The following is a 72089-nucleotide window of genomic DNA, read 5'->3' as shown; positions in this document are numbered from 1 at the left end:
TAATGCCCCCAGTGATATTTCTGATGTTGGTGAATAGCAACATCGGATGCTCTTACTGGGTATTGTATGAAAGCCCTGCATACATCTTGAAGCAGTACTTCATTTTGACTTGTGGCTTAAATGAAAGTAATAACGTGCATTTATATAGCAACTTTAATGTAGAAAAAATGTTCCAAGGCGCTTTGCAGAGACGCGAGGAAAAAACAGCATGCTAACAAAGGAGGAGAGATTAGAAGGATGATCAGGAGCTTAATGGGAATGAAGTTGAGAGAGCAGAAGGTAACAATAAAAAATAAAAGTACATTTTCCCTCTAAGGCCCAAGGAATGGCTAGTGTGTACTGGATGAGTCATTTGAAGAAAGAACACAACCCACCAAATATGGAATTTGTTCATACATCACTGCCCACACATTGCTGAAAACCAACTCAACAGTATGCAAGATGAGGAGGAGGTCAGAATCGGTTAAGTTCTGAAGGGTAGAAGCTCAAAATGTCAACTATTGTCTCCATAGATGCTAATTAATCTGTTTCCAATTTTTTCTGTTTGTTTCAAGAAACAGAACTGTGCCAGTTGAAGCTAAGGATTTTGAAATTAATTTAATTTTAAACAGTAGCAAACTACATAAAACTTAGAGAACAGAGAAAAATTAGAGCAAGACAATTATATGGGATATCACAACGATCAACGACAGAAGGCTGACATGAGAAGCAGAGATCATTGTTCCTTGCTGAACAGCTACTCCAATATATGTTCAGGATCTTTATACAGCATAGGACTGGAGTACCGGGTGGATTGGTCAGTATAAACAGGACAAAGGGGCATTACCCACCATGTGAGGAAGGAAAGTGATTTTCTCATAATTGCAATATACAGAAAAAAAACTTAGCAAATCAGAGAATTGTGCTGAGTAAAATTGTTTTAATATTGGGTTTAATGGACTGCTAGAGATGCCAGCTCTCAACACACGCTCATACAGCCAGAAGCAACCCCAAAGTAAGGCTGCCACATTCTCTAAGCCCAGTGGCCATGAAAACGAGTTTTCCTATTTACCTTAGCAAATCCAGCAAGTTTACTTTGGGCTCACCACCTGCTACACAAGCCCCATGCTTTAGAACCTGGCAGTGCTGGCAACACATTAAACCCAATCTAGAAGTAGCTTTAGTGAGCAGATATAAAATGCCACCAAAAAAATTTAACAAATTTTGTGTTTTTCAGGCATCCAAGTTTTATTTTGTGGATTACAATACACTGATAATTAATTCCTACAGTACTTGCTCTACTTACTTTAATTTTTGGAGAACTGTCAAATGAGCTGACCACACGGGTGGTATTATAGAAGACTTCTTTTTGTACAATGCCTAAAGATACACATGACCTGATGTAAAAGTTATATCTTCCACTAAAGGCTAGATCTTAAGTACATAGCTACTCCAAAATACCAATACCAGATATACAATACCAGGATATCACTGGAGATAAAGTGTACCTGTTTAATTATGTTTTTTGCAGCAGTAATCATCTCTTCATTATAGATGTCCAGAAAGTCTAGCTTTCTTTGTCTTAGTAGCCCAAAAACCAAAGATACCAATCGTTCCTTTAAAAATACAGAATAAATATATTTACCAAGCAATATAATCAGCCCATAGTCAGCAGACTGTTCTGGAAAGTTCTAAATCTTTACACTGTGCTTTAGATAGGACATGATTTTCTGTAAATTTAAAGAAACAGAAGCAGTTACTAGAAAATAAAATGATTACTTTCTCCCAACCCACAGTAAAATGTTCACAACGTTTAGAATTTCACTGCATGAAAAGCCAACATTACTTATAGTTTGATGAAATGGAGAAAACCAAGTTCAAGCTCAATTACAAAGAAAAGTTCTCTCTATTTGAAACTCTTCCATTCTGGTCATCGATCCTATAACTACAACTTTCTAAAAACCACATTGTATTCTCATCGCTGAAGAGCGTGACCTGAAACAGACTATACACGTCTGAAAAATTGAGACTAAATGCTTCTTACAGCTGAACTGGGTTGGCTCAGTTGTGTATCAGCTAGTTGAACAGCTTACTAACACGCACTGTCTAGACTCATGAATAAAGAATAACCACTCATGTAAGGTACTGGTGGGCTGCCAGTGTCTTTGGAACTAGACCCCAGTATAGGACAGTGCATTGAGAAGAGGAAGAAATGCAGTCAGGAATAAGATGTTTTATGATCTTACCTACATGTACTGCACCCTTCCTTATGGGATAAAAGCAATGAAAATGTAAATGTTGCTCAGGTTTGTACTATAAACAAGGTCAATTGTAATCGGGTTATTTTGTTTAGTTGTTTGGAGGGCACTGACATTTTGTTCACACTATCACATTTAAAAGGAGTGAAATTCAGTTGCAATTCTGTGCACTCGAGGTGAGGGATTGTCAGTGCTGACGAACAAACACTCACTTATGCTCCCTTCCCCTACGTCAGCTTCAAGTACTCCCATGTCAGATATAGTGGGTTACACACCAAATAAAACTGCATGCACTCTATTCCAAACAATGTGTCTTAAACCTAACCTCAGAAAAGCTCCCCTGTTGCAGCAGTGTTTTTCTGTATAGTGTGGACTGAATATTAATATTTTATTTTGGGTAATTTTTTTGGAATCTGCAAATTATTGACTCCCAAAATTGTACAACGCACCCCATGATGAACACGGGTCTGCAGCCAAGATCATTAACCTTTTAAACTGTCCTCCCTTCACATCAACATTTTCTACAAAATTACTCCCTTGCCACTGCAACCACTTCTTGAAGACAATGGTCACAACAAAACGCAATGACATTAACTATTTTCTAACATTTGACCATGTGCTTGTCAATCCAGCTCCAAATCACTGACTGCCTCATGATCAAATTGTGCAGCCACTCTATTAACCACACAGCAGTCTTGCTAGATACTAAACCCCAAAAGACTAAAGCATTTATGTTGTCAAATCTCTGAAATATGACTGAATACTTGAAATATGACTAAATACTGCATCCAGCTCTGTTTGCCAAGAAATAAGATAGATATTCAAGTGCTTAAAACAGTGCAGAGAAATTCACATGGCTGATCTCTAGCGTGGGTGGTCTGAATTATGAGGATGACAAAAAATTGGGCTTTTGAGCCTGGAAAGGAAACGTCTAAAAAGAGGCGAGCTTACGGAGGTATATAAGATTGTAACGGGCATAGAAAAAGTTAACCCAGAATATTACTTTAAACTAGAACCAGAGGAAATGGTTTAAACTAATAAAAGTTAATTTTAGGACTGATATCAGGAAATTCTTCTTTATACAAACAGCAACCAATGTGCAGAATAAATTTACAGGTAGCGGAGGCAAAAATCATGGAATCATTTGAGAAACAACTGGATGCTACAAGTTTGGGGGAGGGGAAACATTAGAATCTCTCTAGATGGATGAATTAAGATAGGCCAACTGGCCTCTCATTTGCAATTATCTTCTGATCTTGTAAAATAAACTCATTATCCATGAAGCAGTAAAGATGATTTGCTGGGTTACAGAACCATAAACTGTTAGCGGATCAAGGCTACACAACCAGCTATGCACCCAACTTTATATCAGCAATTTTAAACCTGTCACGTCACTACGCAGATGCTGAATTTACACATTTGTGTACTGAAACTAAAACAAAAGATCTATGCAGTTAGTTGTAAGATTGAGGAAAGTTTAAAGCCATAATACTTCAATAAAACTAAAATAATTACTCTCACATACCTCCTCCAGCACCTGATTATCTTCCAACGGTCTATTTAAGTCACTATGAGCATATGTAGAAAAATCTGCTATCATCATTTTATCTATCAGTCTCTCCAGCTCACACAGTTGTGAACCAAGGTGCCTGAAAAATGGAAAGAAAGCATCATCAATAACCAAAGTGCTGAAAAATTTCTGAAACAAATGTACCTTAAGCACAAATAAATGAGCCAGAGGATTATAAATATATATTTTTTTAAGAAACCACCTCGTCTACACAGTACAACTCACTTATTAGTACAATAACGTAATAAATGTGATCTGTAACTTTAATATTCTTTTTGAGATATACTGTATTATGTTTTGGAAAGGGTAATATACCATTCAGGTAAGTCCATTTAATTACAAATCATTACTGGTATATCAACCCTGGCATAACAATGCTTTCTATTAAAAGGCAAACCCTTAAGTGTACACAAATGGGTTATTATGTAGTGATTAAGTATTACAGTTGTAAACAATTTTACAACACCAAGTTATAGTCCAGCAATTTTATTTTAAATTCACAAGCTTTCGGAGATTTTCTCCTTCCTCAGGAAAACATTTACCTGAGGAAGGAGAAAATCTCCGAAAGCTTGTGAATTTAAAATAAAATTGCTGGACTATAACTTGGTGTTGTAAAATTGTTTACAATTGTCAACCCCAGTCCATCACCGGCATCTCCACATCATAAGTATTACAGTGCATTCACCAACAAATGTGTAGATTTAATACTCCCTAGGTTTATGTGAGGCAGTTTTCACTACTCTTCAGAGGAACTGATTGGTCATTGTGAAAGAGTCAGAAATCAGGAAATCGCACACTAAACAGTGAATTTACTAACTTAGTTAAAATTCCAGTTTTCTGCTTTATTTTGCATGATCGGCAAAATAATTATGAATGAAGCAGCCTCATCAACGACCACAAACTGGGACACACTCCTTTCACTTCCATCCCTGAATTCTGAATGTGGAATTGAAGCAAGGAGTGTGTCCAATATTAGTATTTAGTGGTAAACTCTTCGTAGTATAAAAATAGACATTTGAAGATTTGTAGTCATTGGGTCATGCAGCAGATCATAACTGATAGTTTAAAATGTTGTGTTTTCAGAGCTGTAACTACATTTGACCTATGTTCATATGACCATTCGCAACCTTGGTGACCTATTTGACCATGAGATGAGCTTCCGACCACATATCCGCTCCAACACCAAGACTGCCTCCTTCCACCTCCGTAACGTCGCCCATCTCTGCCCCTGCCTCAGCTCATCTGCTGCTGAAACCCTCATCCATGCCTTTGTTAACTCTAGGCTTGACTATTCCAATGCTCTCCTGGCCGGCCTCCCATTTTCCACCCTCCATAAACTTGAACTCATCCAAAACTCTGCTGCCCGTATCCTAACTCGCACCAAGTCCCGTTCACCCATCACCCCTGTGCTCGCTGACCTACATTGGCTCCCGGTCCAGGAACGCCTCAATTTTAAAATTCTCATCCTTGTTTTCAAATCCCTCCATGTTCTTGCCCCTCCCTATCGCTGTAACCTCCTCCAACCCTACAACTCAGATCTCTGCGCTCCTCCAATTCTGGCCTCTTGAGCATCCCTGATTTTAAATCGCTCCACCATTGGCAGCCATGCCTTCAGCTGCCTAGGCCCTAAGCTCTGCAATTCTCTCCCTAAACTTCTCCCTTATCCTTCAAGACGCTCCTGAAAACCTACATTTTGGTCACCTGTCCTAATATCTTATGTAGCTCGGTGTCAAATTTTGTTTCATAATCTCTCCTGTAAAGCACCTTGGGACCTTTTACTACATTTAATAGGTGCTATATAAATGCAAGTTGTTGTTGACATGCTGACATACAGGTTTTTCATTGTAAACCATGGAAATAAGGATGTTTACAGGAAATGTGTGCCTTACACAAGATTTTTAATACAGATGTGCTAGTGATATAACTTTCCAGTAACAAAGCAGCAAAAACCTGTCACAGCTCCTGCATCCGCGTGACAGCAAATGCTCAAAGATATTCATTGTAATTGGTGTACACCCTTCACAACACAGGACCCTTCTTCATCTTCAGAAATCTAACGGAGGAGACTTGGGATCTCCATATTTATAGTGTAGCTTATGGTACCACCTCCACTTACATATACACAAAGTATATGAAGAGTTGACTTTGGGAGAAGCATTACGGGCACAACATTTTGATCCATTGGAAATTCACAAGTTTATAAGTTTTACCCACGATTTATGACACACCTAAACATAACCACCGTAAAACATTCCGACCCAACTATCTAACAAGGGTAAATAAATTGGTGCTATGCAATGAAATTCTACACTTGGATGATAACCACAAATGTATTTATGTTCTGCTGTAGTAACAATGTAGTCAGTTAATAGTATGGACAAGAATGCTTTAGGCATAACTAATGAAACACTTCATGTGTTTTTTTTAAAAAGTTGAAATCGACCAAGCTCATGAGTCATTACATGTGTGTATACACATAGAATGATTACTTGACAGGAGAGCTTAAGAACAAGTTCCTCCAGAATTTACCACTAACATTATTCAGAGAATACAATTAAACTAGGCCTGAAGTGATTTCAACTCCCCTAGAGTCAACTGAAAATTATTTGCATCAATTGATTCACTGAATTTTAATCACGTATAAGTGAGCCATTGCAGCAGTCTTGTCTCAATTACTTACAAGACCATTATTATGTGGCCACACCTCTGTCCTGCATTTTAAAATGGATACATTAACAGGCTATTACAATCATTAGCTGCATTTTTATGATCATCAGCTTATGTGAACTCTTGGCCTCAGTTGCTCTCTTCCCCACCCCAGTTTTAAATCAAGTTCTATAAAGGGGCTTCTCCAGCCTGACAAATTTTTGAGGAAGGGTCTCACCTGGACTGTTAATCTACCTTTCTCTTTCAAATGCTACTGGCCCAATTTGCATTTCCAACATTTTCTGTTTTTATATCAGAGTTCAGATTTTTACTTATTAGTTTTTAATAAGTATTTTTTGATTAATAGAGCCAAGCATATTATGAGACGTGAGTGTCAACAGTATTTTACTCCAAGGTAAGTGGAGAGAAAATACATGTAATATAGTTAATGACACTATGAAAAGTGAGTGTTTTAAAGTCACATACCTGAAACTATGAATCCCTTGAAGCTCCTGTTGTAGTACCTCCTGTGTTGTTGCAATTAGGTCCAGTGCCCCAACAAATTCAGAAGTGGACAGCAATAACTGTACTGTAGGCTGTGTTTGGTGAACGGTGGCCATTAATTTTAGTTTTTTATACATTGTTACACAGTTATTTCTAGTCACAGCGAGTCTTAATATTTGCAAAGATCCTTCACACATTACTTTGTCAATCTGGGCGATTTTATCACGAAGCATTTTTACAGCTTGCGATGTTTTTGTGAGGTAGTCCTGCAATTCATGTTGAGAGGTCATAGCATGGAAAAAGGCATCAGAACGGAGAGAAATCTGGTGCGCTATATTCACTTCCACAACGTCCAAATAATGGCTTAACTGCAAAATAAAATGCATTATGCATTAGAACCATAACATTTTACAACATGGCCATTTGGTCCATCGCAACTACACTCTTTGAAACGGCTATGTATCTAATACCCCACCCTAGCCTTTCCATACCCTTTCAAATTTTTCTTTTTCAAATATCTATCCACTTTCCTTTTAAAACCTATTTTGGATTCCCCCAGTTTCTGGTAGGATATTCCATGCCGTAATATCCCTCTGCAATTTTTTAAAAAATCTCAACTTTTCCTTTCTTCTGTTACCGATGCTGCTTAATGACTCTAGTTAATGACTCACTGACCAATGGAAATAGTTTTTCCCCAATTCACTTAATGAAAATCCTCGTTATTTTGGACACCTCTGTCAGATCTCCTAACTGCTCTGCTCCAAAGAGTCCCAGTTTCTCTAGTCTCTCTTCATAACTAAAACCCCACATGCCGAGCATTAGTAAATCTCAACTGTACCCTTCCCATGGCCTTGGCATCCTTTCTAAAGTAGAGCACCCAAAACTGGACACCATATACTAACTGCAGCCTAATGATACAGCTTCCACCTTCACTCCTTCAAGTCCTCACAGACGTGAGGATAGCTGGCACACAACTGGATGAGCCATCTATCACCAGGTCTGGCTGGATCTCATCAAGCTCTCCTCTGCCAAAACCACCCACTATTCTAGGATTGTCCTGGAGACAAAAGATAATCTGACTTCTTTTCTCTACTACCAATCACCTCCTTAAACTCCTCTCTCCTGCCCTATGAACTCTAACAAGAGAGTGGAGCTTATGGACTTCTTTCCCACCAAGATGGAGACCATCCATTCAGCCGTTGCTCCTTCCTCCCCTTCTCCATCAACCTAACCCTGAACCTCATCTCTCTAGTTTCTCCCCTCATGCCCTCTACAAGCTCAACTTCATCCACAACTTGCACCTCCTGCTGTCTCAATACCATTCCGTGCCAGTTTCCCTTCCTGGTCCCCATTCCAGCTGAAACGACAAATGGTTCCCTCTCCTCGTCACCTTTGACAAAAAGAACCACCTCAAATCTAAACCAACTGCTTCTGTTGAGAGTCTGATCAGGAGCAGCGATTACACATCTACTAAGGAGACCTGCGAGCAGTTTTCTATTCCCAAATATCCTGGAAATAAATGACGCCCCTTTGGAGAGACCAGTGAAGGATCTGAATTGCAAGTTTACAATCTTTAAATGCCTGTGCAAATGGATAATCAAAGCATACAACATAAATCTCCCATATACTGGACATCTTCCACTTCACGTTGAAAGGCTTTGGTAAAATAACAAGTTACTGGGACAATGAGAGTAGGCCCTCTTCTAACTTTGAGCCAAGAACTGTCCTTCAAAGAGATGGATCAGTACATACTAAGGAAACCTAGTGCCAAATAAACCCAGTGAACAAGAGCCAAAGAGTGATGGTAATTGTAGCATCAGAGTTGCCCAAATTATAAATTTAGCAGTCATTTCCTTGCAAATAGACTATGTTGATCTTGAGAGAAGTTGCAAGTCTACGTTTTGCATCTGCTCTCAACAGATGATAATAACGTGTCATACAGGCAACACAAATGACTGCAAAGTAATTTCTGAATACCCAATGAATCCATTCTTTTAGTTTCTATGTCTGGATAGCATTTGGATCAATTTGCTGTGTGAGATAGCACAATGGCCCAAAAAAAGATCAAACCACTTCTTGGGGGCTTTGTACAATTTGCCAACCTAATGTGAGTAAGCAGATGGCAGCACCACGTAACCTCAATTTCTTGGCTTGATCATCTAAACCCTTGATGATTGGCAAAGCAAAACACTCAATAGCTCTCTATGCTCAATATATTACATTCTTAGATTAAAATATGAAACTGAATTTCATTAGTTCAATTTTTGTGAGAAAGTTAGGAGAAGATAATTTAAACTACCTCTAAATATAAAAGCAGCATGTTAATTCTACTATAATAAAAACAGAAAAAATGCTAGAAACATTCATCTGTGGAGAGAGGAACAGAGTTAATTCTACTAATTCGGTGAGCAGAAGTGTTACTAGAAGTCACTGCCGAACTCCATTGACGCAGGTGTCCATAACTGAAGTAAAATAGGGCACAAGGATAGCACAAACTTCTCAAAAGATCATGAACTGTTGATTTGGATACCTTTTCTTGCAATAACCTAGAAGATGCCCCATCACGGGCTCCTTTTACACCAGCTCCATGTTGACCACTGAAATGTGACCAGGGCAAGACAGTAGAAAACATTAGAGGATCTTCCAGAGCAAAGTCTGATTTCAGAAATATCTGTAAGGTGAGAGGTAAAAGAAATAAAGAACTAAGTTTCAATATCTTTTCGTCCAATAGTTTTGTTTCTATTTAAACAAAAAATAACAGGTAGCTGTGAGGGAGCTATAGGCCACAACTGAATTAACTGTTTGGTGACATGAAATAGCAAACGAACTTCCATCTTTGAATTTAAAAAAGCATCACTCCTTTTCCTCTCCAAACATTATAAAATTGCTTTTGCGTATAACACTCACTGTGCTGTCTATTTGGTGAGTAGTTGCTCTTTCAAAGTACTTGCGCCAATTTACATTTGATTTAAAGATCACAAGTATGACGGGTGCGTGGTGTAATTATTAAAGCCATTTAGAGGAATAAAATGTGTATATGGTAAGTTTAGATCATACCAGTTTCTACATATTAGTTAAGTAAAGGATATTTATTAAGGAAAAGAAAGAGGCCCTGGATAGTATGTTACCTTAGGTACTTGATCCAAATCTGTTCTCGATTTGTCTGCAATAACATGAATGCACTTCCATTAAAATCAAAATATATTATTCAAGTGAATAATCACAAAAATCAAAATATGGATTGAATTGGGAGATAATATTCAAATAACGCAACAGTATTTATTCCACACATTTATTACATAAAAGTTATTTATGCCATCCACGAGTGAGATATCCATTCACTGATAATACAAATGCACACAAGAGATCTCCCAAAACAATGAGATTCACTCTTACAATACACCTATACCTTGAAGTTTTGCATACATTTATAAACTGCGAGTTTTGTTCATATTGTTAGGTCAGGGGGTGTCGCATGAACTTTTCTCCCCAAATTATCTGTGTGGGGGGGGGGGCGTGCTGCCAGAGAGGTGGGGGGGGGGGCAGAGAGAGGTGCCTAGGTGGGTGGGGGGAGATGGCCAGAAAAGAGCAGGGGGTGGGGGTAGAAAAGAGACAGAGGCGCAGAAAGGGAAGGACACACAAAAACATCCAGGAACCCGTCAGAAAACATGAAATTCAATGTTTACAAAGATCCCTTAGAAAGTCACAAAGCAGAGCTGCAAGGGGTCTGCTCTGACCCTCCCTTCATTGTTAACAGCAATTAGGAGCAACTAGTGAGCTGGACCTCATTCAGCCTGCAGTTGTGCTAAATCTCAGCTTCACCTGCCATGGTGATGCCAGTTCAAAAGGAGCACCACGATGCAAAACTACAGAACTCCCACCCAGTTCCATTAATCCTCAGGACCACTCTCTGGTGTTACCAAAGCACAATTCCATTCCACCTCCTCAGTACGGCTAAAAATCAAATATCAACCTCCAATTGGTACATCTTGCATACAATCTTGTTATGTATTATCACTTTCATGAAGACATCACTGGGGGGTGGGAATGGGTACCAGCTTTAAAATAGCGAGTTAAATATTAAATACATGTAGATAAAAGGAAAATTTATATATTTTTTTTCACAGAATAATGCACAAAGTTATGAAACTAAATCCCCAAAAGCACCAGTAAAAATCCCAGAATATCATTTAATAAAAATGGAATTTGGCTTCTTTAGTCACTAAATCAGTGGCCTTGACCTTATTATCCCCTGCATGCCATAAAAAACCTCATTAGAAAACAGTGAATCCTGCTGCTGAAACAGCTTCTGCAGTATCAGGCAAGTTTAACATGGGGGGTATTACAGTCCCCACCGCTTATAGCGGGCGTGCTCCTGTGAATGCGATTTGCCCATTATACGTGATGGCCGATGTGACGTGACTATATAATGAGAATGTTGATGTCACTCATCAACATCTGCAGCTCCCTGAACCACTACCTGAATGAACCTCCTTACTGCCGGACCCTAGACCTGACCAAGGACTCCGAGCTACACAGCACCCACCTCACCCTGGCCACGGTCATCAGGATCCTGGAGTAGCATGGAACAGGACCCATCATTCAGAAACAAGCCATTACCAGGTAGAGCATCTCAGCACGATCGAGAGAGGAGGGAAAAATGCACAAATCTTAACTCCTTCACTGAACAACCACTTAAACAACCCAAACACCTAATTAGGACATTACATTTTGACTGCTGGGATTATTGTGCATGATGTGCAATTTTTGTTAAATATAAATATATTTTAAAACAAGATGCATCAATTTTTCATACGTACTTCACTCCTACAATATCACCGTAACCAGGTGCAAACTAGTGAGCAAGCACTGCTGTTTCTGCCAGAAATAAACGGAGCACTTAAAACGCTATAACCAGCAACTTTGAAATTGATGTGAATGCAAATGGTTAACGGTCATCGTTTTTTGCCTATTTTAAACGTCGACATTTTAAGTGGTGGGGACTGCACTTCAAAGAGATCACGATCACAGCGGTTTAAAAAGTGGCAAAAGCAAACTTAGAAGCAAATCAAGGTCTAAGGGGAACAGTGGAGGAAAGCTGAAATGTAAGGGCAGCACCTGTGATATTTAGATGTTGGGGGACAAACAGAGTTCAAAGAGAACAAAAAATGTGATGAAATATCATAAAAGGAGTACTAAGTGAAGTTAAACTATAAGGAGGCAAACAGGAAATGCAAAGGGCACCTGTGAGGAGTTAAATAAAAGGAGGCAAACCAGAGCACTAAGTTTTAAAGGGGAACAGAAGAGAGGATCACAAGTCAGATGGAGGCCATGAGATGTGTTTGGTATAGGATGTTTATAAAGGAGAAACCAGGTTCAACAGAAGAAAAGCTATAATTGGGAGGGGTAGAAATGAAGGCATTGTCTCAGACAGCAGCTGAAACAGATTAAATAGTAACAGGGACTCCACGAGTATCGTGCAGAAAAACTGAAAACAGCAGACCAGTTGAAAGGACTTGATTTGCACTATTTCAAATAATCATGCCTGTTTCCAGTTTCCTTGTGCAGTACAGGCAGCCGTCCAAGAATTAAACAAAAGACCAGGAATGAAAAAGCACTTTCCCAGATTATGTCTTTCTTTAATTTGCTGCATTCAAACTAAGCACGGCAAATGCTGTCTGACTTCTCAAATAATTTAGACATTGTTTGCATAATATGTATTCAGGATACTTCACAAATTTCTAAAAATCATGAGGTTATAACATTTTTCATTGTACAACAAAATAAAACTGCAGATTTCCTGAAAAGAATCTTCAATGCATGGTCCAATATAGCTTGCAACACCATTATATCTAATTTTTCTACAGCTTAACTCCTACTTGCAGAAACATTAAGTTCACAGCATGAAAACCAAATGTACTCATTTTTTCAAATATTTGATGATGAAATCTGAATTGTAATTTTCTTACCATGGCTATGTACAATAGATGCAAGGGTTCGGTCAAGTCCATCCTTAAGCGGGCATGTTTCCTTGCACTTCTCATGAATCCTTTGTCGCTAAGAATGAGAATCACATTAAATGAGATTAAACAATTCAAAGAAACAAAGCTCAAAACTTAAATTATTAAAAAGGATAAATACTGTAGTCATTAGAATATTAAGCAGTTTATTTGGTTTGAGGCTTGAATTGCTAGGAAGAATCACGGAGTTTAATTCTGAGAAGCAAGCTGTCCTCATCAACTTTGTACAACCTTTTTCAAAAATACTACATTTTAATGACAATTATAAAAGGATGATGCAGGAGGAAGTGTGATCACAGATAATTAATTATTAAAAATATAGTAATGTCTAAATTGAGAAAAATTCTCCCACAAGTGGTACAAAAAGCTGAAATAAGATTTGTCTTCCAGCAGTCCTTACAGAAGTCATGTCTTGTAGGTAGGGTGCAAAGTGTTCCTTGGTGATTGGTGGGAGGTAGAAGGAAGGCATAACTTCGGTGTCCATAAAATCCAGTCCCCATGTTTTTGTGAAGAAATCAGATTCCCTTTTGGACAGTCTGGGGTCATTTAATGCTGCTGGAAGGTTCACTTTGGAATGATAAACAGTCCATCTATGCTGATCTGCCACCACTGATGGGCCATCACATAAACTGCTAGAATCTCCTGTGAAGACAGAATGCATTACTCACATTATAACAAATAAGAACTTAGATAATACTACACAAAGCCAATTTCAGAAACTAAAGTTATTACAGCATTTTAACACGAAAACTACATCTGTGTTTTAAAGAAATTTTTCTCCCCATTCTATACCATTCCTCAGCCAAGATGATGGGCAGGCAGCCTGGTTTTATGACCTGTGCCAATGTCAGTGGATCTGGATGTTAGAAGATACAAAAGTAGAAGGGAGTATCACAACACTTCGAGCCATGGAGCAAACAAATGAACACAAGTTACTTTATCAGAAATTATTGAATTTCAATAGTCACTGGGATTATTGCAATAATTGGAAACTAATGAACATTAATTTAAAAACTATGATGAGAATTGTGTTGTCACTCCACTACTAAAACAGTACTATAGATTACACTGAAAATAGCCATTTAGTGTACCAGTAGCAAATTTTAATTTAAGGCACTATCATAATGGAGTGCCTTTAGATCAAAAATTATTTAAAATTTAATAGAGGTAGGCACTCTGTTAGCACAGAGATGTTCTGATCATATTTCTCACTCAGACAGTTTCTAGATGTTAGCAGCAAGGCAGCAGTGCATCTGATTTCAAGTACAATGCAGTGAACAGCAGGGGAACTCATGGCCACCAGAATTGGTTATAAACCAGCCGCTATGGTCAGTGCGGTTTACATTAGCACGTGCGAGTTCAATAATATTGAATGAGGCCAAGTATTGAACAATTTAAAGAGCAATTTCTAACCTCTGCAAACAGAGCAATAGATTCAACAAACAAGGCTTCTAATAAAAAATAAGTTCATCTATCTAATTTCTCAAGGTTTCTGTGCTGCAGAATGTCAAGGAAATTAAAAGCTCAACATATTAACAAATAAGGCACAGAACATACAGTCCCTCAGAATAAATCCACATAAACTATCTAGAAAAACCACACGAAATAATCGTGGCTGGTGCAGTATTTTTACAAGTACCTACAAATCATAGCAGAATAATAGAGCATAGAATCATAGAATTTTACAGCCTATAAGAGAACCTAGGTGGCTGATCTTGCCTGCACCAGCTCTCTGAAAAAGAGATGTTCTCTTATTCCCATTCCCCCACCTCATACCATTTTTAATGCATCTTTTTAAAATCTTTATGAAACTTACAGGTTTATGCCTAGAATTCCCCACATCATCGAGTACCCAAAATTTTCCATGTTCTTCTGAGCAAGTGTTGAGGGCAAATGTCAGACACTGGAGAAGGGAGAAGAACTAAAATTGGTTACCTGTTGGTTCCTTGGGACAGACATCTGGTAATGATCTAACAGCTTTGAACGGTTTTGTAGAAGGTTCCATTTCTTTTTTGAACTTTCCATCACTACTGCTTGGACGAGGCACTGGTGGGGAACTATGGCTTGATGCCATTGCATAAGGGCATCACAAGAAGGTGCCTAGCTGTACAGACAGAAAAAAAACTCAATCAAAAATCACAAACTTGTGGAAGACAGAAAAAGTAGTTTTTAAATCACCAATTTATCTTGCAGTTAGAGCTTTCCCTTGATGGTAAATAAGCTTCAACAGATGCTTAAAAACAGCTGGGTTGTAATAACTAACTGGGATGACTGAACAATTTACTTCAACACTCAAACCTTGCATGTGACCTAATACAGCATTTCAAATTTTGATCTTTCATTTTCACCAAATGACATGAAATGGAATTTTTTTCCCCAGTATTCTGTTCAAACCAAGGATATAAGTGATGTACAAGTGAAACTGCCCTTGCATGCCTAATAGGCAGCTGACAGCATCAGCATGGTTTTAGACCATTTCAATTTTATCCCAAGTATGGAAAGTCTAATACCTCATGCAAGGATATAAAATTATTTGAGTTACTGGTCAGGGTCCATCAGAAAATCAATGGTCCAAATATAGTAACTGCATACAGATAGCTAGATGCTGCCCACACACTTAGACCTAAAACTTTTAATTCCAGTGGTAGATTTTGTGTACATCATGCATCCATAGGGTGGCAAAACTGGTCACACTGGAAAAATGTAAGTCACGCTTTCAAATTACTAGTGGGTCTCCTGTAGTATTGATCATCACAAGTCACATATGAATGGGAAGATTTAAGTGAGCTATGTTAATAAGTGATGACCTTAGTAAGTAAGTCCATGAATGATTGTAATTATGAAAAGTTTAAATGAAGGGAAGTACTACGATTAGCAAAAAAAAATTCTGTTTTATTTAATGCAATTAATGTTTGGATTGGGGGCAAAAGATAAAACCGATCAATGAAGACTGAGTTAGCAAAGTATGTTAATTTTCTTCAATGAATTACAAAGAATGTACAGCACAGAAATAGGCCATTCAGCCCTACAGACCCATGCCAAGTAAATGTTTTTTTACACCTTCTCCATTGCCTCTATATCCTTTTTATAGCGTGGAGACCAGAATTGTTTGCAATACTCCAAGTGTGGTCTAACCAAGGTTCTGTGCAAGTTTAGAATAACTTCTCTGCTTTTCAATTCTATCCCTCGAGAAATGAACCCCAGTGCCTGGTTTGCTTTTTTTTAAAAAAAATGGTCTTATTAACCTGCGTCGCTGCTTTTAGTGACTTGTGTATCTGTACCCCTAAATCCCTCTGCTCCTATACCCCGTTTAGACTCTTATTTTTCAAGGAGTATGTGACCTCATTATTCATACCAAAATGTACCACCTCACACATATATATTGAAATTCATTTGCCAATTACACGCCCATTCTGCAAGTTTATTAATGTCTTCCTGTATTTTGTCACAGCCCCCCTCAGTATCGACTATACCCCCAATTTGGTGTCGTACTTCCGATTCCAGAGTCCAAATCGTTTATGTATATGCTGAACAACAGTGGCCCCAGCACCGATCCTTATGGAACACCACTTCCCACCTTTCGTCAGTTTCAGGAACTACATTTAACCCCTACTCTTCATTTCCTGTTTTGTAGCCAGCTTTCTATCCATTCTGCTACTTGGCCCCCGATTCCACATCCTCTGAGCTTAGTCACGAGTCACAAGAACATAAGAAACAGAAGCAGGAGTAGGCCAATCGGCCCCTCGAGCCTGCTCCGCCATTCAATAAGATCATGGCTGATCTGATCCTAACCTCAAATCTAAATTCATGTCCAATTTCCTGCCCGCTCCCCGTAACCCCTAATTCCCTTTACTTCAAGGAAACTGTCGATTTCTGTTTTAAATTTATTTAATGATGTAGCTTCCACAGCTTCCTGGGGCAGCAAATTCCACAGACCTACTACCCTCTGAGTGAAGAAGTTTCTCCTCATCTCAGTTTTGAAAGAGCAGCCCCTTATTCTAAGATTATGCCCCCTAGTTCTAGTTTCACCCATCCTTGGGAACATCCTTACCGCATCCACCCGATCAAGCCCCTTCACAATCTTATATGTTTCAATAAGATCGCCTCTCATTCTTCTGAACTCCAATGAGTAGAGTCCCAATCTACTCAACCTCTCCTCATATGTCCACCCCCTCACCCCCAGGATTAACCGAGTGAACCTTCTTTGTACTGCCTCGAGAGCAAGTATGTCTTTTCTTAAGTATGGACACCAAAACTGTATGCAGTATTCCAGGTGCGGTCTCACCAATACCTTATATAACTGCAGCAATACCTCCCTGTTTTTATATTCTATCCCCCGAGCAATAAAAGCCAACATTCCGTTGGCCTTCTTGATCACCTGCTGCACCCGCATACTAACTTTTTGATCTTCTTGCACTAGGACCCCCAGATCCCTTTGTACTGCAGTACTTTCCAGTTTCACGCCATTAAGATAATAACTTGCTCTCTGATTTTTCCTGCCAAAGTGCATAACCTCACATTTTCCAATATTGTATTGCATCTGCCAAATCTCTGCCCACTCACCCAGCCTGTCTATATCCCCTTGTAGGTTTTTTATGTCCTCCTCACTCTCCACTTTCCCTCCCATCTTTGTATCATCTGCAAACTTTGATATGTTACACTCGGTCCCCTCCTCCAAATCGTTAATATAGATTGTAAAGAGTTGGGGACCCAGCACCGACCCCTGCGGAACACCACTGGCTACTGGTTGCCAGTCCGAGAATGAACCATTTATCCCAACTCTCTGCTTCCTGTTAGATAACCAATCCTCCACCCATGCCAGAATATTACCCCCAATCTAGTGATTCTTTATCTTGAGCAATAATCTTTTATGTGGCACCTTGTCGAATGCCTTCTGGAAGTCTAAATACACTACGTCCACTGGTTCCCCTTTATCCACCCTGCACGTTATGTCCTCAAAGAACTCAAGCAAATTTGTCAGACATGACTTCCCCTTCGTAAAGCCATGCTGACTTTGTCCTATTAAATTATGTTTATCCAAATGTTCCACTACTGTCTCCTTGATAATAGACTCCAAAATTTTACCCACCACAGATGTTAGGCTAACTGGTCTATAATTTCCAGCCTTCTGCCTACTACCCTTTTTAAATAAGGGTGTTACATTAGCAGTTTTCCAATCTGCCGGGACCTTTGCCGAGTCCAGAGAATTTTGGAAAATTATTACCAAAGCATCCACAATCCCTACTGCCACTTCCCTCAAGACCCTCGGATGTAAGCATCAGGTCCAGGGGATTTATCCGCCTTGAGTCCCATTATTTTACTGAGTACCAATTCCTTAGTGATTTTAATCGTATTTAGCTCTTGCCGCCCCCCCCCCCCCCCCACCCCGAGCCCCCTGTTTGTCCAGTGTTGGGATATTCTTAGTGTCCTCTACCGTAAAGACTGAAACAAAATATTTGTTCAGCATTTTTGCCATTTCCATGTTTCCCACCAATAATTTCCCTGTCTCATCCTCTAAAGGACCTACGTTTGCCTTAGCCACCCCTTTTCTTTTTATATAACTATGGAAACTCTTGCTATCTGTTTTTATATTTTTTGCTAATTTATTTTCATAATCTATCCACTATGTAGTACCTTATCAAAGGCCTTTTGGAAATTCAAATATTCCACATTTACAGCATTGCCCTGGTCTACACTTGTTACTGCTTCAAAGACTTCAATAAGGTTGGTCAAGCATGACCTTCCCTTTTGACGTCAGTGCTGATTATTCTTTATTATGTTTTCAGTTTCTAGATGTTTCTCTATTATATCTTTGAGTATGGATTCCATTATCTTTCCCACCACTGACATTACACTAACAGGTGTGTAATTTTCTGGACTTGTTCTATCTCCTTCTTAAATATAGGAATCACATTAGCTGTCTGCCATTCCGATCGATCGATGGACAGACGGAAGCATGGATACATACATACACATGTAATAGTGCCTGAAGAATGGAATAGGTTCCATTGGAATTAAAATGTGGTCGAAATCAAGCATTCCACATATGTGATGACAGTAGAAGGGGAACAGGAGAAGAGGGAAGAAAAAGAAGATAGTGCTTTGGAGAAATAAAGCATGTTCCCTTGTTCTCCTTATTTTAGCTAATTCAAATAATCTGTCCACATGTACACAGTCTAGCCCCTTGATTTAGATAAATTAGGGAGATCAAAAGGGGTATGTGTATAAGTTACATAAGCACAGAACTAGGTTAGAAGTCCGGAGTTTTTTCTTTTCATGCAGTTGACGCAGATTTGCTGCAAATGTTCAAAAGGGAACATGGGAACAGGAGGAGGCCACCCAGCCCCTCGAGCCTGTTCCGCCATTCAATTAGATCATGGCTAACCTGTATCTTAACTCCATCCACCTGCCTTGGTTCCTTAAACCTCAATACCCTTGACTAACAAAATCTATTAATCTCAGATTAATTTCAATAATTTGAAACTTCCAATTAACCTAGCGTCAACAGCTTTTTGGGGGAAGAGTGTTCCAGATTCCCACTACCCTTTGTGTGAAGTGCTTTCCGACATCACCCCTGAACGGCCTAGCTCTAATTTTAGGGTTATGCCCCCTTTTCCTGGAATCTCCCACCAGAGGAAATAGTTTCTCTCTATCTACCCTATCAAATCCTTCAACCATCTTAAACACTTCAATTAGATCACCCCATAATCTTCTATATAAGGGAATACAAGAATACAAACCTAGTCTGTGCAGCCTGTCCTCATGATTTGCCACTTTTAGTCCCAATATCATTTTGAATTCCAAATTATGGCTTGATTCATGGCCACTATGAGAAATACTCCAACATGCAGCCCAACCATGACTAACAAAAGAAATTAAGGATAGTATTAGATCCAAAGAGGAGTCATACAAAAGTTGCCAGAAAAAGTAGCAAGCCTGAGGATTGGGAGCAGTTGAGAATTCAGCAAAAAAGGACCAAGAGATTGATTAAGAGGGGAAAAATAGAGTATGAGAGTAAACTTGCAAGGAACATAAAAGTGGACTGTAAAAGCTTCTACAAGTATGTAAAAAGAAAAAGATTAGTGAAGACAAATGTAGGTCCCTTACAGTCAGAAACGGGAACATTTATAATGGGAAACAGGGAAATGGCAGAGCAATTAAACAAATACTTTGGTTCTGTCTTCATGGAAGAGGACACAAATAACTTCCCAGAAATGCCAGGGAATCAAGGGACTAGTGAAAAGGAGGAATTAAAGCAAATTAGTTTTAGTAAAAAAAGTGCTGGAGAAATTAATGGGACTAAAAGCTGATAAATCACCAAGACCTGATCATCTGCATCCCAGAGTACTAAAAGAGGTAGCCATGGAAATAGTGGATGCATTAGTTGTCATCTTCCAAAATTCTATAGATTATGGAACAGTTCCTGCAGATTGGAGGGTGGCAAATGTAACTCTACTATTTAAAAAAGGGAGAAAACGGGGAACGATAGACCGGTTAGCCTTATATCAGTAGTAGGGAAAATGCTAGAGTCCAATATAAAGGGTGTGATAACAGGACATTTAGAAAATATTACCGGGGTTAGACAAAGTCAACATGGATTTATGAAAGGGAAATCATGTTTGACAAACCTCCTGGAGTTTTTTGAGGATGTAACTGGTCGAACAGATAAGGGAGAACCAGTGGATGTGGTTTATTTGGATTTTCAGAAGGCCTTTGATAAAGTCCCACATAAGAGGTTAGTGTGCAAAATTAAAGCTCATGGGATTGGTGGTAATATACTGGATTGAAAATTGGTTAACAGACAGGAAACAGAGAGTAGGAATAAACGGGTCTTTTTCCGGGTGGCAGGCAGTGACTAGTGGGGTATCGCAGGGATCAGTGCTTGGGCCCCAGCTATTCACAATATATATCAATGATTTGGATGAGGGAACCAAAATTTAATATTTCCAAGTTTGCTGATGACACAAAATTAGGTGGGATTGTGAGTTGTGAGGAGGATGCAAAGAGGCTTCAAGGCGATTTAGTCAAGTTGAGTGAGTGGGCAAATACATGGCTGATGCAGTATAATGTGGATAAATGTGAAGTTATCCACTTTGGAAGGAAAAACAGAAAGACAGAGTATTATTTAAATGATGATAGATTGGGGAATGTTGACGTACAAAGGGACCTGGATGTCCTTGTACACCAGTCACTGAAAGCAAACATGCAGGTGCAGCAAGCAGTTAGGAAGGCAAATGGTAGGTTGGCCTTCACTGCAAGAGGATTTGAGTACAGGAGCAAGGATGTCTTACTGCAGTTATACAGGGCCATGGTGAGACCACACCTGGAGTATCGTGTGCAGTTTTGGTCTCCTTACCCAAAAAAGCATATACTTGCCATAGAGGGAGTGCAGCGAAGGTTCACCAGACTGATCCCTGGGATGGCAGGACTGTCATATGAGGAGAGATTGGGTCGACTCGGCCTGTATTCACTCGATTTTAGAAGAATGAGAGGGGATTGCATTGAAACATAAAATTCTGACAGGGCCAGACAGACTGGATGCAGGGAGGAAGTTTCCCCTGGCTGTGGGGTCCAGACCAAGGGGTCACAGTCTCAGTCTTAAATGACCTACCCCATATCCTGAGATGAGGAGAAATGTCTTCACTCACAGGGTAGTGAACCTGTGGAATTCTCTACCACAGAAGGCTGTGGAGGCCAAGTCACTGAATATATTTAAGAAGGAGCTAGATTGATTTCTAGAAAAAAGGCATCAAGAGGTATGGGGAGAGAGCAGGAATATGGTATTGAGATAGAGGATCAGCCATGATCATATTGAATGGCGGAGCAGGCTCGAAGGCCTGCTCCTATTTTTTATGTCCCGCCAGGGTTGTGAAAAGGCAAAGAGCCTGTAATTCCTCACAGTGAGCTCCTGATTTCAACGGAAGTGTCGTAGAAATTATAGCACACAAGGCAGCCATTTGGTCCACGAGCATGTGGGTTCTAGCTATTCAACTGCAGGGGTCTACTCTAATGCTATGTGCCCGTATCCTTGTCGAATATGTATCCAATTCTATTTTAAGTGATGTTAGATTTTCTGCTCAAGTGTTCCATGTCCTAACGGCCCTCCATGTTTAAAAAAACATTCTAATTTCACTTTCACTCTTTTCCCTCTTATCAATTTGCCAACCAGCAGAAACAACTATTTACCCTCTCAAAATCTTTCATAATTTTGTAAATTTCTATTAAGTCCTCTTTGATCTTCTCTATTCTAGTGAGAAAAGGCCCCTGTTTTTCCCCATAACTAAAGCCTTTAATACCCAGTATTATTCTAGTGAAGCTTCGCTGTGCCCATTCCACAGATCGAATATCATTCCTAGAATTGGGTGCACAGTACTGCATGCCATACTCAAACTGTGGCCAACTAATACCTTGCAAAAGTTCAACACTACTTCCTTGTTCTTATAGTCAATGTCCCTGAATATAACATCTAGAATTCCATTTGTATTCATATGACTTTATGGACTTGCACTCTCGCCTTTAAAAATATATGTAATGTATATGCAATCAAAGAGCAGCAGAAAGAAAGTGTACTTTAGACACTACAGAAAGTGAAAACTAGAAGGCGTAAGGCGATTAACCCAGCATCAAAGCTGAAGGTCAGGCCAGGGTGTGTGGCCCAACTAAGAGTTCTATATACAAATGCACGGAGTACAAGGAATAAATTAAATGAACTACAGGTTCAAATTCAAATTGGAGGGTATGACATGATAGCTATTACTGAGACATGGCTGCAGGATGGTCAGGATTGGGAACTAAATATACCGGGTTAGAAGGTTACAGGAGAGATAGGGAAAATGGAAGAGGGGGAGGAGGAGCCTTAATGATTAGAGATTAAATCAATTCAATGATAAAGGAGGATATAACGAGAGGTAAGCAGCCAACAGAGACCTTATGGGTTGAATTGAGAAACAGGAAAGGATCGAAGACTATAGTGGGAGTTGTGTATAGGACCCCTGACAGCAGCTCTGAAGTGCTAGATTGTATAAATGCAGAGATTAGACAAGCGCGTAACAAAGGCATAGTGGTCTTAATGGGGGACTTTAACCATCACATAGATTGGGAAAAGCAGACTAGCAACTGTCAAAAAGGTAGTGAATTTCTTGAGTGTGTCCAGGATAGTTTTCTACAGTATTATGTCCTAGAGGCAACAAGGGGGCAAGCCATACCAGATTTAGTAATGAGTAATGAACCAGATTTAGTTAACGGCTTAACTGTACGCGAACATCTATCCAATAGCGATCATAACATGATCGAGTTCAATGTAGTGTTTGAAAGGGAAAAAAGTGAATCAGCTGCTAAGATTCTAGACTTGGGTAAGGCTGACTTCAATGTGATGAGACAGAGACTGTCCACAGTAAACTGGGCAAATCTGTTAATGGGTAAAACGACTGATGATCAGTGGGAAACGTTTAAAGAAACATTTAACGTGATACAGAATCAGTTTATACCCCTGAGGGGCAAGAACTCTACTTGCCAAAAAAAAAGCAGCCATGGACAACTAAAAAGATACGGGACAGTATAAGACATAAGGAAAGGGCATGCAAAAAGGCAAAAAATGGCACAGATCCTGACGAATGGGAAAGATACAAAGATCAACAAAGAGTCACAAAACAGATAGTAAGAGCTACAAAAAGAGAAAAGAAACTTGCAAGGGATATCAAAACCAATACAAAGAACTTTTATAGTTACATTAGGAAAAAGAGGGTGGTCAGGAGCAGTGTTGGCCCCTTAAAAACTGAAAGTGGGGATATTGTCATTGACAATGGGGAAATGGCGGACATGTTGAACAATTACTTTGCGTCAGTATTTACAGTCGAAAAAGAGGATAGCATGCCGGAAATCCAAAGAAAACTAATATTGAATCGGGGACAGGGACTCGATAAAATTAACAAAAGTAAAGCAACAGTAATGAAGAAAATAATAGCACTAAAGAGTGACAAATCCCCAGGACCAGATGGTTTCCATTCCCAGGGTTTTAAAGGAAGTAGGTGAGCACATTGTAGATGCCCTAACTATAATCTTCCAAAGTTCTCTAGATTCAGGAACTGTCCCTCTGGATTGGAAAATTGCACATGTCACTCCGCTTTTTAAGAAAGGAGAGAGAGGGAAACCAGGGAATTATAGACCAGTTAGCCTAACATCTGTTGTGGGGAAAATGCTGGAGTCTATAATTAAGGATAGGGTGACTGAACACCTCGAGAATTTGCAGTTAATCAGAGACAGCCAGCATGGATTTGTGAAAGGTAGGTCGTGCCTGACAAACCTGATTTAATTTTTTTATAGAGGTGACTAAAGTAGTGGTCAGGGGAATGTCAATGGAGGTTATTTATATGGACTTCCAGAAGGCATGATAAGGTCCCACATAAGAGACTGTTAGCTAAGATAGAAGCCCATGGAATCGAGTGAAAAGTACGGACTTGGATAGGAAGTTGGCTGAGCGAAAGGCGACAGAGTAGGGATAATGGGTAGGTACTCACATTGGCAGGATGTGACTAGTAGAGTCCCGCAAGGACCTGTCTTGGGGCCTCAATTATTCACAATATTTATTAACGACTTAGATGAAGGCATAGAAAGTTTCATATCTAAGTTTGCCAATATCACAAAGATTGGTGGCATTGTAAGCAGTGTAGATGAAAATATAAAATTACAAAGCGATATTGATAGATTAGGTGAATGGGCAAAACTGTGGCAAATGGAATTCAATGTGGACACATGTGAGGTCATCCACTTTGGATCAAAAAAGGATAGAACAGGGTACTTTCTAAATGGTAAAAAGTTAAAAACAGTGGATGTCCAAAGGGACTTAGGGGTTCAGGTACATAGATCATTGAAGTGTCATGAACAGGTGCAGAAAATAATCAAGAAGGCTAATGGAATGCTGGCCGTTATAACTAGAGGACTAGAGTACAAGGGGGCAGAAGTTATGCTGCAGCTATACAAAACCCTGGTTAGACCACACCTGGAGTACTCTGAGCAGTTCTGGGCACCGCACCTTCGGAAGGACATACTGGCCTTGGAGGGAATGCAGCGCAGGTTTACTAGAATGATATCCGGACTTCAAGGGTTAAGTTACGAGGAGAGATTACACAAATTGGGGCTGTATTCTCTGGAGTTTCGAAGGTTAAGGGGTGATCTGATTGAAGTTTATAAGATATTAAAGGGAACGGATAGGGTGGATAGAGAGAAACTATTTCCGCTGGTTGGGGATTCCAGGAGTAGGGGGCACAGTCTAAAAATTAGAGCCAGACCTTTCAGGAGCAAGATTAGAAAACATTTCTACACACAAAGGGTTGTAGAAGTTTGGAACTCTCTTCCGCAAACGGCAATTGATACTAGCTCAATTGCTAAATTTAAATCTGAAATAGATAGCTTTTTGGCAACCAAAGGTATTAAGGGATATTGGCCAAAGGCAGGTATATGGAGTTAGATCACAGATCAGCCATGATCTTATCAAATGGCGGAGCGGGCACGAGGGGCTGTATGGCCTACTCCTGTTCCTATGTTCCTCCATTCGTATAGATTTTCTTTCACTGTTTTTATCAAAATGTATTAATTCTTATTTTTCTGCATCTGTTACAAACCTATTCATCCTGTTAACCTGTCTCTCCTCATGCATTCTCTTTCCTTTTTCCTCAAAGTTTACTATGTTCCCTAATTTGCTACCATCAGCAAACTTCATTATTCCCCTTATGCTTTTTATATAAATTGTGTTTTAGCGGAGAGTTGCCAAGTGGCTATTTCAGTTTCACTCTGCTTTGGCATTCACTCATTTTTTTATTGCTGAAAAGGCAGAAGCAAAAAAACACAACACTGAATCTCAGCTTCAGGAACATCCTGCAACAAAGTGGACCATAAATGCAGATCTAGAGAAAGAAAGGAGATGAGGTCAACAAAGCCACACCTGAGGGGGAAGACAGGCCAGTGATTCCCTGGGCTATATTACGAGTATGGCTAAATAGTTGCTCTCTTTTAAAGCGGCTGCCTTACTCTGTTTTAGTACTCTGAAACAAGCAAAAGCTGAATCAAACTCTGTGTACCATGGAATTGAGGGCAAATTAATGACCTGGTTCGGAAATTGGCTGAGCGGCAGAAGAGAGTCGGGATAATGGGCAGGTACTGTCTAGTGGTGTTCCACAGGGATGTGTTGGGGCCTCAATTATTCATTATTCATTGTATTTATTAACGACTAGATGACGGGATAGAGAGCCACATATCCAAGTTTGCTGATGACAAAGATAAATGTACGGAATCTTACAACACCAGGTTATAGTCCAACAGTTTTATTTGAAAATCACAAGCTTTCGGAGATTATCTCCTTCGTCAGGTGAGTGAAGGAGATAATCTCCAAAAGCTTGTGATTTTCAAATAAAACTGTTGGACTATAACCTGGTGTTGTAAGATTCCGTACATTTGTCCACCCCAGTCCATCACCGGCATCTCCACATGATGATAAAGATAGGCAGCATTGTAAGTAGTGTAGATGGAAGCATAAAATTACAGAGAGATATTAATAGATTAAATGAATGGGCAAAACTGTGGCAAATGGATTTCAATGTAGGCGAGTGTGAGGTCATCAACTTTGGATCTAAAAAGAACAGATCAGAGTACTTTCTAAATGGTGAAATAGTGGACAGCCAAAGAGACTTAGGGGGTCCATGTATATAGGTCATTAAAATGTCATGGATAGGTACAGAAAATAATCAATAAGGGTAACGGAACGCTGGCCTTTATAACTAGGGGAATAGAAAACAAGAGGGTAAAACTTATGCTACAGATATACAAAGCCCTGGTTAGACCACACCCGGGGTACTGTGTTCAGTTCTGGGCACCTCACCTTAGGAAGGATATATTGGCCTGGGAGGGAGTGCAGCGTAGATTTACTAGAATGATACCTGGACTCCAAGGGTTAAATTACGAGGAGAGATTACACAAACTAGGATTGCATTCCCTGGAATTTAGAAGACTAAGGGGGGTTTTTAATCAAAGTTTTCAAGATATTAAGGGGAACAGATAGGGTAGAGAGAAACTATTTCCGCTGGTTGATGAGTCCAGGACTAGGGAACATAGCCTAAAAATTAGAGGCAGGACTTTCAGGAGTGAAATTCGGAAACACTTCTACACGCAAAGGATGTTTCTGCAAACGGCAGTTGATGCTAGCTCAATTGTTAATTTTAAATCCGAGACTGATAATACTTTTTGGTTAACAAAAATCTAAGGGATATGGGGCTAAGTCAAAGATCAGCCACGACCTCACTAAATGCCGGAAAGGCTCGAGGGGCTAAATGCCCTCTCCGTCCCTATGTTCCCTTGACTTAAAAGGATAACAGAGAACAAATATTATCTTAGGGTTTCACAGAGGTTGTACTTGTACTACAATTTGGCAGCCTATGCTAGTACAATTAGAGCCCCATTTGATTTTTTAACAGCTATACTCCATCAGCAGGTAACACAAAAAAAACAATAAATATTCAATGGGGATTTGTGACATATGCCTTTAGCGCATTACAACTTAAGTTGAATTCAAATCATATGTCTGTTTGCCATCCTCTTCCTTTTATCTTGTAGTACAGTGTATATATTTATGTTTATGCAAGAGTATATAACTTCCTGTATGAAATTAATGCCCAGGGTGTTTTTATCTTTCCGACAGACAGAATTTAGAATACCTTATAAGAACCAAAAACCATTAAAGGCACCTTAATGTTTATTATCCTCATCTTTGTCTTTTCTGAGTTGTAGTATGCAAAGAAAATTACATTTACGGGCTACTTTACACCAAATTGAAATTGTCCCAGTGTCTGAGAGTAGGCATTTGTGAACACCCATGAGGGGTAAAAGAGAACTTGTTTAGGAGCCCATTGTTTTCTTCACAAACATTGGGAAATTTGAGCATTAACAAAATCACATTTAGTATTTGAAAGAAGTACATTTATATCACATTTTACAATAGACTGCTGAGAACAAAATCTACTGGTTTAGCCAAACTCAGAATAGTATCAAAAAGCAAACAATGTAATCATTAAGTTTTCTGTGAATTTGTATACCCTTTTTTAAAGTTATCTTTCATTTCAGAAACATAAGTTAGTAAGATTCCTGGGTCTAAGCATACTGGTAAATTAATAATGAACAAAGAGTACATCTGTGCCAAGTTATGCTGTTATAAGATACAGCCAGAGTTTTCCCATATACTAAGAATGGAACAGTATCAACCAGACTGAAACCAGAGCTAGAAGAATAGTAATTTAGCCTTCAGCATGTCTGAAATTTACAGTATTAATGGTATAACTGTGACAATGCTTGTATTTTAGTAAGCAAGCAGTGCTGTATCCCAGGGATCAGTGATGGGACCATTGGTCTTCTCAATATACATATATAAACATAAATAGTCTGGACCTGGGTACATAGCACACATTAAAATTTGCAAATGTCACACAAATAGGGAATGTGATTAACTGAGGACGATCGTAATCAACTTCACAACTATACAGACATTAGATCAGGCAGGTAGGGGGTGGCTGAGGCAGATTCAATCATAGCTTTCAAAAGGGAACTGGATAAGTACTTGAAAGGAAAAAATTTGCAGGGCTATGGGGATAGGGTGGGGGAGCAGGACTAGCTGGAATGCTCTTGCATAGAGCCGGCATGGACTCGATGTGCTGAGTAGCCTCCTTCCGTGCTGTAATCTTTCGATGATTCTAATTCTATGATAAATGACTCGTAAAATTGAATGCCGAGAAACACGTGATGATATTTTTTGGAAGGAAGAATAAGGAGCAGACATAGTTTAAAGGGTAAATCTTTAATAAGGAGCAGAGGGGCAGAGACTCTCCAGGGTTCAGTTAAAAACAAAAAGGGATTTTAAATATGGGCATAGAGCACAAAAGCAATAATCAGTGATGCTAAGCCGATACAAATCAATGGTTAAATCGCAGAGCATACTGTGTCCAGTTTTGGGTGCCTTACTTTACTTAGGATGTCAAGACCATAGCGAGGAGATTCACCAGGATGGTTTCAGAGCTGAGGGGCTTTGATTAAGAGAAGAGACTAGAGAAATTAGATCTGTTATTTTTGAGGAGTCCTAATGACTACATTGGTACATTGAGGAGACGTTTTTCTCATCGGTCCAGTCACAAGTCTCACTGGACTTTTGACAAGTCATTTTATGTAAAATATTGGCCAAGTTCCAATAAATTAATAATTTACTAAGAATCATTATATAAAGCTAGCTTAATAGACTGGAGTGATTGAGGTTTGCCACTCTGCTGACTCCCCACCTCAGCCACATTATTCAGCCCAATTAAAAAGTAGTTGATGAGATTCTGCCACGTCTTCTGGCAATCTACGAAACAACAGCTCCGATAGAGGACTTCACGTTACCCACCTTCCACCTCAGCCACTGGAGATACAAAGTCAGGCCAATGCTTAGGGAGGGCTGTCATGGAGGATCCATGCTGAGAAGCTGTATGGTGCAAGTCGTGGCTCTCGTCTGTACGGTTCACTCTCGTCTCTGAACCAGAAGATCGTGGGATCGAACCCCACTCCAGAGACTTGAGCACATAATCCACGCTGACACTTCAGTGCAGTACTGAGGGAGTGCTGCACTGTTGGAAGTACCATCTTTTGGATGAGACGTTAAACCGACGTCCCGTCTGGCCCCTCAGGTGGACGCAAAAGATCCCATGGCACTATTTGGAAGAAGGGCAGGGCAAGGGAATTCTCCCCGGTGTCCTGGGCAATATTTATCCCTCAACCAACACTGCTAAAACTGATGATCTGGTCATTATCACATTGCTGCTTGTGGGATCTTGCTGTGCGCAAATTGGCTGTCGCGTTTCCTACATTACAACAGTGACTACACTTTAAAAGGTACTTCATTGGCTGTGGAGCTATATAAATGCAAGTTCTTTCTTTACATTCACAAAGAAGTTGACTTGAAAACTCGCAATTCGCATCATAAGCAAAATATAAACACCCAAGGCTCATCATAATTCTGTTAATACTTCAAATTGGGCAATTAAAATGCAAATGTTATTAAATGCACGCTGTACTGGAGAACCAATTACAGAACTACTTCATCGCCATCATTTGTTCCCATTTATGACATCATGAAAAAAAATCAGAGATGGCAATACAAGCAATTTAATTTAGATTAGTGCTTTCATATAACAAGGCTGTATTAAAACAAACAGGATTATGTTTAACATACAGGTATGTAAATTTATCAAAACTTAAACTAGAAAAGGCCCATTTTAACCTTTGCTCCAACAGAAATATTTCTGGACACTAGAATGTTAATGGTCACAAAATTTAGAATACATTAACTGATTACACTATGTCAATTCAATGGTGACCTGCTTTTCACCACAATCAAAAATCTTTAGCATTTTGCAGCAAATAGGGTAAAGGCAACATTAATTTGGCCTTCTTACTTTGTTCAAACACACTCAAAATTAAAACCTAGAAACAAGATAACCAAATTCTATACAAGATCAAAATGCATCGTTACATTTCGACAGTTTGCTGATCATTAAAACTTGTATTGTGAAATCCTTATTTTCAAGCCTCTGAATTAGAAACAGTTCGGTAACCAAGAATCTAAATTTGCCTGTAACAGGGACATGGGTCGCCTCTGCTACTGTGAATGGCAAATAAACACTCAGGCCAAGTGGAGAAACTACCCTGTCAATTGCTGAAACACTCTGCCAAGATCATCATTCAACAAATCCAAACGATTCACTATAAATCAGGAGCAACAGAATGACTAACAAAGATATAACATACAGACATCTCCCAATAGCATGATGTACTTTCGCTGAACAGACCAATACTGAGCCAGCAAACGGGTAGTAAGAGCAGAGGTGGGGCCGATTGGGGACCATAAAGGAGATCTACTCATGGAGGCAGAGAGCATGGCTGAGGTACTAAATGAGTACTTTGCATCGGTCTTTACCAAGGAAGAAGATGCTGCTGCCAGAGTCTCAGTAAAGGAAGATATAGTTGAGATACTAGATGGGCTAAAAATTGATAAAGAAGAGGTACTAGAAAGGCTAGAGATATAGATAAGTCACCCGGTCCGGATGGGATGCATCCTAGGTTGCTGAGCGAAGTAAGGGTGGAAATTGCGGAGGTACTGGCCATAATCTTCCAAAAATCCATAGATACGGGGGTGGTGCCAGAGGACTGGAGAATTGCAAAGGTTACATCCTTGTTCAAAAAAGGGCAAGGATAAACCCAGCAACTACAGGCCAGTCAATTTAACCTCAGTGGTGGGGAAATTTTTAGAAATAATAATCTGGTACAGAATTAACAGTCACTAGGATGAGTGTGGATTGATTAGGGAAAGCCAGCACGGATTTGTTGAAGGCAAATCGTGTTTAACTAACCTGATAGAGTTTTTTGATGAGGTAACAGAGAGGGTAGATAAGGGCAATGCAGCTGATGTGGTGTATACGGACTTTCAAAAGACGTTTGATAAAGGACTGCATGGTAGGCTTATCATCGAGATTGCAGCCCATGGAATAAAGGGAGCAGTTGCAACATGGATACAGAATTGGCTAAGGGACAGGAAACAGAGTAGTGGTGAACGGTTCTTTTTTGGACTGGAGGGAGGTGTACAGTGATGTTCCCCAGGAGTCAGTGCTGGGACCACTGCTTTATTTGATATATATTAATGACTTGGACATACAGGGCACAATTTCAAAACTTGCAGATGACACAAAAGTCGGAAGGGTAGTAAACAGTGAGGAGGATAGTGATAGACTTTAAGAGGATATAGACAGGCTGGTGGCATGGGTGGACACATGGCAGATGAAATTTAATGCAGAAAAATGCAAAGTAATACATTTCGGTAGGAAGAACGAGGAGAGGCAATATAAACTGGAGGGCACAACTCTAAAAGGGGTACAGGAACAGAGAGATCTGGGAGGTATATGTGCACAAATCGTTGAAGGTGGCAGGGCAGGTTGAGAAAGCGATTAAAAAAGCATACGGGATCCTGGGCTTCATAAATAGAGAGGGAAAGAGTACAAAAGTATGGAAGTCATGATGAACCTTTATAAAATACTGGTTTGGCCACAGCTGGAGTATTGTGTCCAGTTCTGGGCACCGCACTTTAGGAAGGATGTGAAGATCTTAGAGAGGGTGCAGAAGAGATTTGCTCGATCAATTCCAGGGATGAGGGGCTTTAGTTACATGGATAGACTGGAGATGCTGGGGGTGTTCTCCTTGGAGCAAAGAAGGTTGCGAGGAGATTTGATAGAGGTATTCAAAATCATAAAGGGTCTGGACAGAGTAGATAGAGAGAAACTGTTCCCATTGGCGGAAGGTGGTTGGCAAAAGAAACAAAGGTGACATGAGGAAAAACTTTTTTTTTTTAAACACATTGAGTGCTTAGGATCCGGAATGCACTGCCCAAGTGGGTGGTGGAGGCAGATTCAATCATGGCCTTCAAAAGGGAACTGGATAAGTACTTGAAAGGAAAATATTTGCAGGACTACAGGAATAGGGCAGGGGAGTGGGACTGGCTAGATTGCTCTTGCATAGAGCCGGCATAGACTCAATGGGCTGAATGGCCTCCTTCTGTGCTGTAACTTTCTATGATTCTATAACATGAGGAATTACTGACATTATAGAACATTAAAAATAAGCCAAACATCACAGAACTGCCCATCTTAATCTCTGCATCTCATAACATTCTGGAGTCGCAGCGACCGTGTTATTTCAGGAACTTATGAATGGCACAACAATTAAACGTCAACCCACATAAAACTATAACTGTGTCTGTCCCTCGCAGCTGACATTCATGAGCCCCGCTCGCCACCAACTTGCACAACAAACACCGCACCTGAGGCCGAGGCCGAGCTCCGAGCTCAGGCCAAGCCCCCGAACTTCAGCCCCGAGCTCCGAGCTCAGGCCAAGCCCCCACCCCCCGAGCTCCAGCGCCAGCTCCGAGCTCAGGCCAAGCGTCCGAGCTCCAGGCCCCGAGCCACTCCACACCAACCGTCACCCTCCACCGCCCATACCGCGCTTAAACCCTCACCTTCCCACAGCCGGCCTTTGCTCTGGTTTATGACGGGGCTCCGATTACTCTCTCCCGCCCGGGCACGGAGGAAACTAACCCGTACCTGCTCCTCTATCCGCCGCAGCAACCACGGCGCCGCCGCACGAAGCCACCATCAGTCCTCCCAGCCACCGGCCCGGCCCAGCAGACACCGCGCGGGCCGGGGGGGCGGGGCCTGGAGTTAAACACGTGATCCGGCGGCGACCACGTGATGAACACCTGTGCGCCACCAGTCTGAAGGTTTCAGCCAGGGTCACCCTCAACAACAACAACTTGCATTTATATAGCGCCTTTAATAGGAAAACGTCCCAAGGCGCTTCACAATGTTGTACCAGGTTCTCCTGGGATAATAAGAGTATAAATGGGGTAGAGGGATCTGGGGGGTAGAGGTACACAGATGAGAATGTTTTTACGCAGCGAGTTGTTATGATCTGGCATACGCTGCCTGAAAAGTGACTTTCAAAAAGGAATTGGAAAAACAATTAGAAGAGAAAAATTTGCAGGGCTACAGGAAAAGAGCCAGGGGAGTGGAGCTAATTGGATAGCTCTTTCAAAGAGCTGGCACAGGCACGATGGGCCGATTGGCCTCCTCCTGTGCTGTTTCATTCTATAGAATCATAGAAGTTTACAACATGGAAACAGGCCCTTCGGCCCAACATGTCCATGTCGCCCAGTTTATACCACTAAGCTAGTCCCAATTGCCTGCACTTGGCCCATATCCCTCTATACCCATCTTACCCATGTAACTGTCCAAATGCTTTTTAAAGGACAAAATTGTACCCGCCTCTACTACTGCCTCTGGCAGCTCGTTCCAGACACTCACCACCCTTTGAGTGAAAAAATTGCCCCTCTGGACCCTTTTGTATCTCTCCCCTCCCACCTTAAATCTATGCCCCCTCGTTATAGACTCCCCTACCTTTGGGAAAAGATTTTGACTATCTACCTTATCTATGCCCTTCATTATTTTATAGACTTCTATAAGATCACCCCTAAACCTCCTACTCTCCAGGGAAAAAAGTCTCAGTCTATCCAACCTCTCCCTATAAGTCAAACCATCAAGTCCCGGTAGCATCCTAGTAAATCTTTTCTGCACTCTTTCTAGTTTAATAATATCCTTTCTATAATAGGGTGACCAGAACTGTACACAGTATTCCAAATGTGGCCTTACTAATGTCTTGTACAACTTCAACAAGACATCCCAACTCCTGTATTCAATGTTCTGACCAATGAAACCAAGCATGCTGAATGCCTTCTTCACCACCCTATCCACCTGTGACTCCACTTTCAAGGAGCTATGAACCTGTACTCCTAGATCTCTTTGTTCTATAACTCTCCCCAACGCCCTACCATTAACAGAGTAGGTCCTGGCCCGATTCTATACACAAATCACCAAAATTAGCTAAGCAGGTTAATAAGGTCATAAAAAAGGCAAATCACGGACGGGTTCATTTAGAGAGGGATAGAATTGAAAAGTTATGTTAAACTTGTGTGGAACCTTGGTTAGATTACACTTGGAGTATTGTGCACAGTTCTGGTCTCCATATTATAAAAAGGATATAGAGGCACAGGGGAGGGTGCAAAAAAGATTCACAAGGATGATACTAGAACTGAGAGGATATACTTATCAGGAGAGGCTGAACAGGCTAGGGTTCTTTTCTCTAGAAAAGAGAAGGTTGAGGGGTGACCTGCTATCTTTAAGATTATGAAAGGGTTTGATAGGGTAGATATGGAAAAAATGTTTCCTTGTGGGGGCGACCAAAACTAGGGGCCATAAATATGAGATAGTCACTAATAAATCCAACAGGGAACCCAGTACTGATGGACAGATCCCAGTGCTCTTCCTGCTTATCAGGGAAGGTAATGAATTGTTGGCACCTTACGAACAGTGCATCGATTACCTGCCTGATTACCATGGGCACAGCAAACTGACTAATATTACTAACCCCTGCATTTGATATTTTAGGAACGAGGAAGATGACAAATCCAGTGTTACGCAGTAATGATGACTACTGAAAACATTAAGACTGACTCATATACAATGGTTGCTAAATATATATATTTTAAAATTAAATCCATCATGTGATGTAATGGGCAAAGAAACTTCCTTGTTAACATCTTAGTGTCTCACAGATATTAGGAAATACTACAGCTCTTGGCAAACATCATTTTGAAGTTGCTTACCACATACCTCATAGAGCATGGAATATATCTTTAATGGTAAACATATAAGTTCAGGATACCTTTGTATAAGCATAAACTCACCCACTTGTGGGTGCTTCTTACATATCAACATTTGGACTGTAATGCAGTATCAATAACAGGTGATTCCAGAGCCGTTTGCGTGGGTTACATTGCAGTCACATTTCATTCTTGTGACCGGCCGAAGTTAATTCCTTGGTCATGTGATTCTCTTGGGCTCTGGAATAGACAGTGTTGCTAAAGTGCTCTTAAAGTTTGGAGTGGGACAACTAACTGTAATCGATTAAAGTTTTCACTATAATGCAGATAGCAACACTTTCCTTTCCCTCTTAGAAAAAAAAGAAACACTAAATTTTAGAGTAAGCTATTAAGTTGATTGTTTAAAAAAAATTGCATTTTATGTAACACCTTTCCTGATATGTTCTCCCATACGTTGGGAGAACATATCAGGAAAAATGTGGTCTTTCTTTCACTCTCTCCTGATCTTTGCAGATCTCTGTCTAAAGTTCTTTTTTCCCCATCAGACTTTCCCCTTTGTTTTGTCTTTCCCCCCCCCTTTTTCCCTGACACTCTCATACTGTTCTTATGTTCTATCTGTCCTGTATACTCTCTACTCTCTGCTTCTTCCACTCTCTCTGTACCCCTCCTGATCTCAATCTGTTTCTCCTTCCCTTTTTAACCAGGTTATTCTCAATTTACAATTCTATTATTTCACCAAATTATCAAGCCTCAGTTACATCAGAGAAGCACTTTTTCTACCCTTTGCTCATTCCAGAATCAATGGATAAATAAATATAAAAAAAGACTATAACTTATTATAAAACTTGATCAAACATATGGGAAGAGCATGATAATGGGATACTTTAATTTTTACATTTCTTCAAATACAGTCTTTTGCCATTGAGCCATTTCTGCATAAAAATACACTATTACCCCAAATAAGCCAGTATCAATTAGGCCAAATATACTTCTTTAACCAATGTAAACAATCTTACAACACCAGGTTATAGTCCAACAATTTTATTTGAAAATCACAAGCTTTCGGAGGTTTCCTCCTTCGTCAGATGTCAGGAAATCCTTGAACGTTTCGCATTTATATTCAGAGAACAATACCTGGTGATTACAGACAATCTTTCCAACTGCCCGTTGTCAAGGCAATCAAAGTGTTCAGACAGAGAGGTGTTACCTACAGGACCACCGAATATACAAATGGCCAGAACACAAAAGAGAGAGAGGGAGAAACATCCAAAAGGAAGAGAAAGACAGAAAATGACCCGTTGAATTAAAGACAGATAACTTTTATTCGCTGGTGGGGTTACGTGTAGCGTGACATGAACCCAAGATCCTGGTTGAGGAGGGTCCTGTCTGGAGGGTTCCCTCCCAGTCGGGGAACACTTCAGCAGTCAAGGACATTCAGCCACCGATCTCCGGGTAAGCGTTCTCCAAGGCAGCCTTCGAGACACACGACAACGCAAAATCGTCGAGCAGAAATTGATAGCCAAGTTCCGCACCCACGAGGACGGCCTCAACCGGGATCTTGGGTTCATGTCACGCTATACGTAACCCCACCAGCGAATTTAAGTTATCTGTCTTTAATTCAACGGGTCATTTTCTGTCTTTCTCTTCCTTTTGGATGTTTCTCTCTCTCTCTGTTTTGTGTTTGGGCCGTTTGTATATTCGGTGGTCCTGTAGGTAACACCTCTCTCTGTCTGAACACTTTGATTGCCTTGACAACAGGCAGTTGGAAAGATTATCTGTAATCACCAGGTATTGTTCTCTGAATATAAATGCGAAACGTTCAAGGATTTCCTGACATTCACCTGACGAAGGAGGAAGCCTCCGAAAGCTTGTGATTTTCAAATAAAATTGTTGGACTATAACCTGATGTTGTAAGATTGTTTACATTTGTCAACCCCAGTCCATCACCGGCATCTCCACATCACTTCTTTAACAAAAAGTTTTGTAAGCATTCAGCCATCTATTGCCCATGAGTGGTTCTTTTAAAATTTCCCCATTAAAAAAAAAATCAGTATCTCAAACAACATTGCAAATCTGGGTTTATTAGTCCACAGAGTACCCAATGTCCTTTGCAGTTTTCTAAATATGTTTTTTTAAATCATGTAACATCTGTTAAAATAGTTTTGTGCAAGTTTCTAATGGTGAATTTATGAAAGCATAGTCCATTTAGTGAATTATAGTTATGTCTACATAGACTTAAAAAAAAATTAGTTGCATGTTTTTAATTTAAGATTGAATTGGGCCTCATTGCTCTTTGAAGACCACACACAACCCCCATCTTTGTGGTTTTAAGGGCTTCCTTTTAAATTTACACTGACTTTCTGTGCTATAAACCATAAATTTTAATAGCAATTGGTACGTAACATAGTATTTGGTAACTTTTATTTTCACCTGAAACAATCTTCAATGAGCAAATGCACCACTGTCAGCAATACCTCAACACCACATGAAAGGATATTAACAAACAAGGACTTTACGATAGAGTAAAAACAACTGAGGGTGGAACATTTAATGAAGCAGATAAAAAAAGGGAAAGACTTGGTGGAACGCAGACCTATCTCTTCACCAGTGCAACTATAGTAATATTGAAACCAAGGCATTGGTAACAAACCAGCAAGGGTGGTCCCATCGGATCCAGTGTATTTTGCTTGATTAAGAGTTCACTGAGGTTTTGGACCTTTTGATGATGAGCAGTAAAATTGGAGCTTTGCTGAAAATAGTGGAGCAGCCTGGTCCAATAGAAATTGCTGACTAGCCACAGGCATAGCTCGAGCAACATTATTTTAGCCACATGTACTAATTTTAATAGAAAACACCTTACAGGTAAAATGTACTTCCCATGTATATTTACTTAACAAACGTCTACCACCATTCAGTGCAAAACTTCACCAAAGTTTGGAATTCGGGCATGAATTTATCTGACATAGCACATTTTAGAACAGCTTCGAGGTTTTTCTCCAGCAGTTGCAAGCGGTTTTACAACTTCATCAGGATCATCGCTGAGAATGTCGACTCGCACAAGATTCATCAGACCCACCCCTGCTCTTCATCTAGAACACGGTTGGTTGCTGCTTGCCCTTTGCCATGACGTTGCCTGTTAGAGCTGTTCATTATTGGTTGGGCTCGCTTTCTTCCGCTGGAGCTGTTATTCTGATAGGTCAAGCCAACCACGATGACAGCTCCACCTCTGAATCCAGCGTTTTCACTAGTGTTACACACCATTTTAGCAGACAATCAACGAAGTAAAGTATACACAACGATCATAAAACACTTACACTCTGATTTTTGTCTTACAATTTTACCAACAAACGCACAGAAATGTTATAGTACATATTCACATAGTGTATGCATAAGTATTGAGATCACATGCCTAAGAACGGTGTCTATTACATTTTTGATTTACTAATCAAAAATGTAATTATCTACATCTGGATTTCCAATTAGCTACATGTGGCTATTAGACAACACTGCTTTAAAAGAAAATGGCAAGGGTCTGAAGTTGGCAAAGTTAATATTCAGACCAAAGGTTTGCAGGTGTCCAGGAGAAAGCTGAGGTACTATTCCTGAAGCACAGTGACTTTGGCTGAAACTATACAAGGTCAGAGTGGAATGGAATGAGGGAAGAAGAGTTAAAATGGTGGTCAGACTCACATTTGCATAGAGAACAGGGGTGTTTGGAAAAGCAGTCACCCAATCTGCTTTGTCGCCCCAACGTAGAGGCCGCACCATGAGCAATAAATACAGTATACTCAATTCGAGGAAATACAATGTAAATTACTGTCTCCTATGGAAGGAGTTTTAAGCTGTGGCTAACGGCATGGGAAGAGGGAATGATTCTGCCTAATATAGCCCGCAAACTACCAAAACGTCGAGGATTTTGGCTAAAAGAAAGCTTTCTGGCTTTGGTGGTGTGAAATCCAGGCGGCAACCTATTAAAATTGTCACTACAGAATAGCCAGCACCATCTCCTCCACCAAATTCGCAAAGACTGGTGAAATCTACCAGAGACTCACTTCACGAAGATAAATGGCAAATAAAAACCCAAAATTTCATCTCAGTAATATTCTCCCATTATTTGTTAGTGTAGAAATCTTGTCGCATTCTCCTTTGAGCTAGATGCTATATACATAAAGAGCAAAAGGGCTATGCAGTATCAAGAGTAAAACTACTCTAATTGTTTAATACTTCCCCTAAAGACAGCTTCTCGTTTGGTGGAAGAGTGCGGGACTGTCAGTCTCCTTATACTTTGTGTACACTTGGTGGAAAAAGGAAATCTGATCCACAAGCTCCTTAGAAAAAAAGTTAAGGACCACAAATGCACCACAAACAGCCATCAAGCACAGCCCACCGCCCTACCATGCCAAAGTTCCAATACATTTGCTGACCCCTGCTTACAAAACGTGACAATTATATTCAGATCCCATCCCTGCCTCCAACAGGAGATAGTCAGGTCCAATGTTTTCAACTTGGTATCCAAGTCACAAGCTAAGCACCGATACAGGTGTAGCTAGTTCCACAGAATACCACCTTCCATTGCATTCTTTCACAGAAGCACCCATTCCCACTGTTTAATGAATGCTATGTCAGAACAGCAACTAGAAGATTCACTTAAGCAGCACGGAATCGACTTGCAAGCTGATTTTTACCATCTTAAGACAACCCACTACAGCCAGGTCCAGTGGAGTTCAATTATAATAAAACTGCAGGAGAACGCCACCTTGGTGAATCTGGACGGTCAAGGCCGACAATTACTACAGCAGCCATAAGTGCAAAACCAGATGTATTTACCCAACAGAAATGTCAAAGTTTAATATTCCAATAGGAACGAATAAATGTGACTGCAATTGTGTTTTTTAAATTCATATATTTATGTAACAGAGAATCACTGATCAAATATCTGCCCAACTAGAATTCATGAATTAGTACTGAATCCACATCTTAAACCCTGAGGCAGTTTAATGCACTCGCTGTCAATGTAATACACCAGAGCTATAAAATGTTGCATTACAATTAACCAGCCTGTAGTGACCACATTTACACAGTTGTCCCATTTTTTGCAGTGGGTGCAAATGGAGACGGGTGGGGGAAGTGTGCTAGAATCAAAAAAAGGTAGAAAACACAAAATAAAAAAAAAGTTAACCAAATAAGTCAGCTCAAATTTGAGATTTTTTTTGACTACTTCAGTCAATACAATATCTCAATTATGGTAACATGTAGTTAATATTTAGTTTGTTAACACCAATATCCAGCTTTTTTTTTTTCAGATTCTGCTTTGTAACAAAAAGGTTTAAGATTATACACAGTAAACTAAATTAAATGCCAGCAAAAACAGTAAAAAGTGGGACAGGATATCATTGCTCAGGGTACAGTTTAGATGACCAGAATTGGATAGCAGTTTCGCACATCCCTATTATAATATTACTTCACAAAATCAAGACTTTATAAGTTAGCATTCCACATATGCTAAGCATCCCCGACAAACATCTAAAACTACATACATTTCAGGCAATAATTTAGTACAAAAAGATCCTACAGAACTTGAAGCTGCAATACAGTAAAATAAGCTATCTTCACACATCCTCTTGTTACTGGTGAGAAATAGGAGTTTAGCAATTGAGCTTGTGTAAACAATTAATGATATTCAAGATGGTGTGCATTTTGTAAAACAGTGGTGCACCTTTATCACTGTGGTAGCACATCAGGCATTATATTGGCACATGGGCATGGGTCTCCTCCTCTTCCAATATGCTAAATGTAGACAGATGCACAGAACTAGCTTTATGCTATTAAATTACAGTTGCGTGTTATTATTTTGTAGTAAACAGTTGAAAAATATTTGATGTGCCCAATTCCCATATTTTCTTACCTCCAAGCTGCTGATACTGAACAGGAAAACACTTGAGGCTTAGTTACATCTATCTTGGGTCTTAACTATACTCAACTGATCAAAATCCTTTTAATGTTACCTGTAATTGAACTCTACTGATATTCTTATGAAACCAGAAATACTTATTCTGCATGAGGCAGAAGAATACTGGCTCATTTACACAGAAACTAAAAGTGCATTGCGATACCTTTTTAATGATAGACCAAAGTCATAAATTATCACAAACCTTATGCTCCTAAATTCTAGAATTTAAATTTTCTTCAAAGAGTGTTGAAACAAGGTATATTTTACTTGATCATACTGCAGCTTTTATGACTAGTAGAATATCCAATCAACTTGCATTAGATTTATTCAGCCCATTACAAATTAGGTTGAATCAGCTAAAAATGCTTCCATATTTTATTAAACAACACAAAACTTCAAATTTGCACTTGGTATTTGCGAAGGTCAACATAACATAGTTGTGATTTTTTTTTAAATATTTGGGCAAGAAGTTTTTGTATTTCAAAATACTTATATTTAACAAATGCAAACTTATCAAAACCTGTCTCATAGGCAACATCACAAAAAAATTAGATCTCTTTCCTCAAGAGCTACACAATTCAGGTTATGTTCCAGAACAGACAAAATTCAAACCGCATGGAATTCAGTATAGAAAACTAGCTTATAATTCTCAGATATCAAATGTCTTTCTACTTTGTTTTCCCCAACAGTTAATAAAATCTTGTCCTTAATCAAGAGGTCCCTGGAAAATAAGTCTAACATATCCTTGTTCCCCAGTTAGCTGAGTGGAGCAGAAAGGACAGGCTGCATGGAAAGTGTGAGTGCCATGAGGAAGAGGGATTTGGGACCAGTAGGTGGTAGTCTTTTCTGAGCACACATGTCCACAAGGGCTGAACGCATGAGTTGGAGGTCCTGCGTCAACATAAAATCCAGCCTCACTCCCTAGCCACAGAGGAACGTATGGGCCTAGCGATCGGCACATGGGACATTCCCTCTCTTTTCCATCTCTCTCATCCTTGTTTCCCCAGTTATGATAGCCATGTACATGTCCACAATTAAGATACACCCATGGTTGTTTCTCATCCACATCTTTCCTTTTCATACTGGGGAAGGCAAGTGTATTAAATCCAACTGGACATTGTGGTCTGGCTGCATTTATCTCCTGACGAAGGGCTTCCAGGTGCTTAACGGTAGGAGTATGTGCAAGTCCCTCTGCAGTGCGCCAAAGTAGAGTTGCTCCACAGAGATCTATTAAAGAACCATCCTGCAGTATGTTGGTTTCATTTTCAACCTGAGGGGCAAAAAGAAAGGAATCAGAGTACGTATTATGGCAAATTACTTTTACTCATCACACTAAAGGTACAAAGATTTCATTTGTAACCTTAGATAGCAAATGTCAAATTAAAAGATGGAAAAAAAATAATTTTATCTAGGCTGGTGAACAACTTCAGTATTACGAAACACACAGTGGTACCCCAGATGGCAGTGTGTTGGTACACAAGTGGGACCTGGGTTTGGCTCCGTGAATCCCATATCCACTCAGGGGAAGTGTTGGGGGTGGGGGGTTTGAGGAGTTGAGCCACAGTTCCTCAGATGCTTCCCAGCAACTGGTTCAGAACAGTTTGGCAAAGGGCTCAAAAGAGGTCATCTAACCACTCCTTCAATAGGGAATGGCGTAAAACAGATATGGTTTACGGCTCTGGGAGAAATACTTGTGCTGGGAAGAACTTTAAAAAATACTAAGTGCAGTGACTGGCTTTTAAAAGGAAAATATTTCATTTTTTTCCCAACGATTTTCTGCCCTGAAGGCATCAACTCTTGCTGCTAACATGCAACTCCACGGGTACCATGCACTCGCAGCTAACTTACCCAAGTAGCCTTTATTCATTTGCAAGTCTTTAAGAACAAATATTGGCAGCTATTTGACTGCAGGGGGAAATCACAGCCAAACTCAATTTAGACCTCACCCGACATCCACATGTGTGCACTTCCAACAATTGTGACTGGATAACACTTGAATAGGAATTTAGTTCGGACTTTCCCCTCCCCAACTCATTGCTGAAGCTGCCCGTGGTCTCCTTTCTACCATCCTAGCGGAGACGAGTTAACTCAGCACAGACAAATTAAAGTTTAATGGACTGTCGTTAATAGAACAAAATAAAACTTTAATCAAAGCAGTGCTGAATTATGTTGTTGGGTTTGGCCAAACCTTTTGAGACAGCCATCTAGGAAGCTTAGGATTCATACTTCCCTCTGATGCTAGAATAAGTAAACTCTCAATCTTAACTGGCCGGCCTCCCATCTTCCACCCCATAAACTTGAACTTATCCAAAACTCTGCTGCCCGTATCCTTACTCGCACCAAGTCCCATTCACCCATCACCCCTGTGCTCGCTGACCTACATTGGCTCCCGGCCCAGGAATGCCTCGATTTTAAAATTCTCATCTTTGTTTTCAAATCTCTCCAAGGCCTCAGCACTGCCTCCCTCTGAGATCTCTGCACTCCTCCAATTTTGGTCTCTTGCACATCCCCAATTATAATCGCTCCCTACCATTAGCGGCCGTGCCTTCAACTGCCTGGGTCCTATACTCTGGAATTCTCTCCGCCTCTCTAACCACCTCTAAGACGCTCATTAAAACCTACCTCTTTGACCAAGCTTTTGATCAGCTGTCCTAATATCTCCTTATGTGGCTCGGTGTCAAATTTTATTTGAAAACGCTCCTGTGAAGTGCCTTGGGACGTTTTACTATGTTAAAAATGCTATATAAATGCAAGTTGTTGTTGAACTGTACAAACCCAGTAAGTCTGAGGAATGGGACTAATTGGATAGTTCTTTCAAAAGAGCTGGCACAGGCACGATGGGCCGAATGGCCTCCTGCTGTGCCTATTATGATACTATGAAGTCCCAGCAGGATTAAAGCAATTTAAATTTATGGCAATTTTACCACTAACTTGTAAACATATATAGTTAATTAAAATCAGGAGTGCAATAGTTCAAAAATAGCAATTAACACTTTATAGTCGGCAATAGTTGGAAGAGGCAAATATCAGCTTTAGGCAGCATATAAACAGAATCATGTATATACTCAATAAAGTGAATTGTACCAATTTTGAGTAGGGAATCAGTATACAGTCATTCCAACATACAGTAGCTTGTGTCTGTTCATTTTTACTTGCTGCAAACTGTTTGAAGTGCTTAGGAGTAAATATTTCCAAAATCACTCCTATAGTTTCCAATGGATTTGATTTCCTGAATTTCTTGATTTTAAAATACAAAGTTATCATAAAATTCTGTGAATTGTTCAAGTTTTAAGTACTGCTCCTTTAACTGCAGACTTCATTAGGTCAATGATTCTATTTAAAATGCCTCACAATTGAAGAATTCCTTCTTATTGTAAATGTCAATACCATTTAAGGAGAATGTTGCTTACCATTCTCCCTCGCTGCTGTGCTGACCGTGTCTCTCTCAGCGTAAAAACATTGCCACAAACAGATATTTCTCTCCAGACTCCTGGCTTGGAATCTTCCGTAAAACCAAGTCTTGGGTGCATAACAAGGACACCATTTGTGGTTAAGCCATCCATCTGACCATCAGAAGTTTTCCATTTGGCAGCTTTCTCCTGAAAAGGAAGAGGGGAAAATTAAGCTTGCATTGGGGCAAAAGCATTTTGAACCAAAACATAATACATTCAACAGCTTACTTTCCATCTGACTTACTCCGAGGAAAATATTCTTAAATGAGTCAAATCCAGCTGCATATATCCTGGCAGTGTAGGGAGGATTCCTTTCACATATAATACGACAAGCAAATCGGGAAATGGTGCTCTGAGCAGACTGTGTATCGGCATTACTCTGACTTCCTGGTACAGTGTCCGTCACCACAAAATCAATCGGGCTTTCAGTTGAACGGCCAATCTAACAAAGGGTAACAAAACAAATGTTTTATTAAATATAATTCTCCCCACCTCCAAGGTGCTTAATATTATTTTGCAAACTTGCTGGTATCAGGTGTTGAAATGATTGACCAATGTGCAAGGCCACCAGATTATCACTAAACAGTTAATGTACTGAGACTGAATGATGGGGCTTAAAATTAGTTGAGTACTCAGTTTTCCTTAAATGGTTGAGCAGGGGAAATCATACTTGGACTGGGGTGGTATAATATAAAGTCAGAAAGCTATTGAGCACAGGCTCGTACACAACTCTAATTGATATTTTAAAAAAAAGCGTACAAATACTGGAAATTAAACAAGACTGAAAATGCTGAAATACATAGGATAATCAGCATCTGAAAGAAAGACAGGTTACATTTCAGGTGAAAGGCACCACACACCTGTTCTCTTTTGGATGCAAACTATTTCCACCATTTTCTTTTCAGTTTCTGCAACTAATACACTTATTCTTCATTTTACTAAATACTTCTTGAAGAACCAGTGTAAGAGCATGAAGGCCTAAGCAGCTCTGTGGGCTGTCGTCATTTGCACCATAGGTTTTATTCCGACGTACTGACCATACCCAGAATCTCCTGACAAAACTGGGAGACCTTCTTGGAAAGTTCAAGTGGGATCAGCTTCCTGGAAGAACAGATTAGGATTCAGGAGCGATTGTGTGGGAAGCTTCAAAAGTTCTCACGATAACTCTTATGTTTGGTACCACAGAGAACACTGCCAGTCTGCTCCAAGATGCCAAAATAACATTTGTTGAAATCCTGTTGAGCAGACAAGAAGTCAAGTCACATGGCTCAGTGTCAAGACTGCACACAGAGAGGTTTGGAACCAAGAATGAAGGGCAGATGTTATGCTGACTATGAATGGAATTTTGTGAGTGGCAAACACCTGGCTGCTTTTTTCCCCACCACAAACTATTTCCTTAAACCCCACTCTCCCCAGGGTTTCGCAGAATTGAGAGGGAGCACCACTGAACCAATTGCCTAATGGTAGGCATAAAAAGGTGCAGAAGTCAAAGGATACCATTACTGATAAGAGTGCTTGTCAACACCTGCATTAAGCCAAATGTGTGTAGTACATACTGCTTATTCACTTGCTGGACATTGAACCATAAGTACTTTTGATTGAAGAATCAGGTGAAAATATGCATCCCAAAGGCTGTGGCAGATTGCCAGTCTTCTGCATGCCACACTTGAACAAAATGCAATCTATTTTGAACTTTTCCTGGTGGATGATAATGCTTAATGCATGGAGCCTTCTGATCAAGGCATTATTTTGCAGCACCTTAGATGAACCTATTACTGGACTTCATAAACCAACATCTTGATCTGGATGATGCTCTGGTTATATAACGTTCTGGAATCTTTCATAGACTCTTCCTTGGATGTGCAACTTGCTGTACTTCATCTGCCATGATTTCCAACAAGACAAGTGGGCATGGGAATTATATTCTCTTTGACCGTGAGCTCTTGTGCTTCAAAATCAAACTGGACCTGACTTCACTGGTAGTATGCAAGGAATCAAACAACAGTCTTCTAAGATTGTTTTCATCCAGCGCAATGTTACAATTTGGGCATCTCCCCACTCTTTCTATTTATGCTCACAGCAACAATACAGCCAATAGTTAGGCTCATGCCTCCCATGAATTGAAACTTATACACTGCATGGAGTGACTGAATACCTTATTGTGCAACAGAATTAACAACGATGTTTTCCTCAAGTTATCAACTGAAAAATGTATTAGATGCCCATGATATTCTCCTAATCATTCCCATAGATTTGAAAACAAAACACTGACAGACCATATATTTCAGGCTAAACTGCAAATTATCTTTATTGTAAGATAAATTTATATGGAAGTAAAATTAATTAGCAAATAAAAGAGCAATACAGTACTTGACTTTCATCAGTAGTTTTAACAGCGAACATCAGAGTAGCAAAGTATTTTGAAATTCGAGTCCTTTTTCAGATTCCTTCAACCAAGTCTTATGATTCTACATAGAGCATACCGTTGTCCCCCTCAGAGTTCTATTTCATCAGTGACGTGGATAACTGTGGACTGAAGATATGGCAAAAAGCTGTAACAGATACATCTTGTCTTGACAGCTTCCAATGCCTCTGATCAAAAGCAGGTCTTCCACAACAGGCAAGCACCTTTGACGAAGCTTAAACTTCTCAACTTCCTGGTAATTAAAACTAGTTATTCCTATCACCGGGTGCATGGGGTGGGGGGGGGGGGGGGAATCACCTTCACCATCTGCTCATTATATCTGGCCACCACACCCCTTTCATAAAAAAGTACATAAACAAGCCATCGCATGTCAACAAATGTCAGAGACCAGTGAGAAGTTCTGCGCCATGAACATATAATGCTTCCCATCAAAACTGTGTACTGGCCTACCAACAGGGTCTTAAGATGAAAGGGGCAAAGGAAATCTTAGCAGCAAGGCCTTCCATATTATAAATCCCAGTGCTGCAGCCTAGCTAATTCATGTAATATATATTTATTACATCTTTTTATAACATGATGCAGGACTGAGCCAGTGTCTGTCAGACATGATAGCCCCCTTTTGCTATCTCCAACCTATGAGAGTTTGGAACTGGTCACTCACTGCAAATAATTAGATAACGTTGGAAGACAATGCAAGTAACATTATTGGCTATCAGTTGTTGTAAAGAGCTAGTGGCAGGACATAAAACTTTTAAACTTTATTGCTGACTAACAATCCTACCAAATTGGATTTTGACTAAAGCTAAAAATAAACATATTTAAAGACTTGAATCTTACAAACAAATGATTTGATGCCAAGATTGCAGTGCAATTAGTGATGTAAACTTAAAAAAATTCCAAGTTCTTTAAATAATCTTGTTAAAAGCAATACTAGGTAACGATAACAACAAATTGAGAGAAAGTTGTCCAATAAACAGCAAGATAAAAATCCTACTGGTGTGCAACAGCAGAATTGCTGCTGTTGACATAACGATGAATTAGTCCAGAATTAGGTCCGACATTCAGCGAGAGCTAGAATAGAGAGATCACTTGGTTTATGTTGCTAATGTGAGGATTAAGTGTCATTAAGTGTGCTGGGATTTTATTCAAATGTCTGTGCAGTTTTAAATAAATAAAATATTAAAGCATTTTAAAAGGACCAAAAGGTTACCTGAAACATATCTGTACTGTTGTCATGTGTATATTCTACCACCACTGTCTGAGCTCGAGACAATGTATATGAAATACTGTGTTGGTCCTTGTTGCTTATTGCCTATATAAAAAAAGATAAGGAATAAATTCAATGAAAGGAAGATTATGAAACTAAAAACTGAAGAGTACATTTCTAGCAAATAGGTCCATTTTTGTGCAACCTTTAAAGATAGCTCAGATGTTCTGAATGAATAAGAATGTTCACAATATCAATCCATTCCATCCATTCTTGTTAAACTGATATGACATCCCCATGCTGATCCAAGAACATCACCATGACTGCATCAGTTGCAGCATCACCCTCCACCCCCTCACTCGATTATAATGCACTCCATCCAGTCCATTGGGCACATGGATGGGATTGCAACATAATCCACCCATCAGCTTCAAGTCAGTCAACAGCTGCCAAATGTCACAGCACATTAGTCATCAGCCTCTTCCTTAATCATTTGTGCTTACATTCCTTACATTTGAAGCAAATTTTTGAAAATGTCAACAAAGGATCTCCCACGTTTTTTTTTGGGGGGGGGGTGGTGGAGGGATGGAGGGAGGGAAAAAACAGAAGCAGGGACACCCTGGTGCTAATAACTCTGAGTTAGGTCTTTATGATTGGACGCCAGTGGCTCTGGATGGTCTTGAACAGTGTGTGAAAGTGGTTTAGCCTTTCATGGAAGGACCGGAGATCCAATGCTATTTAAGTACAGCTCTAGCAACTTGTTCCTTTCTCAAACTTGGGCTTCAGGCATTGCTGTTGTGCACAGAATGGAGACAGTGAGGAAATAATTGCATCTAGTCAATAAGTATTGATCAGCAATTTAATCATGGGAGGGGCATCACAGCCAATCTTGAACCTGTCCTCATCTGACATGCTCACATCCCCTCCAGCCAGAGTCACTGGATTCTTTTCCCTTATCAGCCCAGAGATGCTGAAGCCAATTGTAGGTTTTCCACAATGCCCAGTAGCACAAAAAATGTAACATTTACCCACTGAGCCAGCAGTGAAGCTCTAGCATCGTCAGTGCTTACATTGCATGGGGACAGGGGGAGAAAATGAGATTTAATCCATCAGTTTACTGCATCAGTTTCCACTCCCTCCAAAATAAATGCTGAGGCAGGAGAAGCTGAAAGGCTTGTGAATTCCCTTTAAAAAGCATGTAACTCCTTTCCTTTGAAAAGTACCCACATTTATGTGGCATTATGTAGAGAGTGAGGAACATGCCAAAAAAGTCAGTTCTTTTTACTTTGAAGTCAACATTGCTAATTAAGCTGGGAAAAGAATTGCTCTGATCACTGAATTGTAACAAGTGACAGATGTTTTTGTGCAAGTATGCATTAAAAGCAAATTTAAAAACAAAAGAAAAAGAAAAATCAAATTTACAACACATTTTCTGAACAATTGAAAAGAAAAAAAATGGTAATGTTTAACTATGGGCAGCTCCCTCCTGACCACACCCCCCCCCACCCCTCCCCCAATCCACTGAAATCCTTTGCGTGTACACGTCCCTTCCCCATTTAATCCATAACATTTGGATTTTCCTACTTCGAATATCATTTCCCCCCCACCAAAATCTCTTTCCTGGCTCTGATCTGCTTTTTCTCTAACAGAGAGCAATTCGACCACAGATTTTGCCCTAGGTCTAAAAATTGCTACAAATTTTCTACCACTGAAAGTGATCTACGCAAGAATACCAATAGTGTAGTATTTGAATGAACATGAAATATAAAAAGGTTTACAGCGTGGCCCGTATCACCAAATCACACCTAGGTCTCTTCCCCCTCCTCTTTAAAATCCTCTATCGCGCTCAGTCTCATCCAGGGTTTCTCAGAAATCCTCCTTCCTTTCCTCCCTCAGTCGCTGCACTGACTAACTGCTCTGCGACTTCAACCTCCATCTCAACTAACTTTGCCCTCTCCACTGATTTGACCTGCCCCCTGTCCTCCCTTAGCCCCTCCTTCCCCCTCAACCATGCCATCTTATGGGTGGCCCCTCTACTCCCACAGTCTCAATCACAGACAAGGCCGTCTCCAACCACTTCCTTGAATCCCTCACTACCCACACCCCCTACTCCCTGCCAATCCCACTTTCTTCTGCACCCACCCTGGAAAAAAATTCTCCCCCAGGTCACTAACAGTTACAATTACAAACTGCTAACTTCCTAACCTTTGCCCTTCCATTCACCATGATACTTCAAAGCTGTCAATCTACTCAATCACATGCTCACCTTCACCTTGGTGCTCTTGTCCCAAGTAAAATCTTAACTCTACATTTCTGGTTGTTCCCCTGGTACGGCTCCCTGCTTCGTTCCCTCAAGTCCAAGAGGCGCATCTGGCACACAACTAGCTTCACTGTCCATCGCCAGACCTGGCTGGACCACATCAAGCACTACTCTCCTGTACCACAGCTGCTCACTACTCCAGGATCATCTTGGAATTCAAGGCAACACCCGGCTTCTTTTCTCCACTACAAACTGTTTCCTTAAACCCCTCCCTCTCCCCTGCCTCCTCTACCCTCACCTCCAACAAGTGTGAGGGGCTCATGGACTTAATCATCACCATCTGTTCAGATTTCTCTGCTGCATCCCAGCTCTTTGCCTTGCTCACTAAACTAAACTCTGACAAAAACCTAAGCAACCAAGCCCACAGAGTTAACATTTTTGTTCTGGTCGTTCTAGTGCATATAGCCTTTGAAAATAACTGTTCAGATTTAAGGGTTCAGGATAAACAAGGTCTCAGTCTATGTGTAACTGGAAATTGCTGGCTTCAAAGACATACCTTCTCTGCCTGAGGTGTACAGGTGACATGTACTGTGCTGGGTTTCACACCATTCGGCTTTGGTCTTTTAAATAAAGCAAATCTGCTTTTTCTTCGTCCTCGGTCTCCATTTGGCAGAGATCCATTGTACCTTATGGGACAGAAGAAGAAATCCAATACTGAAAATAAACTACAAATCTTGTCATTAAAAATTTAGAATTCCAAATAAGTCCTAAACTCTGGTTACTTTAAATAATTACACTCTACTGCTTTCAGGGTAAGTTTCGTTAGGCGTATTAACTCTCTGAATACCAAATGTCCACGATATAGGATGCTTTTGTTGCATATTATGAATAGACCAAATTTCTACATGACCTGAAAGCTGTTTCAGGTAATGCATTAACACAGTTGAGTAGTGCCTCTGTTAGAGCATGCCAAGAATAGGACCTGGGGCTACGTCACTGTAAGAGACGGCAACCATAAGAAGGCACTACGGTGAAGAGGTGGTAACGGATGCAATGGTCAACTGTAAACACCTCTGTATCTCTCCTCCGTTAAGGGCCTCCTTAAAACCTAACTCTTTGACCACCAAAAGGAGTTTTGCAAAGGGGGGCGGAGAAATGGACAGGGGAAGGGAGAGGAAGATGAGAGTAAGGACGAAAAAAACAGGTGGAAATGGAAACTGGAGGTTGAGGAGCACATTATCACCACAGCTTTTTCCCAAATAATTCCAGGTGTTTAAATTAGGAAATCTATACATTTAAGGGTGCATCTCAGTCCATAATCTATGTTTCTGATCTTAAAAACAAGTCTGTTAGCCTCACAGAAAAACATGTATTCTGTTAGAAGCTATTTTCAGTAACATGAAATTTAAGTGCCACCTTCTAACCCTACTCTTCTCACCACTGCAGCCAAGTTTAATGATTTCACAGAAAATTGGTGGCCCGATATGTATGTATTTTGTATAGACGCATAAACCCCAGGAATAAAGAGGTACCCTGCTCCTGCATTGCGGTTTAAGTTTATTTAATAATTCATGTGAAAATACTTCCTCTTCACATCAACCATCAGAGGTTTCTTCCTCTTTTGTCTAATGCTGGTTTACTTTCAAAATAAATTCTCAATTAAAAAGAAAACTCCTTCAAAAGGTCTTCATTGTGATAATTCCAATGACACTTTTTTGGAGTATTCATAAAGGTAACTAGTTCAGCAGCATTTTTTAAAAAAAAATCTTCCACTTCTCTTTAGATTTAATGATCAGGAAATGTGCAGAAGAAGAGGGCAATTTACTGTAGGCGAAGAGATCCTGAATGGATCTGTCAAGCAAGAGTATTTCTGAACTGGGAAACCTTCCCAAATTCAAATGCAATTTAAAAAGAAAAACAGTAATAGGAAAAGAATGAAGCGGCAAACATGTTGAGCTTCTCCAAAACAAAATATAGGAAAACAATCTAAACTACCTGCATTTATATAGCACTTTTATTGTAGAAAAATGCCCCATGTTTTACAGAAGTGTAATTTAAAAAAAAAATCGGCGTTGGGCAAAAGGAGGCAATACTAGCGGGGTGATGAAAAGCTCGGTCAAAGAGGTTGGTTTTAGCAGGGTCTTAAAAGAGGGTTGACGCTGTAGTTCTATTTCTACCTAAATAACAAATGGTTTAAAATGCACAGCAAAAGGATGCTTCAGAAACCTTCACCTCCCCCACCCCACCCCGAACACACACACACAAATGCATACCCTAACACAATGATTTCTCCATATTTAATGGGTGCTTTGGTGGATGAAGAAAGATTTTCTTGATCAGGAGAAAACATGAGCTGGACTAGGTGGTTTAGCACACTTTATACTTTTCTTCAGAGTCTGGAATCTTTACACAGCTTTTTCATTATTTGTTTTCAAAGTTTCTGTAAAAAAAATACACAATACATAATACAGATTACTACAATTCAGAGCATGAATTTAGAACAGCTGACACTAATAATAGATAATTTCTAACAGAGGTAATAGAGTTTTGAAAATTCACAAATATTTAGTACACATTGACTAACATGCATCTTTGACAACACCTCAAAACTCAGGGCAAATTTAGAAGGAAGGATGTAATCCAATTGGAGGAAAGTTTCATGTGGCAGTAAAAAAGGCCCACCAATCGAATTATCTTGGATTGTAAATATGCATTTCTTATTTCACACATTATCTCTCATTAAAAATGAGGATACAAATAGTCAACTGAATGATGTTGAGCTGGATTCACTTTTACTTAAAATCACTTTTCCGGTACAATAATTATATTCAAATGGCTAAGCGGCCTATTAAAAATTTATCGTTCCCACATATACTTCATTTATATTAATTCTTATTTTCTCTAATCCTTTAGAGGCAATAATGAAATGTGGGTATTAAGTACAGGTGCCCTATATTTATAATTTGTATATACTCTATTCCCTGAGGTTATACTTCATATTTCATTTCCACAAGTGCATTATAGCATTTTAATCTGACTGTTAGTCAAGAATATGACTATACATTTATGATAGCATCTCAATCCTAAATTTGTGTTTATGTTTTCTCAACACATTTCCAGTGCAACTTCAGATTACAAAAATATTAAGTATGTGATAGAAAGCTATTCAATGTTTCCCTGTGCTAAGGGGGTGCAACTATGCTCTCTGGTCACATATGTAGCTAGCAAGCTCTTAAAACATTCAAAACTGACATCCATTCTTCAAGCCAAAAGTTCTTTTTAAAAGCATTCTTTCCTTCTTCCTCCCTCTCTGCGTTTATAATTTTTTATTGTAAAGTTTTAAAACCAATACACAATTCAAAAGATAATTTCTGTGGAGCCAAATGTGAAGCTACTATTAAATTTATCAACTTACTCTCACTATCAGAAATTTACGGCACAGAAGGAAGCCATTCGGCCCAACGTGTCTGTGCCGATTCGAAAAAGAGCCACCCAGCCTAATTCCACTTTCCAGCTCTTGGTCCGTAACCTTGTACGTTACGGCACTTCAAGTGCACATCCAAGTACTTTTTAAATGTGATGAGAGTTTCTGCCTCTACCACCCTTTCAGGCAGTGAGTTCCAGCAACCTCAATGAAAACATTTCTCCTCAACTCCCCTTGAACAATTACTTTAAATCTATGCCCCCTGGTTATTGACCTCTCTGCTGAGGAAAATAGGTCTTTCCTACCTACTCTATCTAGTCCTGTCATAATTGTATACACCTCAATTAAATCTCCCCTCACCCTCCTCTGTTCCAAAGAAAATAACCCCAGCCTATCCAATCTTTCCTCATAGCTAAAGTTCTCCAGTTCTAGCAACATCGTCGTAAATCTCCTCTGCAACCTCTCTGGTGCAATCGATCACATCTTTCCTGTAAATGTGAACTGAACGCAGTACTCTAGCTGTGGCCTGACTAGTGTTTTATACAGGTCTAGCACACCCTCCATGCTCTTATACTCTATGCCTTGGCTAGTAAAGGAAAGTAACCCTTATGCCTTCTTAACCACCTTATCTACCCGTCCAGCTACCTTCAGTGATCTGTGGACATGCACTCCCAAGGTCCCTCTGTTCCTCTACTCCTCTCAGTATCCTCCCATTTATTGTGTATTCCCTTGCCTTGTTTGCCCTCCCCAAATGCATTACCTCAGCCTTCTCTGGATTGCATTCCATCTGCCACTTGTCTGTCCACCTGACCAGTCCATTGATCTCTTCCTGCAGTCCACAGCTTTCCTCCTCACTATCAACCACCCAGCCAATTTTTGTATCATCTGCCAACTTCTTAATCATGCCCACCACATTTAAGTCTAAATCATTGCTATATACCACAAAAAGCAAGGGACCTAGTGCTGAGCCCTCCAGAACCCCACTGGAAACAGCCTTCCAGTCACAAAACACCTATCAACCATTACCCTTTGCTTCCTGCCACTGAGCCAATTTTGGATCCAACTAGCCACTTTCCCCTTGGGTACCATGGGCTTTTACTTTCCTGGCCAATCTGCCATGTGGAACCTCGTTAAAAGCCTTGCTAAAATCCATGTAGACTACATCAAATGTGCTACCCTCATCGACCCTCCTTGTTACCTCCTAAAAAAAAAATCCATGCTGCTGTCCTTGACTAATCTTTGCCTTTCTAAATGACGATTAATACTGTCCCTCAGAATTGTTTCCGGTAATTTGCCCACCACCGAGGTTAGGCTGACTGGCCTATAATTACTCGGTCTATCCCTTTCTCCCTTTTTAAAACAACTGTACATTAGCAGTCCTCCGGTACCATGCCTGTAGCAAGAGAGGATGGGAAAATGACAGTCAGAGCCTCCGCTATTTCCTCCCTTGCTTCTCTTGGCAGCCTGTGATACATTTCATCCGGGCCTGGCAATTTATCGACTTTCAAAAGAACGTCAAACTTCCTCCCCCACTATGTTTACCCCATCCAATATTTCACACTCCTCCTTTAATCCTACAATCTCTGCATCATCCCCATCTTTTGTGAAAACAGACGCAAAGTATTCATTAAGAACCATACCCACATCTTCCGCCTCCACACACAGGTTACCTTTTTGGTCTCTAATAGGCCCTACTCTTTTCTTAGTTATCCTCTTGCTCCAAATGTATTTATAAAACATCTTTGGGTTTTCCTTGATTTTACTTGCTAATATTTTTTTTCATGCCCTCTCTTTGCTTTCCTAAATTTCCTTTTTAATTTTACCCCTACACTTTCTACATAAGAACATAAGAACATAAGAAATTGGAGCAGGAGTAGGCCAATCGGCCCCTCGAGCCTGCTCCGCCATTCAATAAGATCATGGCTGATCTGATCCCAACCACAAATCTAAAGAACACAAGAAGTCGGAGCAGGACCCGGCCACATAGCCCCTGGGCCCTCTCCGCCACCCACAGGGCATTGACCGATCCGAACTCAGCTTCATGTCCAATTTCCTGCCCGCTCCCCATAACCCCTAATTCCCTTTACTTCTAGGAAACTGTCTATTTCTGTTTTAAATTTATCTAATGATGTAGCTTCCACAGCTTCCTGGGGCAGCAAATTCCACAGACCTACCACCCTCTGAGTGAAGAAGTTTCTCCTCATCTCAGTTTTGAAAGAGCAGCCCCTTATTCTAAGATTATGCCCCCTAGTTCTAGTTTCACCCATCTTTGGGAACATCCTTACTGCATCCACCCGATCAAGACCCTTCACAATCTTATATGTTTCAATAAGATCGCCTCTCATTCTTCTGAACTCCAATGAGTAGAGTCCCAATCTACTCAACCTCTCCTCATATGTCCGCCCCCTCATCCCCGGGATTAACCGAGTGAACCTTCTATACTCCTCTAGGCTTTCTGCAGTACTGAGCTCTCGGTATCTGACATAAGCTTCCCTTTTTTGCCTTATCCTACCCTGTATGCTCCTTGACATCCAGGAGACTCTAGATCACTAAAACCCTTTCTAAATTTATAACACATGTACGTAGTCTGGGAACTGTGGAAATATTTTTCATATTTCCACATTAGCGATGCCATAATTTTTCAGCTTCATAGACTGAACTATTTTCTTTCTAGTCCCTCGGGTCCATCAATTACCACTAGGTCCTGGGAGCTTTAACAGACAACACTGCCATTGCCCCAAATGCAATTTATAACCAGAGTTAACATGAAGATTTTAGTTTCCAGTCAAGAAAAATACATTAAAATTTATTAAGTGCCACTGCACAGAAATAACCCCCTCACTTACCACTTCAAATCAATACAAGGCTTATATGCAGCTGAAATTTTGCCACTAGACACATTGGCATCAAAAGGCTACAGATCGAACACACAAAGGCAATTAACACTATTACACAATACACTAAATTAAAAGAATCACAACAGTCACCTCAAATTGCTTCCACTATCACCAGTTAGAGAGTATACCCTAGTGCAATTCAAAATGGTCACCCCACACCCACATTTGGAATTGGAGTCTTTAAATTTTACTGCTAGGTATTCTTTCAGTTTCAGTGGGCAAAAACAAAAATACACATATACACACAATAAAGCAATTCATATGCCAGTCACATATCAGTGAAATCCAGACCACCAATTGGCATTTGTCCCTGCACCAGCTCTCAAAGAGCTAACCACTCAGTCCCAATACCCTTTTATATTTCTTTTCTAAACATTTATCCACTTCCCTTTTAGAAGTTATTATGGATTCTGCTGCCATCAGTATTACTGGTAGGACATTCCATGTCATAATCAACTATGTAAAAGAAAAGATTCTAACCTCTCCCTTAATTCTTTTGTTGATCTTCTCCCAAGTGTCAGTTTGGATCAGTGGTATTATTCTGCCTCTTAGCCACAAAGGGATGGGTTCAAGCCACACTGCAGGGTTTACGGCAGTATAATCTAGGTTTACACTTCAGTGCAGTACATAGCGAGTGCTGCATTGTTGGAGGCGACATCTTTCAGTTGAAACATTAAACAGAGGCTACATCTGTCTGCTCAAGTGGACTTCAAATAATACCATGGGATCTTTTAAGAAAAATAGCCAGGACACTGGGACAGTTCCCCTAGCATTTATTTCTCAACCACTGCCGCTGACAAATTATCTGATTATTCATCTCATGCTCTTTCTAGGACCTTGCTACATGCAAATTTGTTATATAGGCATGCTCAGCAACCATGAGTGCACTTCAAAAGTAATTCACTGGCTGTGAAATGCTTTGCGATGGCCTGATGCTATATAAATGCAAGTTTTTTTTGTTGTTGATTTTAAATGTGTATCTTCTAGTTACTAACTCACCAATCCCTTTCTAGGATGCATGCAGTCAGGGTTAGGTGTCTTTTCCACTGAGTTTCACCAGTTTTCCCCTTATCTATACAGTTATCCTATCTAATTGCTCCACTCTCTCCTCTTGTACCCCTTCAGAGTTTATGGATTGTTCCCTGAACTCTGAAACCAAGACAATATTCATTTAGTATCTCTGATTGGCCCTACTCTAACTTTTTAACCTTTTTATAAAATCCTTTACTATTTCCTTTTAAGTTACTTGCCAGTTTTCTTCATATGCCTCGTGTTGCTTCTCTTCTGTATTCACCAGACGGACTGCAGCGGTTCAAGGAGATGGCTCACCATCACCTTCTCCAGGGCACTTTGGGATGGGCAATAAATGCTGGCCGTGTCAGTGACGCCCACATCCCATGAATGAATTTTTTTTTAAATTGATAGTCTTCCATATTATTAGCCCTAGATTTGTCATATGCCTCCTGGAATCTTATTTTAATTTCCCAACTCATCCAAGGAACTACAACTTTTGCTGCAACATTTTTTTTTTTTTTTTTTTACTTCTTATGGGAATTTGTCTAGTCTGTACCCAAATAATCCCCCATTTGAAAGTTTCCCATTGTTGGTGCACAGTCTTATCTACCGAATTCTCTTTTCGGTTTATCTCAGCTTTTTATCTCATCAGAACCCAAGACCTCCCAGGACAGCTTTGTGATCCCAATACTAATCTGGTATTCAGTATTTGGCATTATTATTAATAAATTTTAAATGGGATAATTTTAATACATTAAAAGTCCTCAGTTTTGCAGACTGAAGAGTTTCAGATTCACTAATCCTCGAGACGAGAGTCAATATGTACAATTTCCTCTCCGCTCCTCCAATTCTGGCCTCTTGCGCATCCCCAATTTTAATTGCCCCAACATTGGCGACCGTGCCTTCAGCTGCCTAGGCCCTAAGCCCCTCTCTCTCGCTCCTCTTTTAAGATGCTCCTTAAAACCTACCTTCGACCAATCTTCAACCAAGCTTTTGATCACCTGTCCTAATATCTCATGTGGCTCGGTGTCAAATTTTGTTTGATAATCGCTCCTGTGAAGCACCTCGGGAGCCAGGAATAGACTCCAGAAACCACAAAGAGGAAACCAAAGCTAAAGTTTTTCATGAGAGTTTAATTACTGCAAGTGTTCGAGTGCCACTCGTTAAAATATCAAGAGTCACAGTTTAAGATCAAGCCTCAAATTAGAGTCTATGGCAACCTCGAATCCTGATGACCGTATGAAGTTTGAACTTTTGCTTTAGCGGCTCAGTAGCATCAAACCAGTTTTTTTTTTAAGTCTACCGCAAATCATAAAGTCCAATAACAGCTGTAAATGGACAGACTGTTCCAACTTTTTAAAATAAATATATACAGTAATTGTGCACCCATTCAATGTGCGCTTTTTACTTGGTTTCAGGGCTAGGATTTTGCACTAAAAAAGCTTACCATAAAATAGAGTAATGACAAGGCACCAGGAATGTACAGATAGTAGGCAAGTAAAATGCACTTTGTCCGTTGTTAAAAATAACTGGAAAGAGAAGAATGCCCCATTATCAAGCACCAAGCTAAAACACTTGATTCAAAATTTAAATGGAACCATGTACACATACATTAAGAATGAATTCCTGGTGATAATACTGACCTCTATAGTCCACAATGGTCAAGACTTATTTTTGAAAAAAATTCCACAAAAAGGGGCAAGAACAGAGGGGGGAATGAATAAGAATGGTCAAGTGTGATCATAAAGCAGAAATTCAATTAACCCATCAAGTTGATGTCAAAATGGAGAATGAAACAAGCAGTTCATAACCATCAGATCAATGAGACAACATTACAATCTCCAGAGACACACAAATGGGGGGGGGGGGAAAGCTAAGTGGAGGACGAGTTTAGCACTGGGAAAATATGGGAAGTATGTTACACTAAAACAAATATAAATTACACCAAAACTGTTCCTAGACTGTCCTGTTGAAAGCAGAAAAAAAATGAAATTTTTTTTTGGGGGGGGGGGGGGGGGGGGGGTGGTGGTAAAAATAGATTCTCTGGCAAGCACCTGGTTGACACAAAGTCAGAGGAGGGGTTTAAAAAAAGAGGGAAGAAAGCCAAGAGGTTACTGGACAGGGCACACAAGCTGTGCATACTCGGAACAGGAACCACAAGGAATTGAATAAGATATAAGATACAAAGCAGGATTGAGGTCCTGGGCGCTACTGGTTTAAATTATACTGTTTATATGTTTGATGGCTGTAGGTTATAATGACCTACAATTATGTGCCCAGATGCTAAATAGACAATGCAGGTTGACTGAAGCATAAGTTAGCATCCATTAAAGTAATACAGGACATGAATTATGTGGAATCACCTTCTTTAAAAATGGAGGGAAGCATATTCTTAGTAAAAAAAGTGTTTGCCCAACCATCTGTCAAAAAGGAAAAGCTAAATAACTTTGTGCTCACAATAAAAGGATGCTGAGCAGCCTACAAAAAGCAAAAAGATTCAGTTTATTTGAGGGCACAAAAATATGGAGTGATACAAGCACCTGCATAATATTATTGAAAAGCTGCTTGGATTTAAATAGATCTGTGCTTCAAAACATTAGATTATTAAAAATCTCAAGGGGAGGTGTACTATTGTGAAATGAGGTTTGATTACATAGGCCCAATATAGATTTTTGCTAAGTATTCTAAGTAAATTAATAGGTGAAGGTAGCATCTGTTGGATATTTTAAAACAATACCAGAAAACCATCTAGACCCATTCACAGAAGCTTAACAAAAATTAAATTCAATTGGCAATTGGAGAACTGAAGAGGATATATAAATGTAAAACATTCGGCACATGATTAAACATGCTCAGTAACACTCAATTGTGAAACACGGTATGCACATTTAGAAATGAACAAATTTCCTAGTATCCCATTGTGTGGATAAGATAACACTAGATGCAAAGATAGAAGACAAACCACGTCTTAAAGTATGTCCCTGTTTTGCTTCGCATGGAGACCATGATCCAGTTGCTATTGTGTTAAGTGAAAGTGGAGTTGAGGTAAAAATCAGATCAGCCATGATCTCATTGAATGGCCTACTCCTGTCTCTTATGGTCCTGTATACAAAAGTCAAATATCAAACTACTACCAAAAACAAACAGATGCAAGTTTTAGTTATTATACAAGTTCAGCTCCTGAATGTGGAATGGGAGTGTTCTTGATAGACAGCATACATTAAACCACATGTCTGAACTAAAAATGGAAATCTTGAGGGCTCAGTGACAGCATGTAACTATAAAAACCAGAAGATTGGAAGGTTTGAATCCCAGTTCATGGTGAATTAACTGATCCCAGTCCAGGTTTCAGTAGGAACACAGCTATTGACCTCAGCATTCCTTTGTGATTGTCAGTTCCTCCCCCCCTCCCCAACCAAAGAAAGAGAAAACAAATCCTGCTCCCAACCTGCTGGAAAAATGGACATTGCCAACATTCAGTGTCGAGGCTCGCAAGAAGAATGGCCACTTGGATGAGGTACTCGAGGGCAAATGTCAAAAAAAAAATTCAGTCACAAGTCCACACTTTCGAAAAGGGGAGAGAAGAGAGGGACAGAGGAGAAAATTGGCCAAAAAAAAAACCTTGCCTCCAAGATACTGCATTCAGATAAGCTGAATACAGTAACTTCCTGCAACTGTTTCCTCATTCATCAAGGGACCTGGAAGTGTTTGCACATCATGCTGTCATTTCTGCATTACAGAGTTAATGGCAATATTCACTGTTATTCTACATGCAATGTGCATTTCAAAATTTAATTTCAATAACCAGCCTAAAATGTACATTTTAAGGACAGCGTAAGCACAACACTGGATAAGATTGAGGCTGATTACTAAATTCACAGCAATTTGATCACTAGCTCATTTTACATGCCTCAGTCTCACTCAGAATAATCCCTCTGCTGCACTACATATATTTGATTTATAAAATGCTTCTTTCAAAAAACTTGAACTGCGATACAGGCAAAGGAGGGCATGACTATTTCTGAAATTTTCCCCCAATTGTTAAGAGCTCCAATACTGAACATTAATATCAAGAAATCTACATGCTCGACAACTCCGCATCAAAATTGTTCAATACTGTGCTACATAATACAAAACATAGTCAAAACAGCAGGCGATACACAAATTAATATAATTCCACTCCCAAAGACAAAAATCACATTTGTCACTTTTGGTTTATTGTGTGGGCTTACTCAAAAATACAACAGTTACACATATACAGTTGTAAAGTTACAGACTGAAACTGCCTACACAATGAAAAGTTTGACAAGTAGGAAACAATCATAAGACAACCCAAACTTAACATGAACTTTACAAGTAGAGCAAAGAAAAAAAAATTTAGTTTCTACAGACTGTTCTTTAGCCAAAAGGACAATTATTTGTGATTTCATGCCAGGATAAAGGTAACCACTTACTGCTAGACTAATCACTTATGTCGATGCAAAGTGGTTTTGAGTTTGCATTAGTGCAAAAGCAATAGTGTAACTCAGCCGATCACACTAAAGGCAAGAGGTATGTGCTCATCTTCAGGGGGTAATCTCATACCACTGGAGGTTGTGCTGGGAACTTTTTAAAATTTCCCTTTGAATGTTTTCAATGTCAGGAAAGAGCCCACACTCTTCTTCCTGTTCCAACATTAAAGTTGAGCAAGCACACTTGCATGCTCCCTTGTCGCTGAGAAGAATGCAATGTAATTCAAGGCTGCCAAATACCCATCATATTCTACAGGCACTGGTTGGATATTGGCACCTGTAGTATAACACACCTGAAATTTGTTAAGCACGATTGGTAAACATTCAATTTTAGTAATGAAATTTCACAATGTGTTACCTACATAAAGAACATAAAAAATAGGAGCAGGAGTCAGCCCCTTGAGCATGCTCCGCCATTCAATAAGATCATGGCTAATAGTCGACCTCAACTCTACTTTCCAGCCCAATCCCATAACCTTGTTTAAATATAGTGAACTTTGTTGTTATCTGCAACTAAGGAACGGAACTAGTCAGGACTAGAAAAATATTCTTAAACAGTTTAAAAATGTAACTAGAAATTGTGTCTGATGTTTTGTATTTCTGCTGCACCCAACAGACTGTTGCTTAAATAATTAGGGCTATAATAACTGCCATGATCAAAACGTCAAAAGCAAAGGAAACCCAAATAAAAACAAAACAATCAACAGCCAGCATTTCATTTGATGTTAATGGGTCACAGAACAGAGAAGGGGAAAAGATGATAAATAGTTGGAGACAAAGCTCATCAGTATCCCTGGGAGTCTCAGTTTAGGAAAGGTGGGGCAGATGCAGGAGTTGGGCTGTGTGCATCTGGTGTAGATATCTGTTTTGCTTGCTGCAAATCCTGCTCACACAAGGGGTATATACTAATCTAACATGGCTTTGGATTTGAAGTGACTTTTTTTTAAATTAGGTGAATTTATAATTTGGATCTACTCAAATTCAATCCATGTACACAGTACTCTTTAATATGACTTACAAAATCCCAGAAAGCAAGATCAGCTACATTTGATTAAATCTGCCACCATGATTTTACAAACTGAGGTATTTCCCATTTTTAGTACACAGACGAGGCTTTGTAATTAAATAGTGATGTGTATATTGATTAAATGTAGAAATTTTGGTTAGATGCAAATTAAGTGCACCCCAAGCAGTCTAGTTCAAATCCAAATCCAAGTCTAGGATACACCAGAATCACATTTCAGATATACACCAAAAAAAAGGATAGATCTGGAGAACAATGAAAATCACAGAGCGAAAATGACAAAATCCACGAATCCCATGTTAAAGGCACGGCCTCAGTAGTTCAGTGAATGTGCTGCCTTCCTCCTTTCCACCATTTTTTCCCCCTTCCTTTCCCTCCTCTAAATGGCCATTTTCTTTTAAAACATGAACTGCAACATAGTCAAATGCCATCCTATCTTCAGATAATGTGTGCGTGCACAGATTATCTATTTCCTGCAGAGGTCATTGAATTCCAAGCAGGGGAAGGAACTCCAGATAATTTTCTTCCTCCTTAATGTAGAGGTACCAAGGCCAACTGTTGCATATGTACTGTCCCAGCTAAAAGGACTTCACTCAGCACAGGAGAACTGAATTTGGGACGTTCCCAGACACTATCACTCAACTACTCACTGTCTTAATCAGCTGAGTCACTGGGGAAACCACATGCTGACCATTTTTGATTCGTATCCAAATACAGGATAGATCTACTTTTCCCAAAGAAATCTACTGTACTTGCCAGAACATTGGTGCCGGACAGGAGCAAATTAGCTATTTTGATCCCAGTTTTTGTTCTACATTTCCACTTTCTGGGATGTGTAGAACAAAATCCCACAAGTAGATATAATGATCAAAATAGCTGATAATTAAAGCTACTAATTAGGAGCTCTGACTAGTCAATGGGCAAATGCCTTACCTGCTCTGGTGTGAAGATTGATGATAAACATTCTAAATTTTCCCTGGCCCAGTAGTAAAAACCTTAGCAGAGATATGGAACGACGGGGACGGAGACAGGGTGAAACGAAGGTTTCCTGCTCCCATTTGCTATGCAGTGATCTCTGCTGGAAAGTGCAAGCTTAGGCGCTGAGGGAACAGGATCAAAATCAGTTCAATGTCTTCCTTGGTGGGCTAGAATGCAAACAAGCTACTGTCTGGGCTCACCAAGAAACAAAGGCCACCTGGGCAGGGCATCCTTTAATGCATGCTACAACACCAGTCTTCACAAGAGAATGCCAAAATGTGGGGCGAAATAGATTCCAAAACAGATTATAGCTGTGTGAGTAGATGGTCAGACTGAACTGTGAAGTCGGTTTTAGCTACAAATTTTATTCCCAAACCAGAAATATCACACACACACACACACACACACACACACACGGTAGCAATCAGCTGCAAAAATCTGGCTGATTTCTCGCTTCAACCCCCCCTCCCCTTTCAAACTGGTCAGCAACAGAGGCTAATTGTAACGCCCCACTGATGCTCAGCATTTAAGGGGAAGCTAGATAAACACACGAGGGAGAAAGGAATAGAAGGATATGTTGATGGGGTTAGATGAGGAAGGGTGGGAGGAGGCTCGTGTGGAGCATAAACAGCGGTATAGATCAGTTGGTCCGAATGGCCTGTCTGTGCTGTACATTCTATGTAATTCGACGTAACCCTGGACATAGTTCAGGTGGGGACTTAATTAACTTTATCAGGAATAAAAAAATGTTTTCAACTATTGACTAAATTACAAGAACATTGTTTGTTTCATTCTCAAAATAAATCTTATGGCTAATTGCACATTTATGGTAACTAAATATTCTTTCAATAAGTTACAATATAAGAAAATGCCTATTGAAACAGTTATTGTGAGACATTAATACTTCACCGATTTACCAACTCGAAAGCAGCCACAACTATGGAATTATCTTGTTACTCGTGGCCTGGTCCAAGAAAATCTGTAAAAATCCTACAATAAAGAACTCCCTTATATTGTTACCAGCAACACACACCAGCATACCCCAGCATTATATCAAAAGAAAAATACTGCAGATGCTGGAAATTTGAAATAAAAAACAGAAAATGCTGGAAATACTCAGCAAGTCAGGCAGCATCCGTGGAGAAAGAAACAGTGTTAGCGTTTCAGGTCGTTGACCCTTCAGTTCTGGAGTTAGACTGGAGTATTTTAGCTATGAGGAAAGACTGGATAGGCTGGAGTTGTTTTCTTTGGAATGGGAGGCTGAGGGGTGTTTTAATTGAGGTGTATAAAATTATGAGGGGCCTACATAGAGTGGATAGGAAGGACCCATTTCCATTAGCAGAGGGGTCAATAACCAGGGAGCATAGATTTGAAGTAATTGGTAGAAGGATTAGAGAGCAGCTGAGGAGAAATGTTTTCACCCAGAGGGTGGGGGGGGTCTGGAACTCACTGCCTGAAAAGGTGGTAGAGGTAGAAGCCCTCATCGCATTTAAAAAGGTACTTGGATATGCACCTGAAGTGCCGTAACCTACAAGGCGACAGACCAAGTGCTGGGAAGTGGGATTAGGCTGGGTAGCTTTTTTTCCAGCCTCCACAGACAGGATGGGCTGAACTGCCTCCTTCTGTGCTGTAAATTTCTATGATTCTATGATTTAAAAGAGACTTGACAACACAGGATAACTGCAAGCCAGTGGCTGCAAACCTCAATTATATTATGTTCTCAAAAGGAAATCATTTATGTACTTTATACAATTAACTCATATCCAATGATTAATTTAAATACTGAAAGGAGTCCAATATTTACACTGAAAATATTTTGGTACTATAAACAAAGATGTTACATCCCCTCATACATTTAAAAAAAATACAAAACATGAGTATAGTGCTTCTAAGCTCTGATTATGATTGCCAGCAAAGAAAGCTTACCATTGCTTTTGGATGGTTGCAAGACAAGAAAATGTCAACTTCTGAATAATGGTTAAATGTTTGAAGTGCTCTTTTTAGGAATAATCTCAGGCATCTGAAGTACTGCTGGAAACATTAATCTACATTTAAAAAAACCCACATATTTGGGGATCACTGCCATGTATTTTTTTTTAAAAGGCCTTTTCTTCAGACTACAAAGATATGGTTAAAAAATTGTACAATTTTCACAGATTTGATGGGGTCTGCATCCCCCTACTTTGTACCAGCCAACTGATGCATAGCCTGTAAAGATTACTCCAATTCTTAATTACACAGCATACTGCTTCAATTCAAGAATTTGAGGGCTTTTATTTTCCAATTGGCAGCACAAAATATTCAGTAGAGCATATGCTATCAAGTTTAATTGAGTTTTATGATCAGTTAAGGATGTGAATTACTCAAATATGCAGACTTCAGTAATCACTTCATCCAGAAAAGGTAATTTACAGTCAAGCTTGGAACAGATTTCAAAAATCATCTGGAATAGATTCCCATTAGGTTATTAGTTCCATATATTTCTTATGAGGTTTTAAGATAGCTCACAACTTTAGTTTCATTTAAAATACTACAAAATAAATCATCTGCATGGGAACTGAATGGGCTTCAGCATCCATAATAACCATTTAAGGGGGAGATGGAGGTGAAAGCAATTCTGCTTCTGGACTTGGATATTTTGATAGCTATAACATTTTAATCTTTGCCTACATTATCAGAAACAATGGAAGCAGCAAAATTTATACCACAAGCTATACTATACAAGGCAACACCCATGACAGACTATAATCATACAATTATTCCATTCTTTGCCTGGACATAATAAAATTCACCAGACTAATGCTTGCAAGAAACCTGGAATCCTCCATAAACTAAAAGAAGAAAAGGAAATACACCTTAAAATTGTAAAATATTAAACGGAGGAGAGAGACCTTGGTTTGCAGATAGACAGGTCATTAAAAAGGGGGCAGAACTAGAAAGGCCATAAAAAGGCAGACTAAATCCTTGGTCATGTACCTAGAGGCACAGAATACAAAAGCAAGGAGGTAGAGTTGAAGTCAAACAACCGAGTTGGGAGAAATCAGTGTAGTTTTGGGCACCCTAAAATAGAGAGAATGCAAAAGTCAGGGAAAAGATATACCACAGATTCACTAGGATGTTACCAAGAATGAGGGGTTAGTTACTAATTGAGGAGTTAGGATCTTTTCCCACTGGAGATGAGAAGGTTGAGTGCGTTCTTCAAGATTATGAAGGGTTGTGATAAGGTAAATCGTGGTAGATTCCATTGGGTCAGAGTGCAGACAAGAGGGCACAAATTTAAGATAAAAGGTCACAAAAATAATTAAAAAGAGGTTAGAAAAAGAATTATTTCCACGGAGGGTGGTTAGAACAAGGAATTTTCTGCCACAAACTGTGGTGGAAGCATAATTAATAAATTATTTTAATAAGAAATTAGATCATTGCTGGAAAAATATGAAAGGGTACGGGGACTGAGCAGGCAAGTGGGATTAAACTAGGTGGCGCATGTGGAGAAAAAAACACCAAATATTTGGTGTGCTAGTGCTGTAACATTCTATGATTTATAACTACTGCAAGAGAGGCAGTTAGTTCGTAACAATAATCCACATATTGTTTGCATCATTCCATACACATCCTGGTAATTAAATCATGACTTCAACACTCTGCAACGCTTTCCTTTGTGTTAAGTCTGTTTTTGCTTCTCATTTCTAGTGCTTTATTAACCCTCTAATTACCTACTTCAATTTATACTCATTACATGAATAGAAGAAACATTGTCATGTTTTTCCAGTGGGATGATCTAAATGAACAATGCTTGCAGGGACAGGCTCTGCCCATATGACAAATCCAAATAATTCCTAGCAAGTACTCTTCATTCCCGGCATCTTTCAGATTTCATATTACGTAATGCTCACTGGCTAGACAAAATTTACCAAATAGCAATAGATTCCTACCGCAGTAATTTCTGATATTACAACTCCAAAAATAAGGGATAGATTGATTGGGCTGTGCTGTTTTCCCAATCAGAAACACTTTCCCTTGCTATCCTTTCCCGTACAAAGATCTTCAACACAGTAACAAAAATACACAATTCTGTACCACGTCTGAGATCATCCCAAAGAACTGAGCATCAAACTCAATCTAAGAATTGAACATTTTAGCGAGAGAAACAAAGCTGTTAGCGAAAACGATTCTCGAACAACTGTAAGCGAGAAGGGGGAGAAATAAACTGTTACCCTAATAAGGTTGTAAAATTGAAGATTTTCCTCCACCCACCCACAGTGGGCTCCGACTGTAGAAAACATTTGATCTCGGATGAGGCCCACCACCGCCTGACGTGCTCAGACAAAGCCCCCACATCGGGCCCGAGGCCAAGGGCTTTTCCCACTGCTTCCCATTAGACTCATGCACAGCTCTCGGGGAAAATGTGGAAAACACACCAGAAACGCGGGGGGACGGGATCTTACGATCATTTCTCAAGAGCTTCCAGACACGGCAAGGCAGAGAATTTCTGGTCACATCCTCGTAATACAAAGCAGGCCGGATAAAAACTGGCTAAGTTAGATTGTTACTGAAATTTAATGTAAAAGTTATGTTTCAATATGCGTACTCCAAATAGATTAATCGAAATAACAGAACTTACCAACGCTTTTCCCCTCCGTGCTTTAATATTAAAGTTAAAATTACAACCGCTCAAAGAGAACCTCTGCCCGATCCGCCATTTTGTTTTAAACGGCCCGAGGACGGCAGCGTGACGCGTGACGTCAGCGCGAAGGCCGCGCCTCTTTCCCCGCCCCGACCGGCAGAGTGACGAATGACGTCAGCGCGAAGGCCGCGCCTCTTTCCCCGCGCTGACCGGCAGAGTGACGAGTGACGTCAGCGCGAAGGCCACGCCTCTTTCCCCGCGCTGACCGGCAGAGTGACGGGTGACGTCAGCGCGAAGGCCACGCCTCTTTCCCCGCGCTGACCGGCAGAGTGACGGGTGACGTCAGCGCGAAGGCCACGCCTCTTTCCCCGCGCTGACCGGGAAGTTGCGGCCAGCGGTTCGCCTCCCAAACACTGGCTGCATTTTAACCAAACACAAAAAAAGAAAAAATATACCAAGTACCAGAGCATCGCAACACTTTAAATATATATATTGCAAGTAAATTCACCCAAATACTCAGCGACAAGCCCAGGTGCACATTTAGAAAATGTTACAATCATTACACGATAGGGATGGAGATTGAGAGTCAATAAAACCGCACGATTTAAAATAAGGAGTGATATCAGATCTACCAGGCGGGAGAAAGGCTGTTTATTCCCAGTCTACAGAAACTCGATTCAACACTCGGTTCACCCGCACAAGCTGAAAATAATTAGAGAAGCGGCTTTAAAATCCCTGAGCAAAGATTTCCACCGCAGTAAACGGAGGGCAGACAGACAGACAGACAGCATCCCCGCTCAGACAGACAGGCGGCATCCCCGCTCAGACAGACAGGCGGCATCCCCGCTCAGACAGACAGGCGGCATCCCCGCTCAGACAGACAGGCGGCATCCCCGCTCAGACAGACAGGCGGCATCCCCGCTCAGACAGACAGGCGGCATCCCCGCTCAGACAGACAGGCGGCATCCCCGCTCAGACAGACAGGCGGCATCCCCGCTCAGACAGACAGGCGGCATCCCCGCTCAGACAGACAGGCGGCATCCCCGCTCAGACAGACAGACAGCATCCCCGCTCAGACAGACAGACAGCATCCCCGCTCAGACAGTCAGCATCCCCGCTCAGACAGACAGACAGCATCCCCGCTCAGACAGTCAGCATCCCCGCTCAGACAGACAGACAGCATCCCCGCTCAGACAGACAGACAGCATCCCCGCTCAGACAGGAGCCCGCAGCACCAGCCCGCTAGAAACAGTCATTGCGCAGGAGGCCACTCGGCCCATCCTCTCCCTGCCGACTCTCGGCGCTCCCCCCACAGCCAGTAACACGATGGGTGAGCGGCGCCCCGGGGGGTTAATCACTGGAAATGGACTGATTTCATCTTCTGACCGTCAATCATCAGCATTTTAAGCATCGATGTTTTTTTTTTAAAAACTCTCTCCGCAGATCCCGAGTGATGAGCGGCGGAGCGGATCAACACTCACAATAAACCAGGGCTCACAATCCAAGTCTTTGTTATCACCCAGCCCGGCGCCAGGGCACGAAATGACAAGACGTGCCGTGTAAACCGTGTAACTGCACCTGGGGCAGATTTTAAACCATTAAAACCAAATCTTTGTAAAACCCAAACCCCCAGTGCGGATATAATGTGGTGGATTTAAATACAGGGGATAAATGAGACATTGGCGCTGTAGCCGGGCGCCAGCTGCAGGGATATTTAAAATAAAATCATTTACAAATCACTGCAATATAATCAGTCCATTCCACAACCCCCGAATCTCCCCCCATTCCCCCGCCCGATGTAACTTTCACTCACCACCAACCCGATCAGCTTTTTGTGGGATTGTGCGGAAAACCCAGTCCGGACCGTCCGATCTTCACGGCGGAAAGTTAAGCGCAGCGCATCTCGCCGGCTCGCCGCTCCTCAACTAAAAAAGTCGCGTCCGCCCGGGGAAACCTCTCTCCTCCCCCCCGCTGTCTGGCTCCTCCTCATCCAGGGGACCCGGCGCCACTAGACGGCATCCTGGGACTTGTAGTTCAGACACAGGCTGTCTCGCCTGATGGCCATTGACGTGCTCAGGAACACCCTTTAACATCTGGAGCAGCCAGTGGTTAACTACCCGCGTCCACATCTGGTGCCCATCTCAATCACAGACATCCTGACAGAGAGTGGTGAGAATGTGGAACTCACCACCACGGGAGCAGTTGAGCTGAATAGTATAGACGGGCTGAATGGCCGCCTTCCTTCCCTGCTGCAACCTTTCTATGCATTTAAGGGGGAGCTGGATAGACACAGGCTGGGGAAAGGAATAGAAGGATAGGCTGATAGGGTGAGATTAAGCGGGGAGGGAGGAGGCTCATGTGGAGCATAAACACCGGCATAGACCAGTGGGGCCGAATGGCCTGTTTCTGTGCTGTACATTCCAGGTAAATTCTCTGTATTCCCAGAAAATTTACTTTTCTTTCTCCAGCTGAAATGCCTCTTCCCTGCCCGATAACAGGTTTTTGTTTCTGGACCCAACTGGGTTGCCAACTCTGACTGGACATATTCCAGGAGGTTTCACCACATGACCTCCAGCCTCAAACCGCCCCGCCATTGGTCACCCAACACATTCATTCATATGGCCCCTTGCCTTCCCACGGCCAATTGGAAAGCCAACAAGCTCTTTGTTACCTGATTGGATGATTCTTGACTGTCATTCAAACAGCCTTTCTTCCAATCTGCAATATTTTGTTTGCTTTGATCTTTCTCCAGAGTGTTGCTTGCAGCAGTGTCCGGGAGATTAATCTTTAATTCCTGAAGACTCCAGGATAATCTGGGAGAGTTGGCAACCCCTAGATCCCAAAGGAATTTGGCAGATTCACACAGGATTTCTGCATTACTGGTCCTCTCTGCTTTATGCAATTAAAGGTTATGAAATATCCCTCAGGTCCAATGATAAAAGTAGACTGTTGAACTGACCAGGGACATGTTTCTCCAAAATTACACACGATACATTTCTGCTGCATTTTGTTCTAATGTTATGAGTGACCTTTGATTGGGAAGAGCATTAACCCTTCCATTCCCAGTCCA

The 72089-nt window shown here is 40.4% G+C and overlaps 2 protein-coding genes across 7 annotated transcripts in view; both read right to left on the bottom strand.

Annotated features, from left to right (window-relative positions):
• Window positions 1-33224, bottom strand: part of vps54 (VPS54 subunit of GARP complex) — an 88112-nt gene extending 54888 nt beyond the window's left edge. For 4 of the 5 annotated variants that reach the window (XR_010963724.1, XR_010963725.1, XM_067989521.1 and 1 more), the window contains exons 1-9: window positions 33055-33215; window positions 14913-15081; window positions 13378-13619; window positions 12927-13014; window positions 10086-10120; window positions 9488-9628; window positions 6940-7325; window positions 3763-3886; window positions 1488-1595 (exon numbers count right to left, since the gene is read on the bottom strand). Coding sequence is in view for 3 of the 5 variants with exons in the window: in XM_067989521.1 (XP_067845622.1) it covers window positions 1488-1595; window positions 3763-3886; window positions 6940-7325; window positions 9488-9628; window positions 10086-10120; window positions 12927-13014; window positions 13378-13619; window positions 14913-15051 (1263 nt within the window). In the remaining 2 variants the exon portion in view is untranslated. Of the gene's footprint in view, window positions 1-1487; window positions 1596-3762; window positions 3887-6939; window positions 7326-9487; window positions 9629-10085; window positions 10121-12926; window positions 13015-13377; window positions 13620-14912; window positions 15082-33054 lie in introns of all 5 variants that reach the window. The other variant, XM_067989522.1, reaches the window with a different exon arrangement.
• A 6912-nt stretch (window positions 33225-40136) lies between these two features.
• Window positions 40137-70950, bottom strand: peli1b (pellino E3 ubiquitin protein ligase 1b). 2 transcript variants are annotated; one of them, XM_067989520.1, is made up of 7 exons: window positions 70833-70950; window positions 52821-52987; window positions 51104-51233; window positions 48291-48392; window positions 44900-45097; window positions 44614-44802; window positions 40137-42473 (listed from the first exon to the last, which is right to left on the bottom strand). In XM_067989520.1, the coding sequence occupies exons 2-7, from the start codon at window positions 52895-52897 to the stop codon at window positions 41910-41912; spliced, it is 1260 nt and encodes a 419-aa protein (XP_067845621.1). In that variant the 5' UTR covers window positions 52898-52987; window positions 70833-70950; the 3' UTR covers window positions 40137-41909. The 2 variants fall into 2 exon arrangements, with proteins under 2 accessions (XP_067845621.1, XP_067845619.1); XM_067989518.1 differs by lacking the exon at window positions 70833-70950 and adding an exon at window positions 69017-69122.
• Window positions 70951-72089: the final 1139 nt, after the last annotated feature.

Source organism: Heptranchias perlo, chromosome 8 (genome assembly GCF_035084215.1).
Source record: "Heptranchias perlo isolate sHepPer1 chromosome 8, sHepPer1.hap1, whole genome shotgun sequence".
Lineage (NCBI taxonomy): Eukaryota > Metazoa > Chordata > Chondrichthyes > Hexanchiformes > Hexanchidae > Heptranchias > Heptranchias perlo.
The sequence above is the reverse complement of the archived record's forward strand: the minus strand, read 5'-3'. Positions and strand labels throughout refer to the sequence as shown.

What these genes read in the sequence shown, in the direction of transcription:
- peli1b (XM_067989520.1), bottom strand. Translation starts at nt 52,897, where the DNA reads ATGTTTTCTCCTGATCAAGAAAATCTTTCTTCATCCACCAAAGCACCC. An exon ending in GGAGAAATCATTGTGTTAGG is followed by an intron (nt 51,234 to 52,820) that starts GTATGCATTTGT and finishes CTGTCCCATAAG; the next exon opens with GTACAATGGATCTCTGCCAA. An exon ending in CACAGCAGCGAGGGAGAATG is followed by an intron (nt 42,474 to 44,613) that starts GTAAGCAACATT and finishes TTTGCCCCTCAG; the next exon opens with GTTGAAAATGAAACCAACAT.